Source organism: Mesoplodon densirostris, chromosome 10, assembly GCF_025265405.1.
Source record: "Mesoplodon densirostris isolate mMesDen1 chromosome 10, mMesDen1 primary haplotype, whole genome shotgun sequence".
NCBI classification, from domain to species: Eukaryota; Metazoa; Chordata; class Mammalia; order Artiodactyla; family Ziphiidae; genus Mesoplodon; species Mesoplodon densirostris.
Window position 1 is genome coordinate 59,706,542 of NC_082670.1, and position 72,089 is coordinate 59,778,630.

The window sequence follows — 72,089 nt, forward strand, 5'->3', positions numbered from 1 at the left end:
TATCCATAGTAACAATATTTATCTATTAATGTGCAGGCAGACAAACCTGACTGACACTAGTAGGGCATGTTTTAATGTCAGCTTGATCAGATTCACCCCCGATCTGCAACTGTGTTAAATTTATCAGCAACATATTCTTATTTATGCAGTGATAGTTCACCATAGAAGGATAGTTCCACAAGATCAGACTTTCCTGTTTAACTTCTTTAGTAAAGTGAGACATTGTTTTGACATCATAAAAATGGCAGTGTAACCAGCCATTAGAAGTTTTACTGCAGTTGTCTAATGAAAAAAAGAATAGAGAGGAATTTACTGTGCAGTGATTTATATGCAACAGATGGAGGTCATTGCATGCAGTGTAGCCATAGCATGTGGAACAAATGATGGTTTCCCAATGGTTTAAAGAAAGAAGAGTACTTAACCCATCAGATAGGACCTTACAAGCATGCTAGCCTCAAAATCACATATGCATTAATGAGCAATTTCCTATTCCCATCACAACCAAAACATTTTGTGCCAGAAAAATATCACTTCTTCCAGCTTGCACAGCTCCCACCCTGGTCTAAGTCATCAGCAACTCCCACTTGCCCCCGCCCTGGGCACTGCTATGTCTGCCCTTGTTTCCTGTACTGATCTTGCTAAAATAGAACTCAAATCAGGCCACTTCTCTGCTCAGAGCCTGATGGAGCCTTCCTATCTCACTAAAAGTAAAGGCACCATTCCCTGAAAGGGCTTCCAAGCCTCTCCAGGATTCGTCTCCCCTCCCCTCCCCCCGCTCCTCTCCTTCTCCAAGCCCATTTCTTACTACTCTCCCTGCCCTGAGAGTACAGGTCACACCCCAGACAATCAGGCTTCATGCTGTTGGGGTATAAGCTTTTGTTCTTGTCATTCCCTCTGCTGTGAGCTCACTTCTGATATCATTATTACCATTGACTTCCTTATATCCTCCAGGCTTTAATAAAATCAGTGGCACAATGAGACCTTCTCTGATCATCCTACTTAAAATTAAACACCACCCCCATGAACTTTCAACCCCCTTTCCCTCATTATTTGTGTCAATACAAATATAATAAAACTGGGGGCTTCCCTGGTGGCACAGTGGTTGAGAGTCCGCCTGCCGATGCAGGGGACACGGGTTCGTGCCCCGGTCTGGGAGGATCCCACATGCCACAGAGCGGCTGGGCCCGTGAGCCATGGCCGCTGAGCCTGCGTGTCCAGAGCCTGTGCTCCACAACGGGAGAGGCCACAGCAGTGAGAGGCCCACGTACCACACACACACACACACACACACACACACACACAAAATACATATATATATATATATATATAATAAAACTGTATGTTATACTAATTTATTTTATTTATGGTCTCTCCTCCCACAAGAATATAAGCTCCGTATGGGCAGGAATTATTTTCAGCACCTAGGACAGTGTCTGCACATAATAGAAACCGATTGCTAAAAAGCAGTTGTGGGTTAACTAAATCCTTGATTATAAAGTTGTGAGGGTTAGATGAGATCATCCATATACAAGTTTTGTGCTTTTCTTGTCATATAGAAACCTCCCAACACATATTAGTGACAATCATAGTTTTCTTATTCTTACTGAAAGTCAAATGTAGGTGATAATGTGTGGAAGAGGAAAGAGTGCCTTGAAACTTAAGAGACAGGCACACTTTAAAGTGTTCTAAATAAATCTCTAACCAACCTGATGATTTTTCAAAACTATTTAGAAGCTTTAGACTTAACATTATAAAATAGCAAATTTCAAATTCACTCAGATCTCTCTCCATTTAAATTCTCAAGGGAAAGTAAATACAGTGACAGATGAAACAAATGTGATGAAAGGCTTACATTCTTGGGTATTTCTCCTTATGTTCGAACTCAATAAAGAGCTGACTTCTCTCTGGAGCCCTTGCCAACAAATAAACACACTTTTTCTTTGCTGGCTCTCCTTTCAACCAGGCTCACTAAATCTGCAGTGTTTCAAGGCCCTTTGGTTTTTTTCTTCTGTCCCTCAGTGAACTCACTACTCACATGTTTTCAGCTATTGCCTGTGCTCAGATTATATCCAATTTTCTTTCAACAGTTGTATGTTCCTTGCTGTCTCTAAAATATCTTTATATCTAAATGTCATAACTCTACTAGGAATATGAAACTCTCTCACCAAGATGTCAGTTGCCTAAGTGATTCTACTGTCTTCATTCTTCTTTACTTTTGTTGACCTGAAATGCTTCATTAGAGATCTTAACTCCTTTTTTCCATTATAATAATTCATGGATCTTTTCTTTCCCTTTCTACCCACAGCTGTATTTGCAATAGAATATATTAAAATACATTTCCATTGTTTTCTGACTATTAATTATTACTATTATAAAATATGTCTGCTATATAAAGCATATTGAGACTAAATACCTAATAGGCCCACCGTTGAGGGTGAGAAATAAAACATTAGAAAAAAGTTGAAGACCCTTGTGTACAGTTCTGCAAGTGTATTCTTTCTTTTTCTATAAATAACAACTGATCTCCTGAATTTATTCTTTTTCTTTCTCATACATGACTTTTCAACATTAAAGTATAAACATTTGTTCATATTTGTTTCCCTAAAAATAACTGATTTTTTTTACATTTTATGTAAATGTTTTCGTGCTCTTTTTGGTCTCAGAATTATTCTTTGGCAATTCTTCCATTTCCATTGGGATGTATATAGTTCCAGTTCTTTTTTTTTTCTCTGCTCTATAATATTCTGTCATATAAGTATACCACAATTCATTTTTACAGTTTGCAGTAGATTCTTGTCTGTTCTCCTTGTTCCTATAATCTTTAATGTCTAATCTACCTGACAGCTGCTTAATGATCTTTCTTTTTTTTGTTTGTTTTTTTTTGTTTTTTGTTTTTTGTTTTTTGTGGTACGCGGGCCTCTCACTGTTGTGGCCTCTCCTGTTGTGGAGCACAGGCTCCGGCCACGCAGGCTCAGCGGCCATGGCTCACAGGCCCAGCCACTCCGCAGCATGTGGGATCTTCCCGGACTTGGGCACGAACCCGTGTCCCCTGCATCAGCAGGCAGACTCTCAACCACTGCACCACCAGGGAAGCCCAATGATCTTTCTTAATTACCTTCTTAGTCAGTCTCCTGCCTGGTGCAAGAACGTAAGTGGCACCATATTGCCTGTAATAACACTAATTCTCCTATGGCTAATATTTAAGATACTTCATCACATGGTTATTTCAATACCACCATTCTTCCAAATATTTTCTCTATACCTTGGTAAAATCTATTTTATTTCCATTTTTCCAAATAACATCTTCCAAATACCTCACAGAAAACTAGCCACTGGAATAATTTTTTTCTCTTTCTCCCTTTTATCTGTTTCTTTTATTTTAAAACATGCCTCAAAAATATGGCTTTTCATGACTTTTACCTGATTTAAACCAGTTCCTCTACTTTAATCCCTAACTCTTTTTCTTTCCCACCCCTGCCGACATGCTTTTTACACTAGTGGTCAATCATATTTACCATGTAAATATTCTTTTTCATGAATATGCAGGAAAGTACCCATTCTATTCAATAGGCATCCAGTGGGCATTTGCTGGGAATGGGTGGAATACAAATGTAGATACAGAATAAAACATAGTCGCTGTCCTTGGAGACTCAGACTAATTATATGTCCATAAAGAGGCGATGACAATTCAGCGTGTGAATATCGTTCAGATTTTATGTAAACTGTTATGGAAGTTTAGACAAAGGCTCCTCTCCCACCTTTGGGAGAAAGGGAAAAACAGGTTTTGTGGGAGCTAATAACACACCTGAAATGAGTTGTAAATGATGAATAGCCAGTTAAGGAGATGAAATGGGAAGCAAATGGAAGTCATACTAAGCAGAGGAAGAAATATGAATAAAATCTCATGAACTAGAAACCACATGACATATATACAATATGTAGTGGGAATGGCAAGTTTTGAAATTTGAAAGTAAGTTAGTGATCAAATAATACTTCCCTCCTAGGAGTGTTACAAGAATCAATGAGTTAATATATCTAGTGCTTAGAACAGTGCCTGACACCCAATAAGTACTCTATAATTGTTAGTCAAATATTAGAAGGCTTTGAATGCCACATGACAGAACTTGGATCGTGGAGGGTGTTCAAAGGGTTTTAAATAAGAAAATGGCATGGCTCAATGTTACGTGGCAGCCTGGATGGGAGGGGAGTTTGGGGGAAAATGGATACATGTATATGTATGGCTGAGTCCCTTTGCTGTGTACCTGAAACTATCACAACATTGTTAATCGGCTATACTCCAATTTAAAAAGTTTTTTAAAAAAAGAAAATGGGGGCTTCCCTGGTGGCGCAGTGGTTGAGAGTCCGCCTGCCGATGCAGGGGACACGAGTTCGTGCCCCAGTCCGGGAAGATCCCACATGCCGCGGAGCGGCTGGGCCCGTGAGCCATGGCCGCTGAGCCTGCACGTCCAGAGCCTGTGCTCCGCAACGGGAGAGGCCACAACAGTGAGAGGCCCGCATACTGCAAAAAAAAAGAAAGAAAGAAAGAAAGAAAATGGCATGGTAAGTTTTGCTTTTTAGATGGAATACTCTGAAAGCATTGTGAAGGGATAAGACAGGAGGCAGGAAAATTAATGAAGAGGATGTTGCAGTTTCTATTAAGAGACGGCAAGGCAAGAGCAGAAGTAGTAGCAATGCAGATGAGGAGGAGATGGATTCAACAGTCTTTTAACTATTGAATATGGTAATTCAGGAAGAAAAAGGAAAACCCATGATGATAGATTATATGGCTGGAGAGAAGAGGGTGTCATCAACTGAAATGAAGAGATTTTCTTTAAGAAAGTGAAAGCATTTCCTGTGCATTCCTCACTAAACTATGTAATACATGGTTCCCAATACTTTGTATTCTCAAAAAACATGGCTGATTATGACTGAGACTCTGAAACAGTGTTCTCTAACAAGGCATATTATGACATATGACATTAATGGATCATGTGCATTAAAAGCAGTTACAGTGGTGTTCGCCAGTAGAATGAGCATGGTTTTTTGTACTTAAAGAGAAGCAAGCATTAATTTTCAAAAACAAAAACATGCTTCTGACAGTGATTCCTGGATTGAGACTGAAAGCCATTTGTTTTCTGATTGAAAAAATTTTGCCTCCAGAGTACTATACTAATTGTGGCTGTCAGATTCAAGTTCTTTAATTGTTCTGTGAGATGAATACATGCTTTATAATGGCAATTTCATAATTAGTCTTAAATACAATAGGGAATGTTTCATGGCAGCTTCCTAACATGAAGACCAAGGCCTAATTAAGCATTTTAATTCAAAAGCCATTAATTCAACTTTCTTTACCTTCTTGTATGTTTACTATGTGCAAGGAAATGTTTTAGGAAGCGGAGAAACGTGTAAAAAGCAAAAATTCTGTCTTGTATTAGGTCACAGTTAAACCAGAACAAATAGATGATTAAAATAGTGAAAAACCGGGGCTTCCCTGGTGGCACAGTGGTTGGGAGTCCGCCTGCCGATGCAGGGGATATGGGTTCGTGCCCCGGTCTGGGGAGATCCCACATGCCGCAGAGCGGCTGGGCCCGTGAGCCATGGCCGCTGAGCCTGCGCGTCCGGAGCCTGTGTTCTGCAATGGGAGAGGCCACAACAGTGAGAGGCCCGCGTACCGCAGGAAAAAAAAAAATAGTGAAAAACCTAATTGTGGCAGAAGTATGCCTAAGACGTGAGCATAGTCTGCTAAAGGTGTGAGATCCGGGAAAGGATGGAGAAGCCCTGTATTTTAAATGGAAGTGAAAAAAGATCTGAGATACATTTCTAAGAGAATCTTTTTGGCTGTATTGTGGAGAATGGATTGAACAAAGCCAACATGAGAGGCAGAGAGATACGACATGTTGCTGTTTGATTGCCCAGGTGAGAAAGACTCAGTACCTTAACTAAGGCAGTGATATGGAATATGGGGAAAAAGAGATGGTGGCCAAAGGCATTTTGGAGAAGGGCAGAGAATATGGAAGTGGTGGCCTATTTGAACAAGTGGTGATCTAGCAATGTGATTGCCATCCAGTGCCAATTGGAAAGACAATTACATGTCAGCAGAGATGATAAGGCATGCTGGGTAAGAGCAAACTCTGCCTGAATGTGAATCCTGGAGTTGCCACTTATTTAGCTGGGTGTCCATGACCTGGTTAGCTTATACATACAAGCCCATCATTTTTCATGACACACTAGTCATCAGAGACCTTTATCTCTAGAGCAAATAAAAACAGCCAAGTTGCATCAGTTACCATGCCTGGAATGTTACCTCTCTAGAACCTACCTCACTGAGTTATTGTGAGGAGTTAGTGGGTTAAAATAGGAAAATGCTTAAAATAGTGTCTGACACAGAGGAAGCACAGTGCGAGTGTTGGTGATCAGTATCTTATTCCAGCACTCAGGTACATGGTTCTGGTAGCATCCTGATGCAGTTCTAGGAACTTACAGATGATGTTCATCTTGTAGATCCTACATGTGGATGATGCTTTCCTGCCAGAAGGATCGAGTGGCCGCTAGGGAGAAGCTGGCACTTTGCATGGCTTTAAACACCCCAGCCTTGCTCCCACTCATCAGAACTTCTTCCTCCCTTTTAATTAAGGCCTTGCTCAGCATCATTCAGAAAAGTCCCTCATGCTTAATCAGTGACTCATAGTCCAACCATTCGAACAGTACAAATGCTTCCTCTGCAGGAAGGAGCAGATGCTCTGGTGGAAAACAAGTAGGGGGGAAATAAAGCAGGGAGCCTCAGAAATACAGTGGAAGTCGGGACTAAAGAAATCACAGGTTTTCATAGACATGTTAGCTTACACAAGCACCTTATTTTTTCAGGACACAACCATCATAAGAGACCTTTGTCTCCAAAGAAAATAAAACCAGCCAGAGTTGCATCAGTCGCCATCCCTGGGGTATCATGGGAAGCTATACAGGGCAGAAGGCCTCTCTCCAGGTAGCAATAAAAGAGTTATCATTTCACTCTGGTATTCCTCTGGGACCCAGAAAGAAAAAAATAATCTAAGTCTGGCACCTAGGTACTTTCCTGAGTGGGTTGTCATGGCAACAGGATATAGCAACTATTTTCAGGATTCTAGGACCTTGGCAATTCTCATGCATTTCTCCGCCTCAGCTTCTATGTATGCAGAGACATATGGATACCAGAATCAGTGCCAGAATTGAGAAGAGGATTTGAAATTCATGCCAGGATTCCTCTGGGTTACACGGGACCTCAGCCGACCTCACAGAGTTTAGCTTGCTTGGCACCACTGCTGATAGCATGACCCATCTGGTTCCACTGCCTGCTGGGGCTCCATTGCTCCAGCTGTAAAGTAAAGGGATTGGATTCAGCAAGCGCAAAGGTTAATGTCAGCTCCAGAATGTTTTGAATCTCAGTAATTTATAGAATTTGCTTTTGGAGTTCTCCATGGTTGAGCTTGAATATGCTATTGTAAGAAAAAAACATCCCCTTCATTAGTATTATTGATGTAATTATCTACTCTTGATCAAGAAGTTCATTGTTGTTCAGGGAATGCAGTTAGCTCATCGTGTATAATGTACCTATTTAAGAAGGCAAGATATATATGTATTGTGTGTGTGTGTGTATGTGTGTGTGCTCACAGAAGCTTGTGTGCAAGGGTATGAGTGTCACTAGCTCTCTTATAAAAAGAATTTAAGATTTAAAAAAGGCAGAGAGTAGAGAGACATTCCAATATTCATATATTTTTATTTTTTCATTAATTTCATTTATTTGATTTATGACTATGGCATGCAATACTATATTAACTGTATGTGAGTGTGTCTTTGTGTGTGTGTGTGTGTGTGTAAGACTGTGTATATGCCATGCAAGGCTGCAGCTCTCACTCAAACTCTATTTGCCTCAAATTCAGAAATGGCTATAATATCTATGAGCTCAGTAATGCACACCATTTTATCCTTTGCACTTTCGACAGTGTTTGACAAATGGTAGATAATTAATCAATATTTGGGGGGATGAACGAATGAATATATGAATGAAATAGAGTAGGCCTACTTGAGTTTCTTTACATCTGCTAAAAAGTGGCTCATGAGAAAGAATACTCCAAGTGTTCCAGTTATCTGTTGCTGTCTAACAATCCTAAAACACAGTGACAAAAAAAAAAAAAAAAAACATTTAAATTTTTATGCTCATGGATTCTGTAGGCCAGAAATTCACAAAGATACAGTGAAGGTGGCTCTTTTCTTCCCCACAATGTCTGGAGCCTCAACTGGGATGACCCTGACGGTGGGGGATGACTCTACAGCTGGGGATGACCCTAACAGCTGGAGATGACTCTAAAGGCTAGGGGCTGAAAGATCTGGGGCTGAGTGATCCACTTCCTAGATGGGTTCTTCACTCATCAGTTTGGTGCAATGAGGGGATTACTGGAAGGCTTGGCTTACCTGAGACTCCTGGCCAGAGCTCCTACATGGGGCTTGAGTTTCTCTCAGCATGGGGACTGGCTTTGAAGAGGGAAGATCTGGAGCATCATGAAAACAGAAGCTTCTGGACTTCTTTTCACTTAGTCTTGGAAGAAACAGTGTCACTTTTGCCACATTTTATTGGTTGTGAGTCACTAAGACCAGCTCGGATTCAAGAGTAAGTGACAGTGCACAGTAGTGACCAGAGGTGGCAGAGAAAGTGGCAGAGTATGAAGGGCTCTGTTAAAAAATGTGATGCCAGTCTCATTTTTGTTTCTCGGTACTTGGTCTCCATTCTCTCTGAAAGCTTTTAGAATATTCCTTGTGTCTTCTTTGTTCTGGGTTTCACTTCATTATGTGCATTTCTCCTTGTTAGTCCTGGTTAGCATTCCAGAGTCACTTCAATCTTAGTTTTTTTTTTTAAATCTTTCGTAAGTTATGGTAAATTTATTTTGATCAGATATTTCCTACCTTCCAGTTTTGGGGCTCCTGGAACATTATTTAATTTTTAGCACTTCTACTTTGATTCTCCCTGGCTTTCCTTTTATCATGAGCTGCTATCTTCTAAAAAAATTCTTTCATCTTGTCTTACCTTAATAACCTAAGTTTCATCTGTGTCCTTCTGGTATTTATACCATCTATTGACTATTCTATTTTATCTGCTGAGTATTTGATACCAAAATATTTCTACTTGTTTCTAATTTAAGACTTTTCTTCCCAACTTCATGTTGCCAATATTTTCCCCTTTGGGGGTATATTTATTGTACTTATTTTAAATAGTCATCTATTTGATATTCTTTTTTTGCACAGTGTCTGTAACTTTCAGGTGTCTAGTCATTTTGGCCTGGGCTATCATGGCCTAGCTCCATGATAATGTATAATGCAATAGGTCTAAGTTCTGGCCTTGGTGTGCATCTCAGCTGAGGACAAGGGTTGAACCCGAGACACAGTGGAATGTCTTGGATATTCCTCCATACTGTCAACACTCAAAGGCAACTATGCCAGTCAGGAAATCACGTTGAAGTTTTTAGGGAAAAAATGTATTATGAAGAGATATTTATCCACAGCTGTAATCCCCTTCAGCCATGGGAATTGGAGGGAAAGGGCTAAAGTAATGAATCCTCAAGAGTTGTTTCTATCAGCCCTCCACCCCAACAGTTATTTTGTGCTGCTTTCATACCAACCACTCAACACCAGCAGCCTGGTCAATGCAGTTTATGTGGGAAAAGGCCAGGAAATAACTCGTTAAATGCCTGGCTTCTCCACTGCCTTAAGTCCACAGCCCACTCCACCACACACGTGTGCATACACACACACACACACACACACACACACACAGAGAGACCCCAGAGAATGAGGATGGCTCCACATTTCCTCCAAAGCCTCTCATCCTTTTATTTCCCTAATTTCTCTAGGGTTGATGTGAGGGGAGGAGGCCAGCAGCACATGTTAATTTTCCATCTCATCAAAACTGGAAAGCTCCTCCAGTATTTTTTCTAATTAAATATATTTCTACAGAAGAAAGGGATAACTAAATATCATTTCTCCTAAATGCTCCAATCATGAGCATCTCTAATGATGGAAATTTCACTTCAGATATGATAATGATTATAATTATCATCATCCTCATCATTGTTTTTGTAGTTATTATTACAAACATTCTAATTTATTCATTATTTCCTATGTCCCATATTCTGTAATAATCACTGTACATATATAATCATTTGAAATCTAGGACCTCTGGATAGTTTCTTCAATAAGGTCATGTGCAAAACTTTAGAATTCAACAGTCTAAAATAAAACAAAATGAAATGAGAAACCCAGTTTTTCTTTTTCTTTTCTTTTTTCTTTTTTTTTTTTTTTTTTGGCCACACCACATGGCATGCAGGATCTTAGTTCCCCAACCAGGGATTGAACCCATGCCCCCTGCAGTGGAAGCACGGAATCTTAAACATTGGACTGCCAGGGAAGTCCCAGAACCCAATTCTTTATTCCAGTCTCTCAAAGGGCACAAATGGAAACTTCTAGTACCTCCATTTCTCACTTCTTCAGCTCTTGACCGTCCCACATTCTCCAGACTCTCCTTCTACAATCTCTTTCCACCTCTACTTTTTTTACTTATTGACTTAACTTCTTTCCTAAGTTCTTCGCATCTTACTCCTGAGTCTTAGGTCCAGTTCTTTTTGGCTTCTGCTGCATTGCAAAAGGTTTCTTTGGCAGAGATGAACTCTATAGAAGGGGGTCTAAAACCAGAAAGTTGGATTAGCAACTGAAACATTCTCTTTGGTAAATTTAAGGAGGAGAACATCTCTAAGTAATTTCTCATTAATATGTTTTCATCATATATGTGTGATCTCATTTAGCTCTCTCAACACTGTGGGTTTGATATCATAACTATATTTTTCATTTAAGAACAGCAAATCTCGGAGAGGTCAAATTGCTTGCCCAAGTTTGTAGCAGACTGTCTTTGAAGTGAAGAAATGGGGAGTTAGAGACACATTATCTGATGTCGATGCCTATGCTTTGACTACTCTACAGTATTGCTATACCTCCTCGCATGGTACATTCCCAAAAAGCACATCAAGGTCCAGACTCTCATATAAACTCTGCTCTTCATTTGAACACTTCTATCAAAGGAGATATTGTATTTAAAAGAACCTATCTGAGCACTGTGGTTTTGCTTCTGCTTGCTCAAGTATATCTCCATTCCCAGAGAGCTGCTCACCTGAGGTCACCAAAGCAATTTCAGTCTACATAATTTAATAGACCTGTTACCAGTGTAACAGCTATTAACATCCCATTAGTAATTATTTGGGCAAGGCTAGACAATCTCTTGTACTAAGGCTTTTATCGTGGAATTTAAAGTTATTAGATTAATAAATAATAAACTACCTACCAGCAATATTCACTATAAAAGACCGCACTTCAAATGTGCTGGCATATGTTATTAAATATAATTAAGTTATCCAACTGAAGAACTGAAGCAGCATTTCTTGGAATCCTGCCATGCCCTTGAACTTAAAACAAGTTCAAGGAACACAGTGCTCTTCTTCTGACACCAGGATTCAATGTCCAGTTGCCATGAGGTCGAGAATGAAGTCTGTCTACTCATTCTAGAAATAGCCGGACAGAATGTTATGTCTCCCTACCTGTAGACGTCTTATATTTGGTAAACTGAGGAACCAAAAGAAAAAAAATAGGGCTTCTAAGATAAGATGCTTTATTTGCACCTGTGGGTCAAATCTCTAATAGCAGAGGAGAAGCAAAAATGTGGACAATTATCTAAAGAATAATTTACCTGCCTTCCTAAGCAATTCCAGATAGTGTATACCAGAAATAAACCAGCCACATTTTCATTTCTGACATGAAGTACAAGAATTGAGAACACTCAACTCAAGTGTTCAAAATCTGCAAATCTATGAAAACTTGAAGTCCAAAGGGCAGGCTCTTTTTATTGCTCTCTGCAATATTCCAGATCAAAATAGTTGACTTCCTGGTACCCAATAAATAGGTAATGAATGAATTAAAGACTAAATGAACTTTATATTTTGGTAGTGTTTTTGTAGTTAAAGTAAATGTAGTTCACTTACATTATGCCCTAATAAAAGTGGCAGGAATTAGTGCTATTATCGCCTTACAGATAACCAGGGCACACACAAAGTAGTGCGGAGAAAAAAACAGGTTTTGGAACAAAGCAGATCTGTCGTAAATTTTACCTTTATCCTTATGTTAGCTTTTAGTTTGGACTTCACTCTCCAAACTCAGTTCCCCCAGCAATCAAATAGTAATAAAATATCAAATTATGGGATCAAAAAACAATAACAGGTATCCAATAAATCTTTCTTCCTCTCTGCCCCAAACCCTCTCTTTGCTTTTAGAAATCTTTAATGTTGATCTTGCTTTAAGACAATTAGAAAGATGTTCAGTTACTATTTTTACTGTTAGATACAGATTAAGTTTTGCTAATCTTGAGAAATATAAGATAGTCTGATGGAAATTGTCCATTAATTTTCCTTGCTGACCTTATCTTTCCCTATCACTCACATATTCCTGCTCACATATTAGAGTCCAAGGCAAAAGGAAAATTCAGTAATGCTGATCTTGTCTTAAAATTTTGATATTTGGTTCATCATAAATTTTTTACATGAATTGTTATTTTTAAAAATATTACATTAAAATTATTGATTTTGATTATTATTTTTGATACAGTCTTAAATTTTATACCCAGGTGACTGCCTCACTTGCCTCACCCAGTCCAGGCCCTGCCATCCCACCTTCTCCTGTTATATGTCCAGTCTCACTTTTCACCTAGTGTAAGGCCAGTCTAAATCTGGCTTAAGCTAGCAGATAGCAGAATTATTCAAAGAATAGGCGAGGCCTCTCCTATTGGCTCTTACAAGCCGGGTAGTAAAAGAACCTCCTACTTTTCTACGACATGGAAAATCTCAAGGCAACACACAAGGGCTGCTAAGCCCAGAGTCTAAATTGGGAAGCTTTTGTTTGGTTTGATTGTTTGCAGGGTTTTTTTGGGGGGTTTTTTGGTGGGGTGAAGGCTGTTAGTTTGTTTTTTGTTTTTATTTATTTTTGCAACAAGTTCTGAGTGATCTCAATTAGCGGTTGAGGATTCCCTTCCCTCAAAGCTGACATATATTGTTGTGCCAATCACTTCCCCAAAAATGGGGCTTATAAGACAACAGACCCAACAAGCCCCATCTCTCCTTATCCTTATCTCAGGGCAGCAAGGTTTGAGCTTCTCAGGGTTGTCCAGAGCCCTAGACATCCCCTCCTCCATTTTCCCAAGAGTATTAACTCAAAATGCAAGCCAAGTAGAGAGGAACCCAGGTGACACTGCATGAGCTGAGCTCTTGTGCTTCTTGACCAGTAACATCCCAGCTGGAGTCAGAGCATGATACATTTGTAGCTAGGTTCACAGAGGGTCACTACATTGGCTACCTTGCTGACAAAAAAAATATAAATGCTGGGCTTAATACTGATAATAGACCTCATTTTGGTAGAAGCTTGAAAATGAGAAACCAAAATTGACTCAGTACAGGAGAAAAACTGAATATTGTGACCAGTAAGAATAATTTGGTGTAACATTCCCTAAACTATAGTCTACCCAGGAAATTAGTGATAATTAACATTTATTACCTACTAGTGAGGAGCCTGGCATTACTCTTAGTTCTTTTGTTATATTTAACTCTTGCAATAACCTTAGAAGATAGTCACTATTTTTAGATTTGCTGAAGTTCACTCTGTTATAAGGTCATAAGCTTTGGTAGACTCCAGAATCTGCGCTCTAGTCCCTACAATATATACTCCTCAAGATATTAAGGAAAATGTGCTTTAGAAAAATTCCAACAAGTATTGTTAACACAGAATCTTGGTTAATGGGTGCTGTTATGGGCTGAATGTTTGTGTCCTCCCACACAACTCATACGTTGCAGCCCTTAATGCCAATGTGGTGGTTTTGGAGGTGGAGACTTTGGGAAGAAATTAAGTTTAGATAAGGTCATGGAGGTGGGGCCCCTACAATGGGATTAGTGCCCTTATAAGAAGAGGCACTGGAGTCACTTTCTCTCCACCATATGAGGACACACCTAGAAGGCAGTTCTCTGCAAGCCAGGAACAAGACCCTCCCCAGGAACTGAATCTGCCACCACCTTTACCCTGGATTTCCCAGCCTCTAGAACTATGAGAAATCAGTATCTGTTGTTCAAGCCCCCTAGTCTGTGGTATTTCCTTATAGCAGCCTGAGCTGACCAAGGCAGGTACTATGTGTGGGATGTGTGTTTCAGTATGTGTTTGGGGAGCTGTCTGAGTACAGTGGAGAGTTCCAAGGTCAAAGATTTTGGAGGACAATATCAAGCAAGGTTAAACAGATTTTTTTAATTGCAAACCTTATCAGAGCCTTTAATAGGCTTAGGTGAACCAGTATTCTCTAACAGAGGAATTTTGAGTTCAGGGTTTTCCAAAGGTATTTGACTTACAATATCCTTCTGTGATGGAACACGCCTTCTAGGTTGCATTTCATTTTGCTCTGCTATCTTAGGTTTAACTGTCACTGACTGGATGGCAGCCAGAAGTTCACTGCCAACGACAGTGGTGCACAAGTGCCATGTACAATTCAGCCTGATCGCAAGCTGTCACACCAGCGTCAGTTTGAGTGAGGGATGTTTGACCAAGTGCAGCACACATACCAACCTCAGCCCTGAGAGAGAGGCACAAGGCTGAGCTGGGGAGGCGGCCAGCTGAAGGAGCAAGTGATGGCTCAGAGAAGTTCACAGACTTACCGGGGTTTCTTAATGGGCACTCACTTCCCCCAGGAAAGGAAAAGGAGAGATTTAACGGAGCTCACTGTGTCGGTGGCTGTGTTAAGTCCCATGTCCGGTGAAGTAACTGGCACGGTAATATCATATGTCAGGGTTGCAGACATTTGGCAGAGGTGGTATCGTTGTATTTACCAGCGTACAGGCTCTGAGTGAAAATCCAAATGTGTGAGTGTGGGAGTGTGTGTGCAGATCGCTACGGATGCATGCATATGCTGTTTTTTAGATCCACTTCCCACAAAGCAGGAGCAGAGCTTAAAAGGTGAGATTTGACATGATATTCGGTGCACACTGATACAGTTTAATTTTTACAACCACACTTGTTAAGCAAAGTCCCACACACACACATACACACTCTCTCACACATATGTGGAAGAAATCAAACTGTCTGTGGTACCCATGGGAAAGCAGTGCTGTAACTCTGCTTCCAGAGCAATTGTCACATCTCTGGTAATATCTCAAACCAGAGCCTTGCCTTTTATGTGACAAGGACTCTTAAAAGCCTGATAGCTTGTTCTAGGGGAAAAAAAAAAGTAGAAAATGGGAAGATGGAGTTTATTTGAAGTTAAAGTTGAGAGAAAAGGAAAGGTAGAAGATTCATATGAATATGTGACATTTTATCCTTATGCATTTTTATCTTCCATTTGTCAGGCGGAATGGTGCCCTGAGTAGGGCTGGTCTCAAAGCAGGGGCTCAGAGTACTTGAATTGTGTTGAATGAAATTGAGTTGAATCTAATGGAATCAAATAGAGTCAGATAGATTCTGAGTGTTCACCTCTGTCCAGGGAAAGTTTATTTAGGATTGATCTTGGGTATAAAAGGGATGTACCCGAAGCAAGGGGGAAATGAGATTTATGTCCCAGGTAAGAGTTGCTAGCAAGCAAGAGAAAGGGTTAGATCAGAAGCAAAGTTTCACATAGGACACAGATCTGAATGAGAAAATAACTTGGAATTTTGAGTGTGGAGAAAATAACTTGGAATTTTGAGTGTGGAGAAAATTCTAGAATCCCTGAGCTCTGGGCAAACCTTGTTGGTGATGCGGGTGGGTTATAAGAGTAGAATATTTATAATAGTCTAGTCACTTGGTTAGGAATGCTAACCAGGGGCCCTGATATTCAGAGTACACAGCACTAGTTGTAGCCCATCGTAGTGACCAATATTTTCCAAACTTGAGTGGAGAAGGCCAAGAGAACTATTGGGCAGATGAAATCAGAACAAGGGGTGGTTTGAGGGCTCTCAAAAATCCTCACCTCTTTCACTGTACATAAGCCAGAACATTTTAAAATGATTAGCTCGCTCTTCCTGTGTATATATGAGGCTGAAGCACATGAGCCAAAAAAAAAACCAAACCCATCTATTCATATTAACTCGGTTGATTTTCACAAAAATAATTGCTACATTATTTTTGCTACTTAGTTGCACATTCAGAAGGAGGAATTCATTTGAATGTCAAAAATGGTGCAGCCCTGCACTCTTGCACTAAGTCAATCACAGAACTCCAAATCTGGCATGCTCTTAAAAAGGTAGTGAATCCATCCTCCCACCTCAAGGCTGTATTCCATGGGCCCCAGAACAATTATAAATGTGTTAGAGTCATTTAAAAATCTCCAGCATTGCACAACCCTAGGTTAACTACTACTTAACCTTTTAGACCTTGCATTTTCTCACTTGTAAAATTTTGCAGAGAGTAATTGCTGGCACTTACCTGATGGTCACTCTGTGACAAGTACTATTCTAGGTACTTTGTATGAATTCACCCACTTTAATCCCCACAATCACCTGGTAACTCAGACTACAACTATCTCCATTTTAAGGATGGGAAATGGAAATGTGGAAATCTAAAGAAATCATCCCATCTGGGTCACATTGCAACTAAGGAAGGACACCAGCATTTGAACCCAGGCCATCTGGTTTCTGTTTATTTACCCAGCAAATTATGCTTCCTCCCAGGTAAAATAACTCTTATGTGATATGAACTCAATAAAGGTGAAATGCAAAATAAGCACACAGTAAGACCCAGTAAATGTTGTTTTCCCCTTGTCTTTTCCAGGACTTACCTCCCAACCTCAGGCCAGATTATGGGCAGGGAAAAGAAAACTACAGATCTTTGTGCATTTTAACTCCCCAGGTGATTCTGTCAGAACTCCAAAATTAAGAACCTTTTTGTTCTGTGAACCCATTTCACAGTTTTAGAACACTCATTCTCAGGAGGTGCCTTCCTGACTTCTGCCTTCATTCAAGCATGAGGGACTACAAGGTGTTTTGCTCTTGTTCTATTAAGAATACTGTTTATAACACTCCTAGGAGTTTATGATTATGTCAAACATATCAAGTTTGGTTGAAAATTGTTTGGATCTCAGAAGGCTCTATTTTCTTCCAGTGTTTACTTGTGCAACCATTGCATGGCTAGATCAGCAGATAGCTCCTGACAGCAAGTACATTCTGCTTCTTGAGTTGACAACCACTATTTCCAAAAAATTAGGTCTGAGTGTGATGAGCTGCTGCATTCTGATCCATTACCTGCTAGACTCATACACTCGATCTCTATGTTTTCCTCCTTCTTACCAGCCTGGGCTTCTTCATAGAAATCTTAGGCATTAATTGCAACACTAGCAGATACCCTAAGAAAATGAAAAATGTCAGATCAATCTAGAACCATTCAGTGTCCCCACAGATTATTGTGGGTTTAGAGGGTTGGATGACTTTCCTTTCATCATCAAAGTTGAGAAATATACTTAGAAGTTCCATCTTTTTTTTTATAGCTGTGTGAATCTAACCTCTGTGAATGCTTATGAACCATTTCAAAGCAATTTAGTACAGTGAAAAGTGAGAGAAATAAGTTAGAATGATATATCTCTGAGGAACTTAAAGATTCTTGTTTTATTTGAATAAAATTAGAAAGTAGACATTCTGTAGCATTTTAAAAGCATGAAGAAAATACTAACCCCTTATCCCCATGGATTATGACATTTTCAGCTGGACTTTGGAAAATTCTATTAGCCCCTAAATTGATATTCAAAATATTATAGTTGCATTTTGTGGGGAGGGGATTCATACCTTTCCCCCCACCATGTTCATCAAATGGCTTGTGACACAGTGAATTAAAGATACAGAGCTAGAAAAAAATAACTGTGAGGTCAATGTTTGTACTTATATTGAATGGAAATTTGGCCTACATGTATCTTGTTATTTTTTAAAAATAGTACTTTCAAAGCCCTTTACTGAGTGTCTAAAATGTGCTAAGCATAGTGCCTGGTGCTAAAAATGGTATGAAAGTTCAGATCCTTTTCCTTAGGACCTAAATCCTAACAGGGAGCTCTTTGCTGGCTCTGCATTGATTCCTCCACTTTCTTGCCTCCCAGCCTGGCCGTCTACTCCAGTCTCCCTACTTTCTTGTCACGCAAAGTGGCTTCTCCAACTCTTACCTGCCCCTCACTTTTCCTGGACCTCTCTGAGGCTAAAGAAATGATGGGGTGGCTTTTGATACATTTTTCTAGTCTGGGAAGAATCTAGACTCTCTTCTAGTTTCATAAGATTCAAGAGTGACAGATAGAAAAAATCTTCACAGTGCAACGTATCTGATCGTATGTTTGATGCTCCTGTATGATTTCACCCCTCCATGAAGGTCTCAGTCCTTACATTCCTCCAATCTCAAATTGAAACCCCCTACCTCCATCCAGGATTAAAATCACACATGGCAGGTATGATCCCTATCTTATCTTGAAGACCTTGGGCCAAAAGAGTTGGACTTTGGAGTTGAAAAGGAAGGAGGATGATGCAGGGTGTCCTGAGAAGAAGTGTGTAGCCACTTGCTGGCTTGCAGCCATGGAATGTACCTTAATAATCTAGAATGAAGGTCCTATGCTATGGAGAGAGAAAAGGCAGCTGTATGTTGAGTAGGCAGAAGCCATTTCAAAATTTCCAGCATCCATTGGACTATGTGCAGCTTATAATTTAACATTTGAATGTTAGATAAAGAACAGGTTAAACATTCTCTAGGAATCTGTGTGTGCCCCACCACCTAACAGGAAAGTTTCATTTTTTAAAAATATTTATTATTTTTGGCTGTGTTCGGTCTTAGTTGTGGCACGAAGGATCTTTCATTGCAATGTGCAGGCTCTATAGTTGTGGCACATGGACTCCAGAGCACATGGGCTCTATAGTTGTGGCACGCGGACTCTCTAGTTGTGGTGTGCAGGCTCAGTAGTTGTGGTGCATGGGCTTAGTTGCCCCACGGAATGTGGGATCTTAGTTCCCCAACCAGGGATCAAACCTGCGTCCCCTGCATTGGAAGGTGGTTTCTTAACTACTGGACCACGAGGGAAGTCCCAGGACAGTTTTATAGAAATGGTACCACCTTGTTCTTTTGTGATGTAACCAACCAATTCATTAACCAATGCTTCACGTTAAAATGTGGGAGTCAGTCAACGTTAGTAATCTGTGGATAATTGATTAAATAGTACCTTTGCCAAAGTTAAAGAAGCAGGTGCCTTGTCAAGGGAAGGAATTGGCATAAATGGTACCAGAAAACCTAAGCTAAACATAGTTATGGCAACTATCAGTTTAGCTCTGAACTTTGAGAGAGGGAGAATGAAGGCAATCAACCATGAGGATATTTAACGGGTAATGGAGCCCAATTCATGGCATGGAGGTAGAGAACTTTAAGGATAAAATTCTATTCCATCCATTTATTCCAATGAATCTGTAAAGTTAGCTCTCAGACTGAAGTTAATTGCAATGGAAATTTCACATTACAAATCAATTTTTCCGTAAATATTTCTCTGTGTCATTGACTCAGAAATATTTAAATCTGGTATTCATTTCTGCTTAAGGATCCACAGCTCTTGGGAGATTTAGCTGCTGCTGCTGCTCTCAGGTCTGATGTTGCCCTAATTTTCCTATTTCCTTACTCTACACAAATCCTCAGTTTGAGCATTGGCAGAGGTAGAATCTCTAAGTTTGCTAACATTTGTCTCTAAAGTGAGAGATGATGCTTTTCAGTCAATGAACTACTTTTTTCACTTAAGATTTTCTGAAACGGATTAAGGAAAGTTTGCTCTTAATTTCAGATTGACTCAAGACTCCATACTCAATCATTCTGACCAATAATATAATGGGAAATATTTCTATTTACTATTTAATATTCTTGTAACATCCATTTTGAAGACAGGGTTGTGGTCTGGAAAATATGTTGTTTCATGTCTGTAGAATCTCTCAGATGCTTACCATTATTTAGGCCACTGTTAGGGAGAACCAGGTAGATTGGCAATTTTGTTTCTAATCCTTAAGTCATGCAGATATCAGACAATCTTACCAGTGTCTCAGTTTATGTCATATGGATCCTGAGCACCTCTTATCCTGCAAATCTGCTTGACATGGAGGCCCCAGAGCCTAAGGAATTGCAGATGCACCTAAGAAGGGAATTGACAAGACTGAGACAAACAGTAAACTGTTTCCCTAGGCCATCCTGTAACCCCACTGTCTTGGAGGACCCTTCCATACTTGATCTTACAGACCAAGTAAAATTTCCAAGACCTCAGATCTCCCTAAACCCAGTGAACATCCTTGCTTCAATCTAGCTGAAGACCATGCAAAACTGGGCCATATCTCATTCACCTTTATTCTGTGTTGGCCTCCAGGATGATATGTACAATGAGAGATTACCTGTATTTCATATTAAGGATTATATTTTGATAGAGTTTATAAATGGCATTTTTAGAGAGTGACTCTAAAATTTCTGTATCTTTCAAAGCAATACATAACAGTGGGATTCAGAATTCCACATTTTCACATGCTATACAGGTGCCTCTCCAATGCAGATCACTGAGTAAAGAATAAGTTAGGGAGAGACCTTCAAGATGGCAGAGGAGTAAGACATGGAGATCACCTTCCTCCCCACAAATACATCAGAAATACATCTAGATGTGGAACAACTCCTACAGAACAGCTACTGAACGCTGGCAGAAGACTTCAGATTTCCCAAAAGGCAAGAAATTCCACACGTACCTGGGTACAGCAAAAGAAAAAAGACAAAACAGAGACAAAAGAATAGGGACGGGACCTGCACCTCTGTGAGGGAGCTGTGAAGGAGGAAAAGTTTCCACACACCAGGAAGCCCTTTCACGGGTGGAGGTGAGAGGTGGTGGGGGGAAGCTTCAGAGCCGTGGAGGACAGAACAGCAACAGGAGTGCAGAGGGCAAAGCGGAGAGATTCCTGCACAAAGGATCAGTGCCAACCAGCACTCCCCAGCCTGAGAGACTTGTCTGCTCACCCTCCGGGATGGGTGGGAGCTGGGAGCTGAGGCTCGGGCTTCAGAGGTCAGATTCCAGGGAGAGGACTGGAGTTGGCTGCGTGAACACAGCCTGAAAGGAGGCTAGTGCGCCACAGCTAGCCGGGAGGGAGTCTGGGAAAAAGTCTCGAGCTGCCGAGGAGACGAGACTTTTTCCTCCCTCTTTGTTTCCTGGTGCGCAAAGAGAGGGGATTAAGAGCACCGCTTAAAGGAGCTCCAGAGACTGGCACGAGCTGCAGCTATCAGCGCAGACTCCAGAGACGGGCATGAGATGCTAAGGCTGCTGCTGCAGCCACCAGGAAGCCTGTGTGCAGCACAGGTCACTATTCACACCTCCCCTCACGGGAGCCTGTGCAGCCCGCCACTGCCAGGGTCCCATGACCCAGGGACAGCTTCCCCGGGAGAACTCACGGCACACCTCAGAATGTTGCAAAGTTACACTAGCCTCTGCCACCGCAGGCTAGCCCCGCATTCTGTACCCCTCCCTCCCCCCGGCCTGAGTGAGCAAGAGCCCCCTAATCAGCTACTACTTTAACCCCTTCCTGTTGGAGCAAAGAACAGATGCCCTCAGGTGACCTACACGCAGAGGCGGGGCCAAATCCAAAGCTGAACCCCAGGAGCTGCGAGAACAAAGAAGAGAAAGGGAAATATCTTCCAGCAGCCTCAGGAGCAGCGGATTAAATATTGACAAACAACTTGATGTACCCTGCACCTCTGGAATACCTGAATAGACAACGAATCATCCCGAAATTGAGGCAGTGGACTTTGGGAGCAACTGTAGACTTGGGGTTTGCTGTATATGACTGACTGGTTTCTGGTTTTATTTTTTTCTTAGTTTAGTATTTAGAGTTTATTATCATTGGTAGATTTGTTTATTGATTTGGTTGCTCTCTTCCTTTTTTAAAAAAATATAGATATATTTTTCCTTTTTCTCTTTTTGTGAGTGTGTATATGTATGCTTCTTTGTGTGATTTTTGTCTGTATAACTTTGCTTTTACCATTTGTCCTAGACTTTTGTCTGTCTGCTTATGTTTTTGTTTCTGTTTTTAGTATAGTTTTTAGAGCTTGTTATCATTGGTGGATTTGTTTTTCAGTTTGGTTCTTTTTCTTTCTTTTTTCTTTTCTTTAATTACTTTTTAATTGTTTAAATTTGGGGGGGTGGTTTTTGTTTGCGGTATGCAGGCCTCTTACTGTTGTGGCCTTTCCCGTTGTGGAGCACAGGCTCGGGACACGTAAGCTCAGCAGCCATGACTCACGGGCCAAGCCGCTCCGCGGCATGTGGGATCTTCCCGGACTGTGGCACAAACCTGTGTTCCCTGCATCGGCAGGCGGACTCTCAACCACTGCGCCACCAGGGAAGCCCCAATTGTTTAAATTTTTAATAATTTTTTAAATCTTTTACTTTAATAACTTTTTTCTTTGTATTTTATTATTATTTTCTTTCTTTCTTTCATTTTTTTCTCCCTTTTCTTCGGAACTCTGTGGCTGACAGGGTCTTGGTGCCCCGGATGGGTGTCAGGCCTGTGCCTCTGAGGTGGGAGAGCCGAGTTCAGGACATTGATCCACCACAGATCTCCCAGCTCCACCTAATATCAAACAGCGAAAGCTCTCCCAGAGATCTCCATCTCAATGCTAAGACCCATTTCCACTCAACAACCAGCAAGCTACAGTGCTGGACACCCTATGCCAAACAACTAGCAAGACAGGAGCACAACCCCACCCATTAGCACAGAGGCTGCCTAAAATCATAATAAGGTCACAGACACCCATAAACACACTACCAGACATGGTCCAGCCCACCAGAAAGACAAGATCCAGCCTCATCCACTGGAACACAGGCACCAGTTCCCTCCACCAGGAAGCCTACACAACCCACTGAACCAACCTTAGCCATTGGGGGCAAACACCAATAACAACGGGAACTACGAACCTGTAACCTGTGAAAAGGAGACCACAAACACAGTAAGTTAAGCAAAATGAGAAGACAGAAAAACACAGCACATGAAGGAACAAGGTAAAAACCCACCAGAACAACCAAATGAAGAGGAAATAGGCAGTCTACCTGAAATAGAATTCAGAGTAATGATAATAAAGATGGTCCAAAATCTTGGAAATAGAATGGAGAAAATACAAGAAACGGTTAACAAGGACCTAGAAGAACTAGAGAGCAAGCAAACAATGCTGAGCAATACAATAAATGAAATTTAAGATTCTCTAGAAGGAATCAATAGCAGAATAACTGAGGCAGAAGACAGATAAGTGACCTGGAAGATAAAATAGTGGAAATAACTACTGCAGAGCACAATAAAGAAAAAAGAATGAAAAGAATTGAGGACAGTCTTGGAGAACTCTGGGACAACATTAAACACACCAACATTGAAATCATAGGGGTCCCAGAAGACGAAGAGTAAAAGAAAGGGACTGAGAAAATATTTGAAGAGATTATAGTTGAAAACTTCCCTAATATGGGAAAGGAAATAGTAAATCAAGTCCAGGAAGCACAGAGAATCCCATACAGGATAAATCCAAGGAGAAACACACCAAGACATATTAATCAAGCTATCAAAAATTAAATACAAAGAAAATGTATTAAAAGCAGCAAGGGAAAAACAACACATAACATACAAGGGAATCCCCATAAGGTTAACAGCTGATCTTTCAGCAGAAACTCTGCAAACCAGAAGGGAGTGGCAGGACATATTTAAAGTGATGAAAGGGAAAAACCTACAACCAAGATTACCCTGCAAGGATCTCATTCATATTCAGTGGAGAAATTAAAACCTTAACAGAGAAGCAGAAGCTAAGAGAATTCAGCACCACAAAACTGGCTTTACAACAACTGCTAAAGAAACTTCTCTAGGCAGGAAACACAAGAGAAGGAAAAGACCTACAATAACAAACCCCAAACAATTAAGAAACAGGTAATAGGAACATACATATCAATAATTACCTTAAATGTAAATGGATTAAATACTCCCACCAAATGACATAGACTGGCTGAATGGATGCAAAAACAAGACCCGTATATATGCTGTCTACAAGAGACCCACTTCAGACCTAGGGACACATACAGACTGAAATTGAGAGGATGGAAAAAGATATTCCATGCAAATGGAAATCACAAGAGAGCTGGAGTAGTAATTCTCATATCAGACAAAATAGACTTTAAAATAAAGACTATTACAAGAGACAAGGACACTACATAATGATCAAGGGATCAATCCAAGAAGAAGATATAACAATTGTAAATATTTATATACCCAATATAGGAGCACCTCAATGCATAAGGCAGATACTATCAGCCATAAAAGGGGAAATCGACAGTAACTCATTCATAGTAGGGGACTTTATTTTTTTTTTTTTTTCTTTTTGCGGTATGCGGGCCTCTCACTGTTGTGGCCTCTCCCGTTGCGGAGCACAGGCTCCGGACGCGCAGGCTCAGCGGCCATGGCTCACGGGCCCAGCCGCTCCGCGGCATATGGGATCCTCCCAGACTGGGGCACGAACCCGCATCCCCTGCATCGGCAGGCGGACTCTCAACCACTGCGCCACCAGGGAGGCCCCCATAGTAGGGGACTTTAACAACCCACTTTCACCAATGGACAAATCATCCAAAATGAAAATAAATAAGGAAACACAAGCTTTAAATGATACCTTAAACAAGGTGGACTTAATTGATATTTATAGGACATTCCATCCAAAAACATCAGAGTACACTTTATTAAGTGCTCGTGGAACATTCTCCAGGATACATCATATCTTGGGTCACAAATCAAGCCTTGCTAAATTTAAGAAAATTGAAATCATATCAAGTATTTTTTCCAACCACAACGCTATGAGACTAGATATCAATTACAGGAAAATATCTGTAAAAAATACAAATACATGGAGACTAAACAATACACTACTGAATAACCAAGAGATCACTGAAGAAATCAAAGAGGAAATCAAAAAATACCTAGAAACAAATGACAATGAAAACATGATGACCCAAAACCTATGGGATGCAGCAAAAGCAGTTATAAGAGGGAAGTTTATAGCAATACAGTCCTACCTCAAAACAAGAAACACCTCAAATAAAGAACCTAACCTTACAACAAAAAACCCCAGTGTTAGCAGAAGGAAGGAAATCATAAAGATCAGATCAGAAGTAAATGAAAAAGACATGAAGGAAATGATAGCAAAGATCAATAAAACTAAAAGCTGGTTCTTTGAGAAGATAAACAAAATTGATAAACCATTAGCCAGACTCAGCAAGAAAAAAAGGGAGAAGACTCAAATCAATAGAATTATCAATAAAAAAGGAGAAGTGGGCTTCCCTGGTGGCGCAGTGGTTGAGAGTCCGCCTGCCGATGCAGGGGACACGGGTTCGTGCCCCGATCCCGGAAGATCCCACATGCCGCGGAGCGGCTGGGCCCGCGAGCCATGGCCGCGGAGCCTGTGTGTCCGGAGCCTGTGCTCCGCAACGGGAGAGGCCACAGCAGTGAGAGGCCCGCGTACAGCAAAAAAAAAAAAAAAAAAAAAAAAAAAAAAAAAGGAGAAGTAACAACTGACACTGCAGAAATACAAAAGATCATGAGAGATTACTACAAGCAACTCTATGCCAATAAAATGCACAATCTGGAAAAAATGGACAAATTCTTAGAAATGCACAACCTGCCAACACTGAACCAGGAAGAAATAGAAAATATGAGCAGACCAATCACAAGCACTGAAATTGAGACTGTGATTACAAATCTTCCAATAAACAAAAGCCCAGGACCAGACGGCTTCACAGGCGAATTCTATCAAACATTTAGAGAAGAGCTAACACCTATCCTTCTCAAACTCTTCCAAAATATAGCAGAGGGAGCAACAGTCCCAAACTCATTCTACGAGGCCACCAGCACCCGATACCAAAACCAGACAACGATGTCACAAAGAAAGAAAGCTACAGGCCAATATCACTGATGAACATAGATGCAAAAATCCTCAACAAAATACTAGCAAACAGAATCCAACAGCACATTAGAAGGATCATACACCATGATCAAGTGGGGTTTATTCCAGGAATCCAAGGATTCTTCTATATATGCAAATCAATCAACGTGATACACCGTATTAACAAATTTAAGGAGAAAAACCATATGATCATCTCAGTAGATGCATAGAAAGCTTTCGACAACATTCAGCACCCATTTATGATAAAAACCCTGTAGAAAGTAGGCGTAGAGGGAACTTTCCTCAACATAATAAAGGCCATATATGACAAATACACAACCAACATTGTCCTCACTGGTGGAAAACTGAAACCATTTCCACTGAGATCAGGAACAAGACAAGGTTGCCCACTCTCACCACTCTTATTCAACATAGTTTTGGAAGTTTTAACCACAGCAATCAGAGAAGAAAAAGATATAAAAGGAATCCAAATCGGAAAAGAAGAAGTGAAACTGTCACTGTTTGCAGATGACGTGATACTATACATAGAGCCCAAGATGCTACCAGAAAACTACTAGAGCTAATCAATGAATTTGGTAAAGTAGCAGGATACAAAATTAATGCACAGAAATCTCTGGCATTCCTATACACTAATGATGAAAAATCTGAAAGTGAAATTAAGAAAACACTCCCATTTGCCATTGCAAGAAAAAGAATAAAATATCTAGGAATAAACCTACCTAAGGAGACAAAAGACCTGTATGCAGAAAATTATAAGACACTGATGAAAGGAATTTAAGATGATATAAATACATGGAGAGAGATACCATGTTTTTGGATTGGAAGAATCAACATTGTGAAAATGACTCTACTACCCAAAGCAATCTACAGATTCTAATGCAATCCCTATCAAACTACCACTGGCATTTTTCACAGAACTAGAACAAAAAATTTCACAATTTTTATGGAAACACAAAAGACCCTGAATAGCCAAAGCAATCTTGAGAATGAAAAATGGAGCTGGAGGAATCAGGCTCCCTGACTTCAGACTATACTACAAAGCTAGAGTAATCAAGACAGTATGGTACTGGCACAAAAACAGAAATATAGATCAATGGAACAGGATAGCAAGCCCAGAGATAAACCCATGCACATATGGTCAATTTATCTTTGTTAAAGGAGGCAAGAATATACAATGGAGAAAAGACAGCCTCTTCAATAAGTGTTGCTGGGATAACTGGACTGGTACATGTAAAAGTATGAAATTAGAACACTCCCTAACACCATACACAAAAATAAGCTCAAAATGGATTAAAGATCTAAATGTAAGGCCAGAAACTATCAAACTCTTAGAGGAAAACATAGGCAGAACACTCTATATGACATAAAACACAGCAAGATCCTTTTTGAACCCCCTCCTAGAGAAATGGAAATAAAAGCAAAAATAAACAAATGGGACCTAATGAAACTTAAAAGCTTTTGCACAGCAAAGGAAACCATAAACAAGCCCAAAAGACAACCCTCAGAATGGGAGAAAATATTTGCAAATGAAGCAACTGACAAAGGATTAATCTCCAAAATTTACAAGCAGCTCATGCAGCTCAATAACAAAAACACAAAGAACCCAATCCAAAAATGGGCAGAAGACCTGAATAGACATTTCTCCAAAGAAGATATACAGATTGCCAACAAACACATGAAAGAATGCTCAACATTATTAATCATTACAGAAATGCAAATCAAAACTACAATGAAGTACCATCTCACACCAGTCAGAATGGCCATCATCAAAAAATCTAGAAACAATAAATACTGGAGAGGGTGTGAAGAAAAGAGAACCCTCTTGCACTGTTGGTGGTAATGTAAATTGATACAGCCACTATGGAGAACAGTATGGAGATTCCTTAAAAAACTAAACATAGAACTACCATATGACCCAGCAATCCCACTACTGGGCGTATACCCTGAGAAAACCATAATTTAAAAAGAGTCATGTACCACAATGTTCATTGCAGCTCTATTTACAATAGTCAGGACATGGAAGCAACCTAAGTGTCGATCGAGAGATGAATGGATAAAGAAGATGTGACAGATATATACAATGGAATATTACTCAGCCATAGAAAGAAACGAAATTGAGTTACTTGTAGTGAGGTGGATGGACCTAGAGACTGTCATGCAGAGTGAAGTAAGTCAGAAAGAGAAAAACAAATACTGTATGCTAACACATATATATGGAATCTAAAAAAATGGTTCTGATGAACCTTGTGGCATGGCAGGAATAAAGATGCAGACGTAGAGACTGGACTTAAAGACACAGGGAGGGGGAAGGGTAAGCTGGGACTTAGTGAGAGAGTGGCATGAACTTATATACACTACCAAATGTAAAATTGAAAGCTAGTGGGAAGCAGCTGCATAGCACAGGGAGATCAGCTCGGTGCTTTGTGACCGCCTAGAGGGGTGGGGTAGGGAGCGTGGGAGGGAGATGTAAGAGGGAGGCGATATGGGGATATATGTGTATGTATAGCTGATTCACTTTGTTATAAAGCAGAAACTACCACACCATTGTAAAGCAATTATTCTCCAATAAAGATGTTACAAAAATAAAAGAATAAGAGCAAGTGGCTCAGACTTAGAAGCCTAGGCGGGTCTTCCATACTTCTTTATTCTCCTCTTCACTTTCCACATTACCCCCACCAGAAAGGAAGGAAAAATAAGCCAGTAAAGAAACAAATGGACGACACACACAACAACAGAAAAGCAGTGAATCTAAATGTGAAGTCAGTAACCTCAGCCATGTCTTCCAAGATAGTTGGCTTGGATCAAAGTAGGACCTGAGTGTGTATGTCCACAAAAACCTCATGGAGTGAAAAAGAGACACAGGAGGATGGTTATCTTTCCCAATGAAGATGTATATTCTGCCCAAATCTGAAGCATGTCTCCTTTCTTTAAGGCACAGTAACTCCGCCCATAGGAGCACAGGACTAACCAAGGTTATGACAATAACCTTGGCAACTCTTTCTATTTTGGTTGGAGAGTAAAGGCAGGCCTGATATATGAAGAGAAAGCAAATTAACTTCAGAAAAATCCTTGTTTTCTTCTTTTAATCCGTTTAGCTTAACACTCCAGCCTATATTCAGTCACTGAGCGGAGAGTCAGAAGATTCTCAAGATATCCTGCTCCTATCATCATGAGGCTTTTCCCCAATTTATATCAGTGCATGTTTGTGTTCTCCCCATTGTCATACATAGTTCAATACAGAGCAACCATGACAACGTAGCCCAAATGAAAGACAAAACAGGGGAGAGGATTAGATTCCCCTTTCACATGTATATTAAAGACAAATGTAGCCCCCTGAGTCTTTTAGTTGGACTAATATAGGCATCCCAGAGACAGACAGTGAGAAATAAGCAAGTCCATATTCAGTATATCATTAAGTGTCTATGAATTCCAGATTGAGGTTGTTGGCCCAGATGAGACTGGAGGACTCTTTAGGATTATCTATTCCCTAGCTGAAGGAGAGCCTTCGCTGTACACACCCAGGATTGTTCTTTCTAGGCTGAGATGCCATTTCTGCAAGTGCTGCCACCCCCAAGTAAAATTCCACTCTGGGATTTATATATAGGACATGGAACTGCAGGTAGCCTCTGCCTGTATTTTCAAATCTGGCTCTTGGTCTTTCATAAGCAAACACACCTAACATCAGCGCATTTACTCTTTTTCATTTCTGCTTTTTTTCTTTATCATTCCAAGGCAGTATTTTTTTTTACCTTTGATACTATAATAGTGGATGCATATCATTATATATTTGTCAAAATCCATAGAATGCACAACATTAAGAGCGAACCTAGATGTTATTTGGTAATGATGTATCAAGGATGTAGTTTCATGGACTGTAACAATGTACCCCTCTGTATAAGATGTTGATGTAGGGTGAAGCTATACGGGTGTGGGGACGGGGGTGTATGCAAACTCTCTATACTATATGCTTTTCAACTTTGCAGTGAACCTAAAACTGTTCTAACAAATAAAATCTATTTTTTTTAAAAGAAAAAAAAAAGTAGGGGTAAAGAGTAACAGCTAGACAGTTTTTCTTTTCGTTTGCTTTTTTAAAAAATTATTATTAGAGGGCCTCCCTGGTGGCGCAGTGGTTGAGAGTCCGCCTGCCGATGCAGGGGATACGGGTTCGTGCCCCGGTCTGGGAGGATCCCATGTGCCGTGGAGCGGCTGGGCCCGTGAGCCATGGCCGCTGGGCCTGCGCATCCGGAGCCTGTGCTCCGCAACGGGAGAGGCCACAACAGTGAGAGGCCCGCGTACGGAAAAAAAAAAAAAAAAAAAATTTATTATTAGACTCTTGATAAGGTTTAAATGCATGGAAACAATACAACTAAAAGAAGAGAATGAATAGAATAAATACATAAAGATTTGTTCATTAATCCTGGAAAATTACACTATTTTTTACTAAAAGATAGTGCAATACTACATGGGTGAAGAATTAGATACTAAATTAAGCTAAGAAATATGTAGAGCAGTAGGCAGTGTTGCATACCCTCTTGGGATTGGTGATCAGAAACTGATAGTGGAATTAGTCTATGCTGTTAGGTGGGTTTCTCTAGAAGTGATAAGATTCTTGTCTGTAGACATGTCAAAATGGTTATTTGGGTTTATGCAGGGTTGGGATTTTGCTGAATAAGAGGAAAAGACAAGGGAGTTTATGGCATTGCCACAGGTAAATCATGGACTCTAAGGGAAGTTGATATGATCCAAAGACCCTTAAGGTTTATTTAGTTCCTTGATTTTTACATTCATTTATAAATTCATTCCGTTTTTCTTACCTACTTACTGCATGCTGAGCACCGGTCTAGGCATGGGGATAGAAGAGTGAACAAAAGAGACAAATTCTTCTTTTGTGGAATTTACTTTTTAGGTGAATGGACAAATACTATACAAAACATCAGGTTTTATGAGTTTTGTGAAAAAATAAAACAGTGTACAGAGAATAGAGAGTGTCTTTGTTAGACCTCAAGGTTGACATGCATTTCATTCCATGTGTTGATGCCCTCTGGACGTGTGTAATAAATACTGTGTCCCTACTGGTACCAGGAGTGGTTGTTTCAGAGAACAAGGTAATGGAACACTTAGGGAAGAGGGAGATGGGAGGAGATCTGGGAGAAGAACACTCCAGGCAGAAGGAAGAGTGAATACAAAGTCTCTGTGGTGGAAATGCGCTTGGTATTTTCAACAAACTGCAAGAAGTGTAGAGAGGTAGGCAAGAGGAAGTAGCATATCTTGTAGAGCCTTTAAGATCCCTGAGGGACTGCAGCTTTTACTCCAGATGAGATCACGTTTTGAGTTACATATTATCCAAACTTCTCTGGCTGTTATTTTAAGAATATAACAGGAGGAGGCATTGGTTGAGCAACCAACAGCTCTGATGGACCAATTAGGAAACAGTGAGACAGATGAAAGGTGATAATTGGCTTGTTTCAAGATTGTAACAGTCAAGATGACAAGAACACATCAACCTCTTGAAACATTTTAAATGTAGAGCCGACAGGACTTGCTGGTGCACTGCATCTGTTGGTATGAAATGTGTATACTATTATACCAATGAACATTGCCTCCCCACACCCTACCCTAACATAGAGCATCTATTCTTTTTAATAATTTTGTGCACAAGAAGGTAACAAATATTTTTATATAGATGAAATTTGGAGTTCAAAATCTTGGGTTTGCATCCTGGCTAAATCAGCTGTGCAAACCTGGACAGATTATTCTATCCTTTGGTTTCATAGTTTTGTCATGAAGATTAAAGGATTGTTTACAAGGAATTATCAACTTTAAAATTCAAAGAAAAATACACTAAAGGGAAAACAAAAATAAGAGTTGTGGGTTTATAGTTAGAACATTGTTGAGTGCTTGGGATTAGCTCAGGAGATATATTTCATTGTATGAAAGAGTATAACTGAAACTGGCAGGTTAAAACGTTCAGAGAGATGGTCCTCTAAAATGTCAGTCTTCTCCACAGACCATTATTAGGAGCTTCCAGGGTGATAAGGATGTTTATAAAAAGAGAGGCACAAAGCCTCAAACCAAAGAAATTATGATTCAAAGTCCTTTCCTCATGCCTTGTCCTCATGTTTAGACTTTAGTTTGTATTTAGAAAGAACAAAAGAGAACGGGAGTGAAAGAGATGTTGTCTAGGGTCACACTTTAAGTGCTAAGGTAATTTCCAAAGCAGTTCCTTATTTGGGTCACTGCAGTCCTGGATCTGGAACTCAGCTTTACTGGTTAGGAAATCTTATGTTGTCCTAGTGCTAGAGCTGACTCAGAGGAAGTGACTATCTTAACTGAACTCCCAAAAGGATTACAAACAAACCAGGAAGCTAATTTAATTTTCATGGCTTTGAGTTGACCCAGTTTTTCATGTCTGTCAAATTATACACCTCTCTAGTGTCAGCAGAAGCCATATTAGACCAGAAGGCATCTGGTAAGCATGGTATCAGGGTACAGGCAGTAGGAAGGAAGGTTTGGGGCATAACTCACCCATCAAAGCCAGCTGAAATGTTTTTACCCCACATCAGAGTATTTTTCCAGGATGCAGATGTTCATTGCCTTGTCCAGTGGGTCTCCCTTGGACAGTCTTCCAGTCACTGACTACTTTTTCTTTGCTCATCTTTCTTTGAGCACAATTCAAATTGCCTTCTTTATTTGTAGTCAAAAGCACATGAACTTATAACATAACATGCACTGTATGATAAGTTTGGGAGTCAGATAGGTCAGCATTTACTTATGAGTTGGGTGACTTTGAACAAGTTAAACAAATTGATTACTTTCTTAGCCTGCTCCATTATATGTGAAAAGCAATACCTAGTGTTCAGGTATATTGTGAGGATAAAAGAAGTAATGCACTTAGTTCTATGCTTCTCACATAGTGCACACCCAATTAGACATAAAAGCTGTTTTCTCTGTTTAGGCCATTCTTTCTTTCTCTCTCTCTCTCTCTCTCCCTCCTTCCCACCCTCCCTCTCTCCTGTTTTGGTATTTTGTCCCTAGACTCAGCTGTGCATTGTTTTCATATGGTCATTCAACCCAATTAACAGGCTAGCTTCCTGTGATCACATGCTGATACTGACAGGTGACACGTCAGAAGCGACTCTAAGAATTGCATGCATTTGAATGTTATTAATTTGTTCAATATATCAACTGTTTTGAAATTCATAGAGATTAAAATTTGAAATATATGAATTGTTGGGTGAACATTTCTTTAAGTGTTTTTAAATTTTACGAGTTACAAAAGTGTGTAAGAACTCTGAGAAACTCCAGAAGAATTTCCAACAAAGTTAAGAGAACTAATGTAGACCATGACTCTCAAGGGAAACTAACCACAGTGAAGGTCAGACAATCCTAGAAGAGAAAAAAGAACAATCAGAAATACAGAGAATAATGAAATAACACCAGGCTCATCAAGGAGAGGTGCTAGATGTGAATAGTCAACAAACTACAATCAACAAGGAAAAACAAAATGTGAGAAAAATGTATCACAACTGTGCTCCATGTAAGGCTAGATATTGGGGATTCAGGTTAATAACAGCAAATATATACAACATGCTACATGTTGCTGAGAAGGAAGATTTTCACTCAAATCACTCACTGTCCGATATCTGGTCTATTCTGAGACACAGAGTTTACTTGTGAAACAAATCTATACACAGTGCAATTTAGTAAAAGTGACAGATTAATTTAGTTCCAGAATCTAATCACAGATAACTATGTGCTAAGTGTCTCAGAAATTTAATTATGCACTCTGTAATTTCAGTATCTCTGTTTGGTGATGGTAGACCTATGTATTTTAAGCTGGATAGAGCTATTGTTGTTCCTATTGTTAATGCTTTTTGATATATTAATATTATTACTGTCACTAATAAGGGACTCCTCAGGACCAATTATTAGAATTGATCATGATGGTGTCCATTTTTATTCATTTATTTTAACTCCCTAAATAATAGCCTTCTTAGTTACACCTTCAGATATGTTGATACATTTCACCTTCCTGAGATTTTGTCCTGGGCACTTTAACTGACACAGACTTTGTCACATCTTCTCAGTCATTGTTTTATGATTCTTCCTGAGAGTAGATCATTGTCACCAACTTACTACTTTAATTCAGGTTTTACTTGGGTTTGATTTTCTTAACATTCTGTGATTGAAATGATTTTTTACATTTTCTTAAAACACTCTGTATACCATGAAATGCATAAAAAAGGTCACAGTGGAATCAAATTGAAACATAAATGATAAAACTAAATATATAACATATGCTGGATGATATGGATAATATGAATGATATAAAAACTTAGGACACTTTTAGGTAGATGAGTAAAACTTTCTGCAAATTATTAAAACTGGACTCTTCATTTTGCTTTGAGCAAGAGAAATGTGATTAGTTTAGTTATTACATTGTCCTTGATAGGCAAAAAATAAAAGTACAGTAGATACTCCTTTGGAGGAGCAGCTCTTCTTTGGGGGGAGAACTACTTAAGACTCATCTTATTTCTGTATTTTGTGATGTGGGAGTGGGAGGCAAGCTTTATCTTGTGAAATCAACTTGGAGGACATAATAATGTCACACGTTGCATTCAGAGCACTCCAGGATGTTTCCACTAGGCTTTCCAAATTTAACTCCTGAAACTCTTCCTTGTAAAAGATTTTTTTTAATTGAAATATATTTGATTTACAATGTTGTGTTAATTTCTGCTGTACATCAAAGTGATTCAGAGATATATATTTCTTTTCATATTCTTTTCCATTATGGTTTATCACAGGACATTGAATATAGTGCCCTAAGCTATACAATAGGACCTTGCTGTTTATCCATGCTATATATAATAGTTTGTGCCCACTAATCCCACACCCCCAATCCTTCCCTTACACATCCCCCCTCTCCTTTGGTGACGACAAGTTTGTTCTCTGTATCTGTGAGTCTGTTTCTGAGATATGTTCACTTGCATCATATTTTAGATTCCACATATAAGTAGTATCATATGGTATTTGTCTTTCCCTTTCTGACTTACTTTGCTTAGTATGATAATCTCTAGGTCCAACCATGTTGCTGCAAATGGCATTATTCCATTCTTTTTTATGGCTGAGTAATATTCCTGTGTGTGTGTGTGTGTGTGTGTGTGTGTGTGTGTGTGTATCACATCTTCTTTATCCATTCATCTGTTGATGGACATTTAGGTTATTTCCATGTCTTGACTATTATAAATAATGCTGCTATGAACATAGGGGTGCGTGTATCTTTTTGAATTATAGTTTTGTCTGGATTGACTTTGAAAGTTCAGGTGTTTTTAAGTTTTATCGGTGTGCAAAACACATCTTGAATTTCTTTAATGTCGCTTGCAAGCTTGTTCTATATTTACTTTACCCTTGCATAAGTCAAAAGTAGCGGAACAGATTTTGCTCAGATTGGGCAAAAGCAATTACCAGACTCTTAGACTAGGGCCTGTCATGGTCCCAGAAGATAATTTTGGGGGAAGCCATGATGGCACGTAAATACAGGGTTATTAAAGGTTTCCACTGAGCTCTCTGCAGCTTAATGCTTTCTAGCACAGATCTTCTCAGAAGGATCTGCAGTGTCATTTCAGAAATTGGGTGGCATGTTTTACACTCTGCATTAACTTTGGTTTTAGCATATGCTCCTGGCTCTATGTTCATCCCAAATTATAACCACAATGAAAATACTCAGTAATAAATATTGGCTTAGCACTTGAACATGGACAAAGTGCTTTCATAATTACGTTTTCCAGTAGATCCTTACAGCCCTATGTGTCATGAATGATTTTTCTTTTTTTTACAGATAAGAAAACTGAGACTCATCAAGTTAATGAAATGACCCAAGTCCAGTTCAGCTCTTAAGAGGTAGGACTCTAATCCAATTCTTCATTCATTCAACAGTTAGGTCATGAAAGCCTACTATGTGCCAGGCACTGAGCCAGGCAAGGGAGACACAGTGATGAACAAGGCAAGCAGAGTTTCTTTCTTCATAAAATGTTTACTAAACGAGATGCACAAAACATGAACATAAAATCACGACTCATTTTACTATTACAAGTTGTGGTGTTCCAAAGGAAAAGGTCAGCACACTCTGAGAGGGGAAAACACAGGCACCTGATTGCCATAAGGTAGACTCTGTGAAGAATATGCACATGCATTTAAATTGAGACAAGAAGGAGTTAATGGGCTCTGACTCCACAGCTCACTTTCAACATTATACTCAGACTAGCTTGGAACGATGATCTGACAAGTAACACAGAGGAATCTCGACATTAAAAAATAAAGTCCTCATCTTTGTCTTTATTTAAAATATAAAACTACTGGATACTAGTCAAAATTCACTTTACCTTGAACAATATCCAGGATAATAGGCCAGAATATTATTGCAGTGGCAGCCTTCTTTCAAAAGCACTTCTGGCTTCTGAAACCAGAACGGACAGATGTCCTCCTGAAGCCCATGCAACACTTAGTCTAACCTCCTCTTCAGACGCTTAGAACTGCCTTGGGTGTAATTAGTTCTGCCAAGTTACACTATCCATAAGGGCAGAGATCATGACATTTCCATGTCTGCATTCTCAAAGGTGTGCTGGTTCAACATTTGGTGTTGAACTGAATTGGTGAATGGAGATATATAATCTGTGCATGGGCAAAATACATAAGAAGTGGGATGGTGTAGCATAAAGAAGGGGTCTGTGGTGTCTGGTTGATCTGGATTCAAGTTCTCATCCCAGCCTGTCTGACCTTGCTTACTTAAACTTCTCTGACCTTTGGATTCCCTGTCTGTAAATACAGATATTAACATCTCCCTTATGAGGCTATTAGGTTGTTGTAGAAGAGAAAACACAATCTACATGAAATAGGATGGACTGATTCGATTGCTCACAAATTTGTAACTACTATCAAAGTCTTACAAGTCTCTTGATTATGGTTTATCCATCTCCTAGAGCTATCTGGAGTCTGGTTAAGGAAAATGGGGGGAAAATTCTGAGTGTTATGGTATTTAACATACAATGTAGATGTTCGTGACATATCAAGATGTAATAAATGATAAAGGTGCTAAGACATGATGATCTATTTAGCAAAGGACCAGATAAGGATTATATTTCACCGTGAACAATTAAATAGTATAGCATTCTTGTCCAATCAAAATGTATTATGATATGAATAATGCTGTTTCCTAGATTTTTAAGATTATTGTTGGATATATCTAAAAATAATTACAATGTGGTAGGACTGAATGAAACTGAAATCAATTCAAATCTTTCTACATACCTTGTTACCTTTCCTTGGTTCCTGTAAAGGCATCTTTAATACCCATCATCCCTGGTGCATTTTCTTGCTGGCTTTGCAACTGATGAGAGTAAACAAACATGCCGTATCAATCCCAGAGCCCTTCTCTGATCCACAGGGCTGGTGGGGGCAAGAGGGCAGGGCAGTCAACAACATGAGCATAAAGAGAAATATGAGTTCATGCTATTAAGCCAAAGCAGGGGTGTTAATCCCCAAAGTGCATGGAGAGAGATCAATAAAGTCAAAATAATAATAATAAATAGCCATCTTCTTCCAGGTTTCAAACTCACCAAAGATAACATGAGCAAGAGAGACTATAAACAAACAGAGAACATCTTTTTAGTAGCCCATCCTACCCCTTTAATACTAACTGTATTTGCCCGTGGAGAGAAAAACAATACTACAGACTCATTTAAATTTAAATTACTTCTAGCTGTTGATACACTATCTCCACTGAAATACTGCCTGTCTGGAATGTAGCAGACAACGGTCTGATTATCATCATCATTATTATTACTTTACATCTCCCCCCTTTCCTCTTGAGATAATTACCATCTGGGATCATATTCAATTAAATGGAAGGTCAGGTGTCTCCAGCCATCCCTGGCATTTCTTGGTGGTCTTAATTGTCACACACTGATGGGCCACTAGGCAGAGCTCTCTTAGTGGAGTGCTTTGATTTATACATTTCATACATTTGGGTGCTCCAAGCAGCTTTTGCTATTAGATCCCATTTGGTGCTCAGTTGGTAATCTCAGGGGAAACCTGGAGATGTCTTTCCCATGTTCAGCTTTATAAACTGTGGTTCTTATCCACCTGGGTGATGTAAAATCTGTCCATAGACCTTTTGAAGGACAATATTTTTTCTTTTGTCAGCACCAACAATTGAGAAGGGTGGTGAAGTCCTAAGTACTGATTGTTTGTCAGTAACAGATTACAGGAAAGAGCCTCAAGAGTGGAACAGTATGTTTCAAGTTCCTCTGATGCCAGTTTGGCCAAGATGCTTGAATGGAGGGTACCTGACCCATGTCTTTCTTCTCTGCAATGACCGTTGAATTCTCAGTGTTGTTTATGCTGTGTGTGCAGGGGGCTGAATGTATGCTAGTAATACTCAGGGAAAGAGAACCTTTCAAAATTTTAAAACCAGAATTTTACACAGGTTCTACGCTGGATTCAGTGAAACTAGAAACATGCCACTAAAATAGCTTGCAATTGTTCTCTGGCATTGTTGCCAAAGTGGATCAGGTTGAGAGTAGTCTGAGTTACAAACATCTATTGTAACTCTTCAGGTAGACCAGACAAAGAGTACTACGTGAATCCTCAAAGATTCAGTGCTGCCTGTGTGTGTGTGTGTGTGTGTGTGTGTGTGTGTGAGAGAGAGAGAGAGAGAGAGAGAGAGAGCGAGAGCGAGAGAGAGATACAGAACATGCACACCCTCACCCCTGTGCAGGCATTGCCTTCCTCCCCAAATGCTCTTCCTTCCACTGTGCCCTCACTGCAATATCTGCCCGTCTAGGGTCTGCCTGTTTTTAAAGCTTAATGAAACATCACTTACTCTATACTGTTAACCTGGCCCTCTTCAACCAGAAGCAATCTTTTCGTCCTCTGAATTCATTTCATCTGATCTGATTCTCTCTAAGGGCTTGTTTGTCTTAGTTGTTTTTTTTTTTTTTTTTTTTTTTTTTTTTCCGGTATGCGGGCCTCCCACTGCTGTGGCCTCTCTCGTTGCGGAGCACAGGCTCCGGACGCACAGGCTCAGCGGCCATGGCTCACGGGCCCAGCTGCTCCGCGGCACTTGGGTTCCTCCCGGACCGGGGCACGAACCCGTGTCCCCTGCATCGGCAGGCGGACTCTCAACCACTGCACCACCAGGGGAGCCCTGTCTTAGTTTTAACTTAAGAGTGAACATAGTTCACTGATCTCCCAGTAGAACAGACTCATCACACCCATATTTGATACCTTGTTGGCCCCCCAAAATGAATGTTAAATGAATGTCAAACACTCCTGAATATCATAATGCACGTCCAAACCCTGATGTATGTGGTACAGATAATAGAGAGCAGTACATTAATACTAGTATCAAATTCAAATGCTGACAACTTTCTAATTTCCTGGAAAATCTGCCTGGGTTCTTCAAGTGCTGAGAGGGCTTCAGTGGAAGAATATGTGTTTGCTGCAGCCTAATCTGGCAGACAAATCAGCCCAACTGGCTGTGTGCCTTCCCTATAACTCTGCCCCTGTCAGACAAGACCCAGAGAAGCAGTGGCTTCACTGCAGTAGGGATTCCAGGAACAAATCAACCAAAGATCAAACACAAAGGCCCACTTGAGAAAAAGACTTCTTAATTCTTGGCAAAATAGCCATGGCTTATTTAATGTTGACTTTAGATATTTTGGTAATATGTATTCTCATTTGTTCAACAGACCCTTATTGATAATTTCACTGGGTTCTGTGGGAGGGAATCGAACAAAAATAAAGAGGCATCATTGCCAGCAAGTGGAACAATTGGACATATACATATATATAATAATAATTTAGTGCATTATTATTTTTTAGGACACTGCTATTTTTCAAAGCAACCCAACTCCAACCTCAAAGTCAATGTTATTTCTACCTTACTTACAGCCTGTATTTAGTTGCCATATCCAATTTCATATTTTGCCCACTTTAGTTATTTATGACTGCTTTATTCATTTAAATACGTTAGCGGTAGATTGTGGGGACTTACATAATATGTGATCACACTTTAAATATGTTGCAATGTCCTTTCTACGTTATAATGCTTCTGCCACAGTTCCCTACAAAATGGACATTTTTGGTTCCTGGAGTCTGAGCATTGGAACCTATTTGAATGTCACTTGGTCCAGATTTCTCCCAGATGGATAAGTGCCCTTTTCAAGAAGCAGACACACTCTGATCGATATGTACGTGGAAGTCTCCAGTGTCAGGAGCTCGCTAAATCCTCATGTAACAAACAGCAAATTCTTCTTCTGGGCAGCTTTCATTTTACAGGGTAGTGCGCTTATCTGGTTGGCTGTGTTTTGTTGATTTTCATTATTTATCTGTTTTCTATTTTTTTTTTAATTAAGACTATTTTTTAGAGCAGTTTTAGGTTCACAGAAAATTGAGGGGCAGGTACTTCCCATATACCTACTGCCCCACAAATGCAGAGTCTTCACTACTATCAAAAACACCCACCAGATGGTATATTTGTTACAATGGGGAATTTACATTGACACATCATAATCATCCAAAGTCCACAGGATCATACAGGGTAGTTTAACTGCCCCAAAGATCCTCTGTGCTCCACCTATTCATCCTTCCCTTTCTTCCCCAACCAGTGGCAATCACTGACATTTTTACTATTTCCATACTTTTGCCTTTTTTAGAATATCATATAGTTGAAATCGTACAGCAGGTAGTCTTTTCACATTAGCATCTTTCACTTAGTAAAATGCGTTTAGGTTTCCTTCATGTCTTTTCATGGTTTGATAGCTTATTTCTTTTTAGCTCTGAATAGTATTCTATTGTCTGGATGTACCACAGTTTATCTATCTATTCATCTGATGAAAGACATCTTGGTTGCTTCCAAGTTTGGGCAATTATAAATAAAGCTGTATCCATGTACAGGTTTTTGGGTGGATGTAAGTTGTCAACTGCTTTAGGTAAATACCAAGGAGCACAATTGCTAGATTGTATGGTGAAAGTAAGTTTGGTTTCTAAGAAACTGCCAAGCTGTCTTCCAAAGTGGCTGTGCCAGTTTGCATTCCCACCAGCAAGGAATGAGGGGTCCTGTTGCTCCACATCCTTGCCAGAATTTGATGTTATCCGTTTTTTGGATTTTGACCATTCTAATAAGTGTGTGGTGATATCTCATTATTGATTTAATTTGCATTTCCCAAGTGATATATGATGTGGCACATCTTTTCATATGCTTATTTGCATCTCTATATCTTCTTTGGTGAGGTGTCCCTTAAGATCTTTGACTCATTTTAAAATCAGATTGCTTGCTTTCTTACTATTGAATTTTAAGTGTTCTTTGTATATTTTAGATAGCAGTCCTTTATCAGATGTGCCTTTTGCAAATATTTTCTCCAAGTCTGTGGCTTCCCTTTTCATTATATTGACATTGCTTTCCACAGAGCAGACATTTTTAATTTTAATGAAGTCTAGCTTATCAATTATTTCTCTCATAAATCATGCTTTGATGTTGTATCTAAAAAGTTATCACCATACCCAAGAGCATCTAGGTTTTCTCCTGTGTTATCCTCTGGGAGTTTTGTAGTTTTGTGTTTTACATTTAGGTTTGACCTATTTGTGAAAGATGTAAAGAATGTATCTAGATACTTTATTTTTGCCTGTGGATGTCCAGTTGTTTCAGCACCATTTGTTGAAAAGTCTGTCTTGGCTTTATGCTATTACCTTTGCTTTTCTGTCAAAAGTTCATTGACTCTATTTATGTGAGTCTATTTCTGAGCTTTCTGTTCTGTTCCACTGATCTGTTTGTCTGGTTTTTCACATATTACACTGTCTAGATTGCGAAGCGACTATATGATTCAGAAGAAAAGACTCAAGACCTACAGTTCATCTGAATACACATTGTTATGAGGAATATTTCGATGTCAAATGTCATGATTAATTTGCCCTATTGTCTATGGAAAGTTCAAGAAAAGCTGTCTCAGATGTCTTTATATAGGCTGTTTATCTCTCTAGCTATTCTGATACTCCAGCCCTGTTTCATTTGGCTGTATGCCTTGTTTTCCATTTCCATGGATTCTAGAATCATTTCTAGGCTGCAGCTGAAAAAAACATCTTTTGGGGGGCTTATTTATAGATACATAACAATTGCATTTAAGAGGTACCCTCCTCATGCTCCCACACTCCCAGATTTGTCACTAATGTGAGGCTAATCTCTCACAACTAGAAACCCATTTAGTGGATACCTGAGAGGCCTCTCCTGTTTGCCCAATTGGCTGTCACACGGAACATACCACGAAAGGTCCTTTTTTTTTTTTTGCTAGATAACACCCTTTTCTGCACTTAGCCTACTCTTTTCCATTTGAAATTCAGCAAGCTTGAAATAACAACAGATCCTGTCCCTGATGGGGCATCAATGGAAATATATCTGTCATGTAATTGAGGAGGCATTGGGAGACCTAAGTCTTTGGCCTGTAACCTTCCGTCACCTGTGCAGTGAACACAGAAGAAATCTCATTGTTCATTGCAGTGGCTAAATGAGGAGCAGCATGTATAGTATTTGCTGGTGTAGGATTTTTCATTTAATTAAATCTGAGTTTCTGTCTGTCCAAGGTACCTCACTGATAAAGGGAGGATGCTGAAAAAGCTTTGTCGGTGTTTAAGTCCCACAATAACTTTTTCCTGATATAATTAAAGTCCGTCCATTGAATTTCAGTTCTCAAGGAATGTTATTGTTTGTGAGCCAACACTGTCATCGTGACTGTGTATTTATGCAACAGCTTTATTAGTCCTGTGACCTTGGGCAAGTCACTTAACCCCTGTGACTTTTGCTATTAAGCAGTTATTAATGCCTGCTAAACATAGCTGTTGTCAGGATTACATATATAGTAAATGTGAAAGAGCCTCATTACTTAGAAAGGGAACCACCTGCGTTATCTCAGTTCATTCTTACAATACCAGTGGGAGGGTAGACCAGTTTTTTGGGGGTGTATGTGTGTGTGTGTTTGTGTGTGTAAGTGTGTGTGTTTAACTCTCAAATCCAGATGAGAGTTCAGGTTCAATAAACATTAAGTAAACTGTCTAACACTGCAGAGCTGGAAGGTTGCAAAACAGAGATTTCCCTTCTGGCTGTTTTGACACTCATAGACACTCGTAACACATCAGACCCTGCATACATTTCCTGACACTAAAGCCTGACCTCGTTCAGAAATCTCACATTGACTCCCAATATATTGCAAGAAATCACATTTAAAAACGCAAACAGAAGGTAATAGGAATCTTTCAAAACTGACGTGGAACTGAAAGTGCTCACTTTGGAGAAGAATCCGGGGTGTGTGGGGATGATTCACATTGCCTTGTGAGAGCTGACTGTTAAATTGTTAGAAATTTCAACAGCTGGTGTTAAACACATTGTTAAATATTAAACTATATAAATATAGCTATTGTTAAATATTAAATTATATAAATATAGCTAATTAAATTATAGTACAAAGGTGATGAATACTCAAAATTTATCACTTCCTAAATATTTTTACTACATTTTACTATTTTCTATACTTTAAAGCATACTGTAACTGTATGGTGGACATACTATATATATAAAATGGTCACTTACTACATATATGGCAGAAGTGATGGCATGTCCCTTCGTTTTGTAATACAGAAGAACAAATATGACCCCATGTTGGATCTGTTTCTTTTTTTCTTTAATATTTATTTATTATTTATTTATTTGGCTGCACCGGGTCTTGGTTGCGGCAGGCAGGCTCCTTATTTGCGGCTCACCAGCTCCTTAGTTGCAGCACATGGGCTCCTTAGTTGTGGCAGGTGGGCTTCTTAGTTGTGGCTCACTGGCTCCTTAGTTGTAGCACTTGGGCTCCTTAGTTGTGGCAGGTGGGTTCCTTAGTTGTGGCTCACCGGCTCCTTAGTTGCAGTACATGGGCTCCTTAGTTGTGGCAGGTGGGCTTCTTGGTTGTGGCTCACCGGCTCCTTAGTTGCTGCACTTGGGCTCCTTAGTTTTGGCAGGCAGGCTTCTTAGTTGTGGCTTGCCGGCTTGTTAGTTACGGCACGTGGTCTCCTTCATGCAAACTCAGTTGCGGCATGAATGTGGGATCTAGTTCCCTGGCCAGAGATTGAACACGGGCCCCCTGCATTGGGAGCACGGAGTCTTTATCCAGTGCTCCACCAGGAAAGTCCTCAGATCTGTTTCTTTTACTTCAACCTTGGTATTCTATTGCTTTAACTACAAGTTAAGAATGTTGCCTATAGCCTGAAATATACAGGATAGCCCATTCTCAAGGCTCTGACCTTTAAAGGTATAACACTTTCCCAATCATATAGAGATAGAAAGTTGCAGAACAGAGAATAACATTTGTCTTCCTGGAGGGTTACAGGAGCATCATGACCTGTCCTACATGGACAGATGCAGGAACAGAGGCTTTTGACACGAAGAAGTTTGCAACAACCAACCCCCCTCCCCTTTTGGTATAAAACAAGCCTGAGTTCTAACTTGGGTAAGGTGGTTCTTTGGAACAGTAGTCCACCATCTTCTTGGTCTGCTGGCTTTCCAAATAAAGCCTCTGTTCCTTGCCTCAACAACTCATCTCTCGATTTATTGACCTGTTTTGCAGCAAGCAGTATGAACTTGGACTCGGTAACACCTTCTGATACTAGATTATCAAAGACTGCAGGTTCCATCTTGGGTTTCTTTCTCTCCGTCTCTTGGATATCTCACTCTAGGGAAGCCAGCTGCCATGTCTTCAGGACACCCAGGCAGCCTATGGAGAGGACCATGTGGCAAGGAAATGAGGTCTCCAGCCTATAGCCGGAGAGCAACTGGAACCTGCCAAAACCACATGAACCTGGAAGTCTTCATATGACTACATTCCCAGCTGACAGCTTCACTGTAGCTCAGGAAAAACCTTGAGCCAGAACCAAACAGTCAAGCTGCTCCCGGTAATCAATAACTACTCCAGTAGCAAAGCATCTAAATATCCTTCAACTTGATGTCTGATTTTAGAGGGTTTCCTGTAGAGGTCAAGAAACCTCTTTTTCCCTAAATGTTACAAAATTGTGGACAAACTGAAAATTATACCCACGATTAGCAGAAATGTTTGCCCTTTAAAATTTTCTAGTTAGTAGGCTCAGGCAAAAAAACAATTAACTGCTTTCTGAAACTGTTTAATTTGGGGGAAAGGCTTATTATTTCAAATGTGAATTTAGATATGAAATAACATAGTCTACTTGACAATCTTTATTTTTTCTCTTTAAATATGAACTATCAACCTGCAGAATTAAACCAGGGTTATCCAGGAAAGTCTCTCAAGGTCTATGCAAGGTGTGAATAGTTTCTTCTTAACAGAAGTAAAAATTACATGGTTGTCCTTATCGAGTAAGGGAAGAAGGGTGGCCAGGGAGAGTGTTACAGCAACATACAGTGATGCTTTTGTGCAGAAGTTAAGGCAACTAGCCAAGAGGCTTTGGGTGTTTTTGCCAATGGAAGGAAGTTTAGTGGAAACCCTGGAACTAAACTAGAACTTTCACATGTTTGAATCTTAATATGGGAAATGCTCTCTGATATACTATGGGGAATCTTTGCTACTTATGGGAGTGGCAGAAGTTATATCCTCTTAACCTAAGCAACCAAAAGATCCTACACCCAAGCATCACTAGAAAAGATACTTATGGGGACTTGGATTTCCCCTCAATCATATCCTGCATATCTATAGAGGTACCCAGGCTTCAGATATATATCCATTATCTATATCTATATTTACATCTTTAGATATATACATATATATATCTACACATAGATATATATAAATTATAAATGCTGACATAAACTTTATTCTACAATAATAGGCCAGGAACTTCACTGAACCTCATGATATTTGTGTTACTAAAAAATAAATGATCCACAACTTCACTAGGTGACCTCTTGCTTCCAGGGATGCACACCAAAATGTGCAAAATTTTGGAAAATATGGTAAAGATGTACAGAATTTTTAAATGCTCCAAAAATTGCCAAATGAGATTATTTCCTGAATTGAAGGACTATGCCAAAAGCATTTTAAAGACAAAATCCTGAATAAGAAAATTCTTGAGTCATTGGTTATTCTATGGTCTTATGGCAGAGGAAAAGCTAAGGCAGCCCAGATACAGTTACTAAAATAAGTCTATAGTTACTAAAATAAGTCTGTAGTTACTAAAGTAAGTCCCAGCTTTTCTCTCTTGTTCTGTCTTTTTTATTGTTGTTTTGTCTTTTTTTTTTTAATGGTAGTAATTTTGAGGGGATGGATCTTTTTACCTCTCTTATTTTTAGGAAGTAATACTTTTATTTATTTTTTTTTTTGCGGTACACGGGCCTCTCACTGTTGTGGCTTCTCCCGTTGTGGAGCACAGGCTCCGGACGCGCAGGCCCAGCAGCCATGGCTCACGGGCCCAGCCGCTCTGCGGCATGTGGGATCCTCCCGGACCGGGGCACGAACCCGTGTCCCTTGCATCGACAGGCGGACTCTCAACCACTGCGCCACCAGGGAAGCCCGGGAGTAATACTTTCTTAAAACTTTTTTTTTTTTTTCCAGAGAGGAATATAGGAAATTGCAGTGAGACAATATTCAAACCTGGGAGACATTTTATTTTTTACACATATTTATGCATGTGAGTTATTTCAGTCTTTCATTTATCCCAGTCAAGGGAGATGGTGGTGGCAAGGTATTTTTCTAGGCAAAGCCTCTTTCTTTCTCCTGACACTTAGAGAGACTGCTTCCTTCAAATTTAGCTAATGTGTGGAAAACTTATTCACCCTCCCTCCTCTGATTTAAAGAATTAAAATAGGTCTAGGAAGGGTCTTCCCTGGACACTAGGCATCTCATTTCCACTGTTAAAGAAGAGAGATCTCTCTTGGGCACTCAGGTATGCCCCTCACCTGTAGAAATGTAATTTGCTGGCTCTTTTTTTTTTTTTTTTTTTTTCTTTTTGCGGTATGCGGGCCTCTCACTGTTGTGGCCTCTCCCGTTGCGGAGCACAGGCTCCGGATGCGCAGGCCCAGCGGCCATGGCTCACGGGCCCAGCCGCTCCGCGGCATATGGGATCCTCCCAGACCGGGGCACGAACCCGTATCCCCTGCATCGGCAGGCGGACTCTCAACCACTGCGCCACCAGGGAGGCCCGCTGGCTCTTTTTGAACTCTGCAACCATAGATGTACATTCCAAAGTTCCTCCTCCAGTTTCAACTACCTGGGGTAGTCATTCCTCTTATCTTGTGGCTCATATTTTCAGCTTTCTCCATGTTTCGCTGAGTCCACATTTACATTTTTATTTCTGATCCCCCTTGATATTTTGAGAGGATTTCTCAAAAAGGCGAATGCTGATTTTATGCCACTATTTTAAAACTAGATGCCCAGTTCTTTTGTTTGAAATGTATTGTGTAGAACATACATACTTGGATCATTAGATTAGATCTAATCTTCCTAGATTATAATTCTTCTTGCCTTTTAGAGTTTAAAATGTTGATATATCTAAAGTATTTGCAACAGTGGAGGAAATAGTGCTGCTAATATAGAATTCTGAAATTCCCTTCATTTCAGTTTTCTGCTGTAAGCAAACCTCAGGAGGTACAACCAGGTTTAATAGTATTGGTAGTAGAAAAAGGAAACAAGGGCACCCATCAGCTGTTGCTCCTCTGTTACCTGTGTTGTCTCAAAATTATTTTCAGCATAATTTGTAATATTCACAGGGCAGTTCTCCACTGAGCCTACTTTTCACTCCAAATGTACAAATTATATATTTCTTGAATTTGAATCCATTTTTCTGAAGGGCTTCTGGTACTGGAATTCATTTACAGCATAGAGTAAAGTTCTATGATTCATTAAAAAAAAAAGATCATGTGAGGTTAAAAAAAAGTGAGAAATTTCATTTCATATAAAAATAGCTATACTTTTAAAATATAACAAGTGGGGGATGGTTAAAAATCAACAAATCTAGATATTTGTGGGGTTTTTTATTTGGCTTGAATTACTCTCCTGTAGTATTTAACCAACATTAAATAGTAGTTCTAAACAATCTTCTCTATCTCTTTCTGTAGTAAAGGGATCCTCAGTAAAAATACTTCTGGGCAGGATTCTAATATTGATAATGTTGTAAACCAACTCTCATGATGACGCGAGACTCTCTCATGTTTAGTTAGAAGTTTTGTTTGTCTGCATGTGTGTTCACTTTCTGTCAATTTGAAGTGAATCTGGTTGCAAAACTAACGTGTGGATTTTAACAAACAGGTAAAAGTGTGAGAGGAAAAAGGGTCACTTCCAGTGACAGATGGATCCTGGTTTCTCCTGGAGGAAAAGTCTTAGAAATGACACTCCTGCTAAATCCCAGGATGTTCCAAGAGGGAACATCTCTTCCAGGGGCCAAATTGAGGAAGCAGACATGCATGGAAAACTTTACCATGTATAGAAGGAAACAGGAAACAGTAGAATCCCTGAAAGATAAAGTGGTTTATGCACGCCAACCCTGGCCATGAGTCCACACAGATGAACGGTCAATGTCAAGAACAATCTATGTAGCTCAGGGGTTTCTGAGATCAGGGACAGCTGATAGAGGTGGAACTTAAAAGACCAGAAATATAATCAGTGGCAGCACTGATGCTTTTGCCAATGCAGCTAGATGTTGTTAAGAAAAAATGGAGAATAGGCTTGCAAATCCCCCAAACAGACAAAATCGTATAAGCCACACGAGCAAAACTAAATCTTGCTTATTTCATGAACATAAGCAAAACTCAGCTTAGGTTATTTCTTGTAAATACCTCTCATAATCACAGAAGAAACTTGTCATTTTTCTAAACTGGTGTTAAGATAATCTCTTTTAACCAATCCCCTGCTGTCTGGAAACCCCCACTGTAATAAACAGTCATTGTAAAGGTTTAACAACTTCCTCATCCTCACTTATGAGCCATTCTGTGATGTTATGCTTCTGGGCTTCATATTAGTTTTGGATTTGAAGACTTCTAGTTTGCAAACTCTTCTTTTGCGCACGATACACTCTTACTAAATGCTATTTTACTGATCTGGTTTTAATTTTTACTGTTTCTGGATTTTTGACAGTCTGGATACTTTTTTCTTTCTTTTTTAAGTTATTTAGTTTATTTTTTCCCTTGATTTTGGTTTGTTAAAATTTTTTTTATTTTATATTGGAGTATAGTTAACTAACAATGTCATGTTAGTTTCAGGTGTACTGCAAAGTGATTCAGTTATACATATACATGTATCCTTTTTCAAATTCTTTTCCCATTTAGGTTATTACAGAATATTGAGCAAAGTTCCCTGTGCTATCCAGTAGGGCCTTGTTGGTTATCTGTTTTAAATATAGCAGTGTGTAAATGTCAGTCGCAAGTCTGGATACTTTAAAGCCCAGAGAGACCTGAGATTGGGAGCCCACATCTCAAGAGCAAAAGGAAAATATACAAAAGAGGTACAGTTCAAAAATATCCAGCAGCCTAAATTTTGAGGCAAAAATATTGTTGAATAGAAAATGGGTCCCTGTCCTAGAACAATGGGTCTCTGGTCTAAGAGTTCCTAATTTTGTCCAGTAGTAACCATATAAAAGCAGTGTAAATAAACACAGAAACTAATACTCAGCAGTGATTCTTGTTTCTGCCAAGGAAGTAGAGCCACTTAAGTAAATTACTTGGAAATGACGTGTGCAAAAATTATGCACATGTAAGTAACGATTAACTGAGGCACTTAAGTGCAAGGATGTCAATATGTATGTCCATTTATACACATTAACCTCTCTCCCCCTGGTTATCATGGCGTGTCCAGGGTATTATAATCAAGGTAAGACCATTCTGCCTAGCAGGTTAAGTAGGGAGGATTATTTAGCTGGCGATGTAGGTTTGGCTTAAGTTTCTCAAGACTAGCTCAAAGAGAACTATTTCATATAGATGTAAACATTGCATTAGGCTTTTCTTACTCCCTTAAAATTCACGCGCCCCCCCCCCTTTCTTTATTATCACAATGAGTGCTCTTATCCAGAGGTGTGAAAAAAAACAGCATTTAATGTTTATCTTTGGAGGTCTTTCTGGCATACTTTGGCATCTTCTGGTGAAATTCAGCACCTTTCAAATAATACTGAACATGTTTTTGGATGAGTTGATGACTCCTAACATCTCAATTTAGGAAAAATCTGTCCTAAGAGCATCCTCTGAAGAATTCCAGCACGAGCTAATAATACCCCAATCAGAGAAGAAAACATAAAACCTTAAGTCAAAATGAAATGCACAAATAATGCAAAATGACAATTTAATGAAATAGGAATAAAATTCAAAGTTTTCAGGTAGCACATAACTTCAGAAAGCTCACTCTGGTACACAGAGCATCCCTCCCTGCTGAGCCAGAGAGAAGCTGAGTGTGCCACAAGCCTCACGCTCTTGTTCCCAGAGCTGCCCCAGTGACTACCTGTGAAAACGCAATTTAGAAGATGCCATTTGACTGTCCTCAGAAAGACATCATTAGTTAATTAAACTGTAGCTATTTAAGCACCTGTAACAAGTAATGGGAATTTCAGTTCTGCTGATAAAAGGATATTATTTATAATGAGCTTCACCACCAAAGGAGTTCTGAATGCGGAAAGCTAACCATTAAATTGTGACTCAGAACGTTTTCATAACATTGGAGCTGCACATGCTGATGACAGGACAAGAACCAGGATATGGAGAAAGCATGAGAGCTAATGAGCCTGCCTGTAGGAATAGTTGGCTCTTTGGGGGGGAATCTTCTCTATTTGTTGGGGTAGAAATGGGAGGTGGGAAGGTAACTCAGGAAGGGGGCATTGCTTTTTTTTCTCCACATTAATATGAGATTCAATAGAGAAGCCTATGGTTTTTTAATAGTGCTAGAATGTTCCACATTCTTCCTCTAAGAAATGTCAGCAGCATCTATCACTTCTTAGGAAAATCATGCAATGATATAAAATTGCTAAGATCAGAGCTTCTTGGCCCTCATAACTTTGTTTGAGCATTCTCTTTCCCCTGCCACTAAAAGCCAGCTTTAAGTTTAAGATCTTCATATACCATCCATTACCTTAAGCTGTTGAGTACACTACCAAGACTCGGGACGTTCACTCCCTTTCTTGAAGATTTTAGCTCCAGCACTTCAGTCACTCTCCTTTATACTCTGCCTGCCACGATCCTTGGTGATGCCAACATTCACGTCATTTTCCAGTACAATCATCTTTCACTTCCTCGACCTCCTCTCCTCAGATGAACTTGTCCTCCACACTAACTGAGCCATGGTCATACCCAAAACTTTTCATTGCCAGTGATAAAAACCACTCTACAATCTCAAGCTCAACCTACTGTCTCTCCAGTTCACTTAATTCCGTACGCACCAGCATCATCCTTCAACCCCACCAGGACGCATGAAATATTCATTACTGATCATAGCACCTTTTTTTCTGACCCGTACCTTCTCACGCTTTCAAATGCTTCCTTATATAACAGATTTCACAGTCATTGTTACATCTTCAATTAACTTTTTTCTTTATTTTTCTTACTTTATTACGGTTATTTGAAAAGCCAATAACCCCGGTAAAATGCAAGTTTCCACTTATTCTATGCATCCACTCCCATAGCTATGTATGGTAGGAAAAAACACAGGTGTATGCTGACTGGTCTTAGGCAATAATCTGAAGTGGACCTGTAATGCTGCCCTACAGGCACAATTTCTCCCTTTAATCTTTGCTTTCTCCCATCTTCTTCCCAGCCTCACTTTCAGATGATGACCTTGTTCCTTCACTGACAGAATGCAACCAATTAGAAGAGACTTTTTGCAAGGCATATACCCATACCTTCATACCAACCCACACACCAAAAACCTGCCTCCCCTCCTATTACTGTGGATGCCTTGGTTGTGTTCCTTGTTTAGGCCACCCTTTTACTTGTGCGCAGGATGCATTTCCTTCCAGCATTTCCTCCGGAACATCACTCTAGCAGTCTTTCACTCTCCCTTTGCATCATCAGTCTTCCCCTTCCGATTGCTTCATTCCAATAAGCATACAGACATGCTGGGAATTTTCTGTATTTAAAAAGAAAAAAGAAAAAAAATACATATATATGTATGTATGTATGAAACTCTTCATCCTACTTATAACTACTGCCTCATTTCCCTGCCATCTTTTAAGACAAAATGCCTCAAGCCCTTTATACCCACTATATCTCCCCTATCTTTTCTCTTACGTTCTCTCAAATCAGACTTCACCCCCACCACTCCTGTGAATCATCTTTTCTCAGGTTCATCACCGACCTCCACGTTGGTAAATCCCATGATCAATTCTCAGTCTTCATAATACAACACAGTAAGTGTCCGCATGTCCTGGTTTCCCTGGAATCACTGTTTATACCTATTGTCCTTCTGTGGGTATTAATAGTGTCATTATTCATGCTTAAAAGTGTCCCAGTCTCCAAAAAAGAGAAGAAAAGCAAGGGGTTCACCAAGGTTTTGGAAGAGGTGAATTCATGAGGGCCTTCGGTTCTGGTTAACAATACATCCCAAACTTGCTTTAAAACAATTCTGTAGAACTTAATATCTTGCAGAATAGGTGTATTAATAGGCATTATTGCAGAAAGTGCCAGGTCCCAGAGGCCACTGAGAAGCCATGCATCTTAGGCAGTCACTTAATATCTCTTGACCATCATTGTTTTATTAAAAATAATTTAACAGGGGCCTCCCTGGTGGCGCAAGTGGTTGAGAGTCCGCCTGCCGATGCAGGGGATACGGGTTCGTGCCCCGGTCTGGGAGGATCCCATATGCCGTGGAGCGGCTGGGCCCGTGAGCCATGGCCACTGAGCCTGTGCGTCCGGAGCCTGTGCTCCGCAACGGGAGAGGCCACAACAGTGAGAGGCCCGCATACCGCAAAAAAAAAAATAATAATAATAATAATTTAACATATATGTATAATCAGCGAACTCTCTGGGCTTGGCACTGCTCTAGACATAGCAGGCATTGCAGTGAATAAAAAAGTTCTCACATTTATGGAGCTTGGAGCCTAGTGGGGGAGAAAGAAAATAAATCAGCACACAGATATTTGGTCAGATAGTGTTAAAAACTATAATGGAGATAAATCATAGACCAGGCTATAGTGATGGGGTAGGGAAAAATAAAGAAATAAAGAGACCCAATACAGTGGGACAAGCAGTTGGGGTAGATAAGCAAGTGCAAGAGTGGACAGCAAGTGCAAAAGTCCCGAGGTAGAAGCACGCTTTGTAGTGTCAAAGGGACAGCAAAGAGGCCAGTATTGAAGCCTGTGAACATCTGGGAGAGTGGAAGAAGGTGGGGGTCAGAAGAGAAAGTCAAGCACTAATGGAGGCTTCAGGGCAAGAGAAGGCTCTGGGATTGAAATCTTTGGATGGTGTCTAGCAAGGGATCATCCAGGCTGCTGGGCAAAGAATAAACTGTACAGATAAAGAGTATTATTCAGGAGATTCTTGTTTGAATCCAAGGTAGAGTTAATGGTGTCCTGGAGGAGAATGATAATAGTAGAATTGCCATATGTGGTACTACTCCAGATGTATTTACTGATAAATATGATGTATGATCTGAGAGAACCCGAGAAGACAAGTTTTTAGTCTGCATAACTGTTCAATTTACTAAAATGGAGAACACTGAAGAAAGAGCAGATTGTAGACTAGGGGTTTAAAAGACAAAAGTTGTAGTTTAAAATTTAATATATGAGTGTTTTATTTTTCCTGTATCCAAGTGGAAGTTTAAGTAGATAATCCACTATGTGTTTCTGCAGCTCTGGGGAGAAATCAGCACTGATAATATTAATTGGAACCCATCAGCACTTTACCCTCTCATGCTGGAAGGAGACATTACAAGACCCCTGATCCAGTTGATGCATTTTGCATCCATTGTATCATAATTTCCCTCCCAAGTTTTCTTATGGAAAACTCCATAAAATAGAGAACTTTCTAACTCTCGAAAGATTTCATTCTGTTCTTTTCTAGAACTGGATTAGTAGTTTTATACATAAAGATATAGATATAGATGTACATATATTTAAATTTGAGTCAAAATTTTATTCCCTGAAATATTTATTCATTCAGTCTTATGAAATCACACAGAAAGTTCACATGACACTTCAGAACATACAAAGATAGTAATTACTTCTAATGTAAAACTTTTTTGTTCTGTGTTAGACATTCTCACTTTTAAATGACCCACTGTACACTTTGTAATTGGCCTTTGGGGCCCTCTACTACTTTATTATTTCCCTTATAGATATGCTAATAATAGCTAGCAATACCCCCTTACAAAGCACATAGCTCATAATGAAACAACCATGGCTCTTCTCATTATTTATTCTGAGCCAGAAGTAAAATGCACAGCCAAGTATTTTGCACAGCTCCGTGATCCCATGTCTTTTCATGGAGGACAGGCCTACAGTATTTGAAAGAAAATCACAAAAATTAAAAGCAGTGTTTTCTACAAACATAATAAATTTTCACTTAACTCATGATGCATGCTTTGGGTTGTCATTGGGGATGAAATTCTTTAGTCTACTGATAACTCACTGTTAAATGCTGGTAAAAAATGGTTGTAATCAGTACAGTTGATAAATGGAGTTTTTTGTTTGTTTCTTTGTTTCTAAATCTGCCAAACTGACTTAAAACCTCCGCCCTATTTTTTCATAAGGGTTAATGTAATGAAAGTTCCATTGTGAAAAAAAAATTAGACATGAAAAGTTGTGGACAGTTAGTAAAGGATAAGAAATAATATCTTGTGTGCAGAAGCAATAATGGGAAGACTTAGATTGACTGTATTTAATTGTCTAAATCAAAAACAAATTACTGTCGTTCCCTTAAAAGCATTTCTTATCATGTAAAGAACAGGGAACGTAGTAGAAGCTCTGCACTTTGACATCAGTAAAATGTCTGTTAACGTGTGTCATGAAATATGACCCAGAAAATTGGTTTAAATTGACTTGTAAGAGGACACAGGAGCATGGGTTAGAAAGTAGTTAACTCATGAGAAAGATCAATGATCATTACAACTGCTGGCCCCTCTCTGTCTCAGGTCCTGATGTAGAGTTAACCTTCTTATTAGGGGTATCTTCATGCTGCAATCTGCAAATGTAGTCATTTAGGAAGTGCCAGATTCAAACTGGTGCTCAGATGAGCTGCATGTTGAATTAAAGATGACCACAAATTATGCGGCAGCCTTTCCATCAAGACTTGGGATTTACTTCCCCTCCCCATGAAGATACAAGGCTCTGTGGCTGCTTTCACTAGTAGAATACAGATGCAACCTTGTGATAATTCCCTGGTCCAGGATTAAAATCTTCCACTCCTATCTTCTTTTTGTTTGCTGCCTCTGGGATCTCAGCCATTTTACTGTGAGAAACCTAGGATACCTATATGGATGCTCCAAGAGACAGGCTAGTTGAGATCCAGCTCCCACCCAGTCTTTGGACCATCCAGCCCCACAGAACTTTTGCATGATGCCAGCCCCAGGGACCATGGGAAGACAACTATATAAGAGCTCCCAAGCAGTCAACCCCCAGATGACCCCTGCAATGCACAGAACTATGAGAGATTATAATACATTTGGGGAGCAGGAGAGGTTGTTACACAGCAATATGTAACTACAACAACCTTTAAATAGTGGAAAATGTGTAGTTTAAAATAATGTTATAATCCTTCCTCAGAAGAGTATGCTCTCATTGATTTATATTAGAAAGCATATGAAGATGCACACACTGGCTGTTGAGATAAAATCTGCAAACAAATGTAATCCCTACCCCTCAAAAAATCTTTCATAAATTTATTTTTAAATTTTTCTCTTTGAAGTCAGTGGAAGGGGAAGAGAGCTTTGCTCTATCTACTCTATAGTCTGATTTGAGATGAGTATCTGGCTATATTTTAGTAATATCTAAAAGGGTTAATAGAGTTTGTTTATTTTTATTATTTTACTCATTTTAGATGACTTTATTGTACAGATCTCGGATTATATTTTTATTAGCCATACTGTGGTTAAGCTGTAAGATAACTTTCCAAAACAAACCAAAATTTCTTCTGTGAAAACACAGTATACACTATTTCAAAGAATGAGTGTGAGACTTGTGAAACAGTAACCTATATAGGAATGAATAGTCTTTTTAGTCCATAGTAGGCACTAAGCAACTACCTGTTAATCAACTGATTGATGGCCTGGCCCACATATAGAGGTTCCATGTCATGAAGGCAGACAGCTTCGTACATCTCTGGTTACATCCTGCGTGCAAGGAAATGCTTCAGGACATGAGGCATACACGTTTATAGAAATCAACACCTGGAGGACTCTTTTAAGTCTTTCTGTCATCAATCATTATCTAACTCTGACAGTTTATGTCATAGTATTAAATGTCCCAGTACAATCTGGGTCTGGATTTTAGGCATGGTAATTGATTTAAGACTGTCTCCAATTATTTCAAGAGAGAAAAGAGAGAGAGAATTTACTTGTTATTTTTCTTTTCAGTACCCACAGCAAACATACATAGGAATTAAAATGCTGACATTTTAGTACCTCATAATACTTTAAGAACTAATTTAGATTTTCTTTTTGCAAAATCTTTTGAATTAAAAAAAATGGGTAGAGCAACCAGACACTTCAAATAGTGCAAACTTTGAAATTGCCACCTGCAATTAAAAAAAAAAAAAAAACTTCTTCTCTCTCCACTCTGGAATTGTGATCAGCTAACACAGTCCATCACTGACTCCGACTGGGACTCATGCCAACATTGCAAACTGCCACTGTATCAAGACCTCTTACCCTCTTTCTATGTGTGCTTCTTTGCTTTTTTTTTTTTTAAAAAAAGATGGGTTTGAAAGAAAAGAGAGTGGGTTTGTATAGAAGGTTAGGCTGGTGAGAAGAATGAGGAAGGGAGTAATATGGGAACATCCGAAATAGATGCTTTCTTGGCATTCCCTGCCTTTTGATATGTGTGGGGGACTTTTTTTCTTACTATCTCCACCAGAGTAAAGAGGACTCATATAAAATTGGAATAAAAGAAAGAATTTCTCCTGCTGACATTTCCTTTAGCCCAAAATAACCTTGAATCAGAGAGGAAATAAAACAGATGCTTTTCCTGCTTTCTGTACATACCTTTTTCTCTCTCTTTTTAAGCCACTGCTTGTACTGAACCTTATGATACACTGCTTGTGTGTGTGTATGTGTGTGTGTGTGTGTGTATGTGTATGAGTGTAAGTATTCTTTAAGGCGCTTCATTCCTGAAGTTTCAAAGTACGTGGCAAGAGTACCTAACTGGGAGACACTGGCATCAGACTTTGTTTACACTTTATCTATTGGGTGATAAACATGACTTTTGGAATGTTTCCTTGACTCTCTGCTGACGCTGTACCTACGTGAGGCAAAAATGAATCTGCAAAAATGAAACATGACACAGAGGTCTACTGAATTTCAAGGTTAAAGAAATGTTTCCTGGGCCTCCCTGGTGGCGCAGTGGTTGAGAGTCCGCCTGCCGATGCAGGGGACACGGGTTCGTGCCCCGATCCCGGAGGATCCCACATGCCGCGGAGCGGCTGGGCCCGCGAGCCATGGCCGCGGGGCCTGTGTGTCCGGAGCCTGTGCTCCGCAACGGGAGAGGCCACAGCAGTGAGAGGCCCGCGTACAGCAAAAAAAAAAAAAAAAAAAAAAAAAAAAGAAATGTTTCCTGAGCCGTCCAGACATAAAAAGTAAAACACCAGTTTTGGGCCCCAGAACTTCACTGGTGGATTTTATCAAACAGTTAAGTCAACAGTCTCCACAGACTCTTCTAGGAAAGAAAAGAAAAGGAAATACTGACCAGTTTGTTTCATGGGGCCAATATAACCTTGATACAAAAATGTAATAAATACATTACAAGAAAGGAAAACTGCATGCCAATCTAAATTTAATCTAGAGATACATAAGGTGAATACCACAATTCCGTTTAGAAATAACACTATTAACAGAAAACAATAGATGGAAAGATATATTGGGTTCATAGAGTCTATCTCAGTTTTAAGATGAATAGTCTCCCCAATATCATTTATACGGTCATTGCAACTATAATTGAAGTACCAGATGTTTTGCTGTCTTTCTGCATGAACCTGGAGTTGATCCCATGTGTAGTGTTCAATCAGCATTTCCATGTGTCACAAACTCATGGATCCAACAGTTATTTATCGTACCATGAACTGGCTATGTGGGTATAGTGGGAGCCAGTCTGGTTCGTTTCGCATATGCAAGGATAAGTACCTATCTTCATTTAAAATCCTTCCTGTTCTTAAGACATTTCTTTCTGAAGGTTTTTTTGTTTGTTTTTTTCCCACCAATCTACTTGGATCAAAAGACCAAAAGAACAGACCAAATTATATCTACCCGACATGACAAAGCATAGTCTTCTTGGTTTATTTCCCATTGATTTTCGGATTATGGCTCCATTAGAGATTAGAGTGAATTGCAAACTCTAAAAATATAGAAAATTTTCAACAATGACCTTCAAAAAGTAGATAAAGGAAAGAAACAACAGTTTTTTGTATTCCTTTTGGTATGTAACAGGCTACTGCAATGCTTGGAAGTTGGCAGTCTTGTCCTTAGATATCTTGGGTCCATCGGGGAACTAAGATCCAAAGCTAATTGTCACCCCCAAAGCTGGGAAGACAGGTGCATCCAGAGAGATACAGCACTGAGATCTGCTTAGCTGGAGAAGAAGCTGTTGGAGAAAGCTGTTGAAGCCACTAACTGATAAAAACTTAAATGGTCATTCTGATGAATTGCTGGAGGCTGAGTGTGCAAGAGAGTGAAAGTGGGTAAATTCTGGGGGAAGCAGTGTTAGGAGAGCATCTATACACATGTGGGTTCCTCCATCAGGAATTCCACCAGGTCCTCCAGACGAAGAAAGAAAAATCCCCTTATGGCCATGACAGAGGTGGAGAAGAATAACCATTGTGGAACAGACCCAGACCCTTCTCCTACTCTCCAAGAAAGGGCTTCACCAGAGTGCAAGTTTAAAACCTTTACCCAGCTGTTTGAATAGAATTCCTCCCCATTCTACCGCCCTCCAGACTTCATGAGAGAAAAAGTATGGAATCCATATTGCTTTTTCCTCTTGCTTCAGGTAGATAGACGATAGATAGGTAGGTAGGTAGGTAGATAGACACAGATAGATACGGATGTAATGTTTATTTTTCCAAATTTTACTTTTTAATTTAAAATACATAGCTCAAAGTAAAGTCTGGAATTTAGGGTCATTGTGTCTTTTTTTCTGCTTCAATGCCAGAAGATTTATTGATCCCCTAATAATTATAATAATACAATAATAATAACTCTTGAACTGCCCCCTGCTAACCTTCTTTCCTCCACTAGTTTTTGTTTAGTGATATTATTATTTTAACAGCATTGTGATTTACAGAATTTACATTTGGTTTTCTACCCATATTCACAGCGTATGTTAGTTTCAGTTTAATATTTAAATGGGTTACTACACACTAGTTCTTTACCATGACTTGGACATTTTTGAGTTCCTTATTTTTACTCATCTTTTGATTCTGTTGACTTCATTTTATAGTGTGTCACACTTCGGTTTTGTTGCTAGTTACTATTAGGAAACCATGTTCCTCTTTGATGTGTGGATGTAAATCTCTCTCACATAAGTGTAAATCTCTCTCACATAATTTTGAAGTTTTGGTTCTTGTTTCTATTTATTTAATTTTCATTCCCAGGAATAATATCATGTATCCTTATTTTTCTTCTCCTTTGTCTTTCTTCCTTATCTTTCTTATCTATTCATTCTTTCTCTCTCTCCCTTTTTTCTCTTATTTTGTGTTAACTTCTTAAAGCTTTCCAGCATGTACCTGACTATGGTGAAAGACTTCTTTCCCAATTTACTTTTTTTCTGATGTCACTTTCATCTTTGTAGTGGATTTATTTTTCTTTTCCATTTCTTTTTTTTTTTTTTTTTTTTTTTTTTTTTTTTGCGGTACGCGGGCCTCTCACTGTTGTGGCCTCTCCCGTTGCGGAGCACAGGCTCCAGACGCGCAGGCTCAGCGGCTATGGCTCATGGGCCTAGCCGCTCCGCGGCATGTGGGATCTTCCCGGACCGGGGCACGAACCCGTGTCCCCTGCATCGACAGGCGGACTCTCAGCCACTGCGCCACCAGGGAAGCCCTTTCTTTTCCATTTCTTTCCAGATCTTGTTGAGCTCATTTTGATCACCTTTGGTTGTCTCATCATCTTATTTTAATTTATCAACATCTCTTATTTTATCTCCCTTTTCAGGAAAAATGTGTTTTCATTACTTTTTCCTGGCACTATGGAAAACTATATGAACTCATTTGTCTCCTGGAGTAATTATTATTCACCTGATGTATGCTTACCCTTTTATTTTGTTCATTATCTTTTTCTCCTTCTGATTTTTTTCTCTCTATTATCTTAGTAGTTACTCTTTTACTATTCTTTTTTTTAAAAATTTTATTGGAGTATAGTTGATTTACAATATTGTATTAGCTTCTGCTGTACAGCAAAGTAAATCAGTTATACATATACATATATCAACTCTTTTTCTTAGGTTCTTTCCCCACATAGATCATTACAAAGTATTGAGTGGAGTTCAGGTCCTTATTTGTTATCTATTTTATATGTAGAAGTATGTATATGTCAGTCCCAATCTTCCAATTTATCCCTCCCCCCCCATACCCCCTGGTAACCATATATTTGTTTTCTACATCTGTAACTCTATTTCTGTTTTGTAGGTAAGTTCATGTGTATCCTTGTTTCAGATTCCACATATAAGTGATAATCATATGATAGTTGTCTTTCTCTGACTTACTTCACCGACTATGACAATCTCTAAGTCCATCCATGTTGCTGCAAATGGCATTATTTCATTCTTTTTTATGGATGACTCATATTCTATTGTATCTAGGTGCCACACCTTTATCCATTCTTCTGTTGTTGGACATTTAGATTGTTTCCATGTCCTGGCTACTGTAAATAGTGCTGCAGTGAACATTGGGGTACATGTATCTTTTCGAGTTATGGGTTTCTCCACATATATGCCCAGGAGTGGTATTGCTGGATCATATGGTAGCTCTATTTTTGTCTTATTAGGGAACCTCCACACTGTTCTCCATAGTGGCTATACCAGTTTACATTCCCACCAACAATGTAGGAGGGTTCCCTTTTCTCCACAGTCTCTCCAGCATTTATTGTTTGTAGATTTTTTGATGATGGTCATTCTGACCAGTGTGAGGTGATACCTCATTGTAGTTTTGATTTGCATTTCTCTAATAATTAGTGATGTTGAACATCTTTTCATGTGCTTTTTGGCCATCTGTATGTCTTTGTTCTCCTTCTGATTTTTATAAATGTCAACATCTGTGCATAGGTCTTATGCTGGTAGCATTTTGTTCATTATAAATATGCAATTGGGGGCCTCCCTGGTGGCGCAAGTGGTTGAGAGTCCGCCTGCCGATGCAGGGGATACGGGTTCGTGCCCTGGTCTGGGAGGATCCCATATGCCGCGGAGCGGCTGGGCCCGTGAGCCATGGCCGCTGAGCCTGCGCGTCCGGAGCCTGCGCGTCCGGAGCCTGTGCTCCGCAACGGGGGAGGCCACAACAGTGAGAGGCCCGCATACCGCAAAAAAAAAAAAAAAAATATGCAATTGGGGTATTTAGCTACATGCCGGGAAAGACTGTGGGGAATGCAGGAGGAGTGTGAGCTGGAATGGTCTGAAACCTATAGGGTGGTTAGTTGCCCAAAGCTTTCTTATCAAATCTTATATGCCCTCTGTTCTGAATATTCTGCTGCCTGGATGGTTTGTGAGTCTCATGAAGAATCCCAACCAGTTACAGAAGCTTGTGTTGTGATCTGGCGACTTTCTGGGGATCTGGTCCCCTTTGTCCTTCACTGGGAAGCATTTCCGCTACATCCCGTAACCAGGAGGCTGAATTAGAAATAACAAGGTGATGTGCCTTCAGTTTCTTTTTTTTTCTTTCTCTTCCAATTATCTGCCATTCTCCACTCTTGCATTCATTCTGTCCTGGGTGGCCAGTAGGATTAAATCACAGACTCAAAGAATAAAGAAAAGCTGTACCAGAGGGACTTTTCAGTGGGAAATTGTAGAGACAGAAACATCAGAAAACTTCAAATTTGGAGCTGTGATTGATGTTTCTGCTTCCTGAGAATGATGTTCTGCTTGATTTATATTGATTTCACAATATATTATAAAGGTAGGATGGGACTCAGCATTCCCACTGAAGAGCATAGCTATAAGCTGGTGAAGGGAAATTCTTAAAAATCCTCACACCAGATACTAGCATGAAATGTATGGACGCTGTTCTCAGAATCAGTGAAAGTGTATCTTCCTGTGTGAACGTGGATACTGGCTATCATAATGCATTTATCCTTGGAGTTATTTTAGTTCTCAGGCTTGCTTCTGTGGCAGTCAGGTATACCACAGAATTCTTGAGTTACTAATTACTGGTGACCCTGGATGTTTTAAACATGGATGAATCAATCGTGCCTCTCTTCTGTCTTCCATCTCAGCAAGTTCAATCAGGTCTTAGGAAGTCACTGTGACATGGTGACCAGTGTACGGGGCTTTCACTGAATAGTATAAACATGAGATCGGATAACTCAGTTCATAACATATAGGGTTTCTTCAGATGATAGATCTCAGTGTTTGCTAAACTTTGTTTCTATTCATTGTATTTTATAATTAAGTTTGGAGGAAAAAATATTTTAAAATATATAAGCAAAAACAACAAGAAAGGGGCTTCCCTGGTGGTGCAGTGGTTGAGAGTCCACCTGCTGATGCAGGGGACACGGGTTCATGCCCCGGCCTGGGAAGATCCCACATGCCGTGGAGCGGCTGGGCCCGTGAGCCATGGCCACTGAGCCTGTGCGTCTGGAGCCTGTGCTCCACAACAGTGAGAGGCCCGCGTACCGCAAAAAAAAAAAAAAAAAAAAAAACAGGAAAAAAGATATGTCCAGCCAATCCCACTACCATGCATAAGCACATTAATTTGTTATGTACATTCTTCTATACTTTATATGAATATACATTACAGATTATTTCTAATTTTCCTTTTTTCATAAAAATATATAGCAAATAACGAATTTCTTTCTATACCAACCTACTTCCTTTTACAACAGTATATCTTTTTTTGGTAAGCTTTATTTTATTTTATTTATTTATTTTTGACATCTTTTAAGGCTCATAGAACAGCAGTTCATCATATTTTTAATGTATTTTTCTTATCCAGTGTTTACTTTTACTTTAGGGATTTCCCCCTTGTTTGTTATTTTATACAGTCTTTCAAAGAATATTTTGCTTCATCATTTAATGAAGTAAACTTAGAAGTAGAACTTTAGGTTAAAGGGAATACATTAATACTTCTATTATATTTCAGCAAATTGCCTTCTACAAAATTTGCACTGGTTTGTAATTCAGTTTATGTGAGGCTGTGTACAACCTTGCTTCATTTCTGGCACTAGTGGTTAATCAATAGTTATATCTTAGCCAAAAGTCAGAAACTGAACATGGGGAGGCTTTGTTCTTTGAAGCTTTACTTTTTGAATTATTATAAGTAAGAAAATATCATTATAAATTTAACAGTGATTTAGTTATTTTTAGTTAATTACTCCTGCAAATCCTTTCACCATTTTTTCTACTAGAGTCCTGTTTTTTAAAAAATAAATGTGTGAGATTGTATATGTGTGTGTACATCTGTATATACACATACATACATATATATGCAAATATATCATGTAATCTCTCTCTGACATTGACCCTTCTTTGTTAAATATATCTTTCATTTTGTCACTTGCTTTTAAATTTTGCTCACAGCATTTTGTATTAAGAGAAATGTTAGTTTTTAGGTGATAAAATCTATCAGTATTTTATATTATGGTTTCAGAGTCTACTCATAATATGAAATACCTTCAGCAATCCAAAATTACATCTCTGCTTTCTTTTTTTATAAATATATTTTATTGCAATTGGATATTAATACATCTATACTTAATTTGATGTTAGATAGAATTCTAACATACCTCCTCAGCTTGTCCAAGAACAATTTATTGAATTATTTTCCCCATTGCTTGAAATTCCAATTGTATTATATAATAAGTTGTTATAATAAGTTCTTGGATCCATTTCTCAACTGCATAGTCATTTTCACTGCTCTGTTTGTCTTTTTCTGCACCAAATTCTGCCCTCATTCTTCTTATTCCCAAAGTTTCAAGTTCGGTCTTTTATGTTTTTCTTGAAAATCAGCTATAAAATAATTTTGTCAAGTTCCTCATGTAATCTCAATGAATTTTTAAGTAAACTTATGTTAAGAGTGTAAGGATTGTCAAGATTCTTTTTTTTTCTTTTGCATGTACATTTCTAGTTCTTCCAGTACTATTATTTGAAAAAACACAACTCCATTACATTGCAATGCTCCATTGTGTTGCCTTTGCTCCTTGTTCAATGATCAGTTTACTATATATATATATTTTTTTTAGTTTTATGTACTTATTTTTATTTTTTATACAGCGGGTGCTTATCAGTTGTATTTTTAATTAATTTTTATTGCAGTATAGTTGATGTACAATGTTGTGTTAGTTTCTGCTGTACAGCAAAGTGAATCAGTTATACATATACATATATCCACTCTTTTTTAGATTCTATTCTCATATAGGCCATTACAGAGTATTGAGTAGAGTTCCCTATGCTACACAGTAGGTTCTTATGAGTTATCTGTTTTACATATAGTAGTGTGTATATGTCAATCCCAATCTCCCAAAAGTTGACTTTATTTACGTGAATCTATTTCAGGGCTCTCTATTCTGTTCCATTCATCAGTTTGTCTGTTCCTTTATTAATACCATACTGTCATCATTACTGTAGCATTATAGTAAGTCTTTTTTGTTGTTGTTAATGTCTTTATTGGAATATAATTGCTTTACAATGGTGTGTTAGTTTCTGCTTTATATCAAAGTGAATCAGCTATACACATCCTCATATCGCCTCCCTCTTACGTCTCCCTCCCACCCTCCCTACCCCTCCCCTCTAGGTGGTCACAAAGCACCCAGCTGATCTCCCTGTGCTATGCGGCTGCTTCCCACTAGCTATCTATTTTACATTTGGTAGTATATATAAGTCCATGCCACTCTCATTTCATCCCAGCTTATGCTTCCCCTTACTCGTTTCCTCAAGGCCATTCTCTACATCTGTTTCTTTATTCCTGTCCTGTCCCTTGGTTCTGCAGAAACTCTTTTTTTATTCCATATATTTGTGTTAGCATACAGTATTTGTTTTTCTCTTTCTGACTTACTTCACTCTGTATGACAAGACTCTAGGTCCATCCACCTCACTACAAATAACTCAATTTCGTTTCTTCTTATGGCTGAGTAATGTTCCATTGTATATATGTGCCACATCTTCTTTATCCATTCATCTGTCAAAGGACACTTAGGTTGCTTCCATGTCCTGGCTATTGTAAATAGAACAGCAATGAACATTGTGGTACATGACTCTTTTTGAATTGTGGTTTTCTCAGGGTATATGCCCAGTAGTGGGATTGCTGGGTCATATGGTAGTTCTATTTTTAGTTTTTTAAGGAACCTCTATACTCTTTTCCATAGTGGTTGTATCAATTTACATTGCCAGGAACAGTGCAAGAGGGTTCCCTTTTCTCCACACCCTCCAACATTTATTGTTTGTAGATTTTTTGATGATGGCCATTCTGACCAGTGTGAGGTGATACCTCATTGTAGTATTCATTTGCATTTCTCTAATGATTAGTGATGTTGAGCATTCTTTCATGTGTTTGTTGGCAATCTGTATATTTTCTTTGGAGGAATGTCCATTTAGGTCTTCTGCCCATTTTTGGATTGGGTTGGGTTTTTTTTTGATATTCAGTTGCATGAACTTCTTGTAATTTTGGAGGTTAATCCTTTGTCAGTTTCTTCATTTGTAACTATTTCCCCCCATTCTGAGGATTTTCTTTTTGTCTTATTTATGGTTTCCTTTGCTTTGCAAAGCTTTTAAGTTTCATTAGATCCCATTTGTTTATTTTTGTTTTATTTCCATTTCTCTAGGAGGTGGGTCAAAAAGGATTTTGCTGTGATTTATGTCATAGAGTGTTCTGCCTATGTTTTCCTCTAAGAGTTTTATAGTGCCTGGCCTTACATTTAGCTCTTTAATACATTTGGAGTTTATTTTTGCATGTGGTGTTAGGGAGTGTTCTAATTTCATTCTTTCACATGTAGCTGTCCAGTTTTCCCAGCACCACTTATTGAAGAGGCTGTCTTTTCTCCACTGTATATTCTTGCCTCCTTCATCAAAGATAAGGTGACCATATGTGCATGGGTTTACCTCTGGGCTACCTATCGTGTTCCATTCATGTATGTTTCTGTTCTTGTGCCAGTACCATACTCTCTTGATAACTGTAGCTTTGTAGTATAGTCTGAAGTCCGGGACCCTGATTCCTCCAGTTCCGTTGTTCTTTCTCAAGATTGCTTTGGCTATTCAGGATCTTTTGTGTTTCCATACAAATTGTGAGATTTTTTGTTCTGGTTCTGTGAAAATGCCTTTGGTAGTTTGATAGGGATTGCATTGAATCTGTAGATTGCTTTGGGTATTATAGTCATTTTCACAATGCTGATTCTTCCAATCCAAGAACGTAGTATATCTCTCCATCTGTTTGTATCATCTTTAATTTCTTTCATCAGTGTCTTATAGTTTTCTGCATACAGATCTTTTGTCTCCTTAGGTAGGTTTATTCCTAGGTATTTTATTCTTTTTGTTGTAGAGGTAAGTGTGAGTGTTTCCTTAATTTCTCTTTCAAATTTTTCATCATTAGTGTATAGGAATGCCAGAGATTTCTGTGCATTAATTTTGTATCCTGCTACTTTACCAAATCCATTGATTAGCTCCAGTAGTTTTCTGGTAGCATCTTTAGGATTCTCTATGTATAGTATCATGTCATCTGCAATCAGTAACACCTTTACTTCTTCTTTTCCGATTTGGATTCCTTTTATTTCTTTTTCTTCTCTGATTGCTGCAGCTAAAACTTCCAAAACTATGTTGAATAATAGTGGTGAGAGTGGACAGCCTTGTCTTGTTCCTGATCCTTTAGGTAATGGTTTCAGTTTTTCACCATTGAGGATGATGTTGGCTGTGGGTTTGTCATATATGGCCTTTATTATGTCTAGGTAAGTTGTCTCTATGCCTACTTTCTGGGGGGTTTTATCATAAATGGGTGTTGAATTTTGTCAAAATCCTCTTCTGCATCTGTTGAGATGATCATATTGTTTTTATCCTTCAATTTGTTAATATGGCTTGTCACATTGATGGGTTTGTGTATATTGAAGAGTCCTTGCATTCCTGGGGTAAAGCCCACTTGATCATGGTGTATGATCCTTTTAATGTGCTGTTGGATTCTGTTTGCTAGTATTTTGTTGAGGATTTTTGCATCTATGTTCATCAGTGATATTGGCCTGTAGTTTTCTTTCTTTGTGACATCGTTGTCTAGTTTTGGTATCAGGGTGCTGGTGGCCTCGTAGGATGAGTTTGGGAGTGTTCCTCCCTCTGCTATATTTTGGAAGAGTGTGAGAAGGATAGGTGTTAGCTCTTCTCTAAATGTTTGATAGAATTCGCCTGTGAAGCCGTCTGGTCCTGGGCTTTTGTTTGTTGGAAGATTTTTAATCACAGTCTCAATTTCAGTGCTTGTGATTGGTGTGGTTATATTTCCTATTTCTTCCTGGTTCGGTCTCAGAAGGTTGTGCTTTTCTAAGAATTTGTCCATTTCTTCCAGGTTGTCCATTTTATTGGCTAATAGTTGCTTGTAGTAATCTCTCATGATCCTTTGTATTTCTGCAGTAAGTGCTTACTGCTTTTTCGTTTCTCCTTCTATTGATTTGAGTCTTCTCCCTTTTTTCCTTGATGAGTCTGCCTAATGGTTTATCATTTTTGTTTATCTTCTCAAAGAACCAGCTTTTAGTTTTGTTGACCTTTGCTATTGTTTCCTTCATTTCTTTTTCATTTATTTGTGATCTGATCTTTATGATTTCTTTCCTTCCAACTTTGGGTTTTTTTGTTCTTCTTTTTCTACTTGCTTTAGTTGTAAGGCTAGTTTCTTTATTTGAGATGTTTCTTGTTCCTTGAGGTAGGATTGTATTGCTATAAACTTCTCACTTAGAACTGCTTTGCTGTATCCCATAGCATTTGTGTCATCGTGTTTTCATTGTCATTTGTTTTTAGGTATTTTAAAATTTCCTCTCTGATTTCTTCAGTGACCTCTTGGTTATTTAGTAGTGTATTGTTTAGCCTCCATGTGTTTGTATTTTTCACAGATTTTTTCCTGTGATTGATATCTTGTCTCATAACGCTGTGGTTGGAAAAGATACTTGATACAATTTCAATTTTCTTAAGATATGATCTATCCTGGAGAATTTTCCATTAGCACTCGGGAAGAAAGTATATTCTGTTGTTTTGGGATGGAATGTCCTAAAAATATCAATTAAGTCCATCTTGTTTAATGTATCATTTAAAGCTTGTATTTCCTTAATTATTTTCATTTTGGATGATCTGTCCATTGGTGAAAGTGGGGTGTTAACGTCCCTCCTGTGATTGTGTTACTGTCGAATTCCCCTTATGGCTATTAGCCTTTGCCTTATGTATTGAGGTGCTCCTATGTTGGGTCCATAAATACTTACAATTGTTATATCTTCTTCTTGGATCAATCCCTTGATTATTATATAGTATCCTTCTTTGTCTCTTCTAATTGTCTTTATTTTAAAGTCTATTTTGTCTGATATGAGAATTTCTACTCCACCTTTCGATTTCCACTTGCATGGAATATCTTTTTCCATCCCCTCACTTTCAGTCTATATGTGTCCCTAGGTCTGAAGTGGATCTCTTGTAGACAGCATATATATGGGTCTTGTTTTTGTATCCATTTAGCCATCTGTGTCTTTTAGTGGGAGCATTTAATGCATTTTCATTTAAGGTAGTTATCGATATGTATGTTCCTATTACCATTTTCTTAATTGTTTTGAATTTGTTATTGTAGGTCTTTTCCTTCTCTTGTGTTTCCCATCTGGAAAAGTTCCTTTAACATTTGCTGTAAAGCTGGTTTGGTGGTGCTGAATTCTCTCAGCTTTTCCTTGTCTGAAAAGGTTTAAATTTCTCCATCAAATCTGAATGAGATCCTTGCTGGGTAGAGTACTCTTGGTTGTAGGTTTTTCCCGTTCATCACTTTAAATATGTTCTGCCACTCCCTTCTGGCTTGCAGAGTTTCTGCTGAAAGATCAGCTGTTAACCTTTTGGGGATTCCCTTGTATGTTATTTGTTGTTTTTCCCTTGCTGTTTTTAATATTTTTTCTTTTTATTTAATTTTTGATAATTTGATTAATATGTGCTTGGTGTGTTAGTCCTTGGATTTACCCTGTATGGGGCTCTCTGCACTTCCTGGACTTGATTGACTATTTTCTTTCCCATATTAGGGAAGTTTTCAACTATAATCTCCTCATATATTTTCTCAGTCCCTTTCTTTTCTTCTTCTGGGACCCCTATAATTCGAGTGTTGGTGCTAATGTTGTCCCAGAGGTCTCTGAGACTGTCATCAGTTCTTTACATTCTTCTTTCTTTATTCTGCTCTGCAGTAGTTATTTCTACTCTTTTATCTTCCAGGTCACTTATAGGTTCTTCTGCATCAGTTATTCCACTGTTGATTCCGTCTAGAGAATTTTTAATTGCATTTATTGTATTTTTCATCGTTGTTTTTTGTTCTTTAGTTCTCCTAGGTCCTTGTTAAACATTTCTTGTATTTTCTCCATTCTATTTCCAAGATTTTGGATTATCTTTACGATCATTACTCTGAATTCTTTTTCAGGTAGACTGCCTATTTCCTCTTCATTTGTTTGGTCTGGTGAGTTTTTTCCTTGCTCCTTCATCTGCTGTGTGTTTCTCTGTCTTCTCGTTTTGCTTAACTTACTGTGTTTGGGGTCTCCTTTTCGCAGGCTGAAGGTTCGTAGTTCCCATTGTTTTTAATGTCTGCCCCCAGTGGCTAAGGTTGGTTCAGTGAGTTGTGTAGGCTTCCTGATAGAGGGGACTGGTGCCTTTGTTCTGGTGGATGAGGCTGGGTCTTTTCTTTCTGGTGGGCAGGACTGTGTCCAGTGGTGTATTTTGAGGTGTCTGTGAACTTATTATGATTTTAGGCAGCCTGTCTGCTAATGGGTGGAGTACAACTCCAAGTAGAACTTCCTGTCTTGCTAGTTTTTTAGCATAGGGTGTCCAGCTCTGTAGCTTGCTGTTTGTTGAGTGGAGCTGAGTCTTAGCATTGAGATGGAGATCTCTGGGAGAGCTTTCGCAGTTTTATACTGTGTGGAGCTGGAAAGTCCCTGGTGGACCAATGTCCTGAACTCGGCTCTCGCACCTCAGAGGCACAGGCCTGACACCCAGCCAGAGCACCAAGACCCTGTCATCTACATGGCTCAGAAGAAAAGGGAGAAAAAAAGAGAGAAAGAAAGAAGAAAAAAATAAAATAAAGTTATTAAAATAAAAAATAAAAAAATTATTAAAAATAATTTTAAAGTAATAACAAAAAAAAAGAAAGAAAGAAGAGAGCAACCAAACCAAAAAACAAATCCACCTATGATAACAGTGCTAAAAGCTATACAAAAAAAAAAAATCTGGACAGACAGAACCCTAGGACAAATGGTAAAAGTAAAGTTATACAGACAAATCACACAAAGAAGCATACACATACACACTCACAAAAGGAGAAAATGGAAATAAATATATATATATATATATAAAATAAAAAAGGAAGAGAGCCACCAAATGAATAAACAAATCTACCAATGATAATAAACTCTAAATACTAAACTAAGATTAACATAAAACCAGAAATAAATTAGATGCAGAAAGCAAACCCCAAGTCTACAGTTGCTCCCAAAGTCCACTGCCTCAATTTTGGGATGATTCATTGTCTATTCAGGTGTTCTAGAGATGCAGGGTACATCAAGTTAATTGTGGAGATTTAATCCACTGCTCCTGAGGCTGCTGGGATAGATTTCCCTTTCTCTTCTTTGTTAGCACAGCTCCTGGGGTTCAGCTTTGGATTTGGCCCCGCCTCTGCATGTAGGTCGCCTGAGGGCATCTGTTCTTTGCTCAGACAGGATGGGCTTAAAGTAGCAGCTGATTAGGGGGCTCTTGCTCACTCAGGCCAGTGGGAGGGAGGGGTACAGAATGTGGGGTGAACCTGTGATGGCAGAGACGAGTGTGATGTTGCAACAGCCTCAGGCATGCCGTGTGTTCTCCCAGGGAAGTTGTCCCTGGATCACTGGACCCTGGTAGTGGCGGGCTGCACAGGCTGCTGGGAGGGGAGGTGTGGATAGTGACCTGTGTTTGCACACAGGCTTCTTGGTGGCTGCAGCAGCAGCCTTAGCATTTCATGCCCCATCTGTGGGGTCTTCGCTGGTAGCCGTGGCTCGCACCCGTTTCTGGAGCTTGTTTAGGCGGTATTCGGAATCCCCTCTCCTTGTGCACCCCAAAACAATGGTCTCTTGCCTCCTAGTCAGGTCCAGACATTTTCCTGGCCTCCCTCCTGGCTAGCTGTGGTACACTAGTCCCTTTAGGCTGTGTTCACGCAGCCAACCCCAGTTCTCTCCCTGGGATCCGACCAAAGCCTGAGCATCAGCTCCCAGCCCCTACCTGTCCCGGTGGGTGAGCAGACAAGCCTCTCAGGCTGGTGAGTGCTGGTCGGCAGTGATCCTCTGTGCGGGGATCTCTCTGCTTTGCCCTCTACACCCCTGTTGCTATGCTCTCCTCCATGGCTCTGAAGCTTCCCCCCTCCGCCACCCACCATCTCCACCAGCGAAGGGGTTTCCTAGTGTGTAGAAACTTTTCCTCCTTCACAGCTCCCTCCCAGAGGGGCAGGTCCCTTCCCTATTCTTTTGTCTCTGTTTTTTCTTTTTTCTTTTGCCCTGCCCAGGTACTTGGGGAGTTTCTTGCCTTTTGGGAAGTCGGAG